Raw genomic sequence first — 72,089 nt, forward strand, 5'->3', positions numbered from 1 at the left:
CCGCCTGGCTGATATCCATAAGTGAAACTAGGGTAGTACTGAGATGAAGAGGCGACTGCCTCCTGAGCAGGAGTGTTTTGACGAGCTACCTCCATTCCCCTCTCATATTCAGTTGCTTCTTCCCTGGTGACAACATATCTTCCTTTTGCCTGATAATCAAAAAGGTAGGGAGCAGGAAGAGTAACAGGGATGACGTTGCGTCTGTTATAGGTTAGTCGATAATGGAGGAATTGTTCATTCCTCTCAAGAAAATGATGATCAAACATAGCTTCTTTATCCAAATAAATAGGAGGTACAATCATATCCCCCTCTCATGGAGCTATATTAAGAAAATTAGCCACACGGGTTGCATAAATTCCTCCAAAGAAATCTCCCCTTCTACTATTATTCTGCAACCTACGTGCAACTATTGCCCCCAAGTTATAACCTCTATAACCTCACACAGTACTCTTGAGGACACAAAGATCAGGGGCACACATGTGACATACTTCGTCCTTACCGTTAATGCATCTACCAATAAAGAGAGCAAAGTAATGTATAGCAGGAAAATGAATGCTCCCTATGGTAGGTTGTGCTACATCCCTAGATTCTCTCACAGTAATACTAGCAAGAAAATCTCTAACTTCAGATTTGGGAGGATCATTAACATTACCCCACTGCGGGAGTTTGCAAGCAGTTGTGAAGTCCTCTAAATCCATGGTATAAGATGTATCATAAATATCAAACATAACACTAGGAGAATTACGCGCAGAAATATATACGAACCTCCGCACAAAGGAATCAGTCAATTGATAATATTGAGGACACTTATCTTGTCAGAAGTCCTCGAGCTCGGCATTACGTACATATGCGTCAAATTCCTCCTTGAAGCCTGCTTCGACCATAAAATCATTGGATGGCCACTCGCAAGCCCGTACATTTGCGTCCCTTGGCAAATTAACATCTTGTTCACGTATAGCAATCCTTGGCCCTCTCTTCGCCAAGGAACCACCTTGGTACATTCTTTTAAGCATATTTCTTTGTCTGAAAATTTCTGAAATTTTAGTAACTTCAAAATAAAAGTGGGTGAAACTAAACAGGATTGATAGCAACTACTCCTTCAAGTGCCTAGAGCCTATACCATGCATTGGAATTGCTTGGGACCTCAAAATTTTAACATGCAAGCTCAAGAACATGGTCACCTATGCAGCAAAAATTTGCAATGAATAAAGCACTAGAACAAAAACTAATTGGACCAATGGAGGAGTCACATACCAAGCAACAATCTCCCAAAGCAGTTTTGCAAATGGAGCTTTGAGCTAAGAGATCGAAAATCGTAGCAAAACGAGCTAGAACTCGGGCTTGAGCTGGATGGCGATTTTTTGGGTAGAAGATGAAGTGTGTGGGTGCTGGCATAAGTGAGGGGAGCCACCAGGGGACCACGAGACAGGGGGCGTGCCCTCCTCTCTCGTGGCCTGCTGCTTGCCCCTCTTGTAGTGTTTTCAGTGCTTCAAATCCTCAAATAATCCAGAAAAAATCATACTAAATTTGTAGGGCATTTGGAGCACTTTTAGTTTTGAACTATTTTTTAATGCACGGATAATTCAGAAAACAGACGGATAATACTATTTTTGCTTTATCTATTCTAAATAACATAAAGTAAAAGGAGGGTACAAAAGGTTGTGCCTTCTAGTTTCATCCATCTCGTGATCATCAAAATGAATCCACTAACAAGGTTGATCAAGTCTCATTAACAAACTCATTCCGAACAATACGTAACCGGAGAAATTTCGAATAACACTAAGTTACCTCAATGGGTATGTGAAGATCCCCAACAATAGGAATATCATACTTTTTCTTGACAGTAGGGAGAGGAAATTCTAAACCTTCGAAAATGATAGTTGGAACTTTTTCCATAGAATTGATGCTATGAACTTGAGATTGTTTCCTTGGAAAGTGTACCGTATGCTCATTACCATTAACATGAAAAGTGACATTGCCTTTGCTGCAATCAATAACAGCCCCTGCAGTATTAAGAAAAGGTCTACCAAGGATAATAGACATACTATCGTCCTCGGGAATATCAAGAATAACAAAGTTCGTTAAGATAGTGAAATTTGCAACTACAACAGGCACATCCTCACAAATACCGACAGGTATAGCAGTTGATTTATCAGCCATTTGCAAAGATATTTCAGTAGGTGTCAACTTATTCAATTCAAGTCTATGATATAAAGAGAGAGGCATAACACTAACAGCGGCTCCAAGATCACATAAAGCAGTTCTAACATAATTTCTTTTAATAGAGCATGGTATAGTTGGTACACCCGAATCTCCAAGTTTCTTGGGTATTCCACCCTTAAAAGTGTAATTAGCAAGCATGGTGGAAATTTCAGCTTCCGGTATCTTTCTTTTATTTGTGATGATATCCTTCATATACTTAGCATAAGGATTTACTTTCAGCATATCAGTTAAGCGCATACGTAAGAAAATAGGTCTAATCATTTTAGCAAAGCGCTCAAAATCCTCATCATCCTTTTACTTGGATGGCTTAGGAGGAAAGGGCATGGGTTTCTGAACCCATGGTTCTCTTTCTTTACCGTGCTTCCTAGCAACAAAATCTCTCTTATCATAACGTTGATTCTTTGATTGTGGGTTATCAAGATCAACGGCAGGTTCAATCTCTACATCATTGTCTTTGCTTGGTTGAGCATCAACATGAACATTATCATTAACCTTATCACTAGGTTCATGTTCATCACCTGATTGAGTTTCAGCATCAGAAATAGAAATATCATTGGGATTCTCAGGTGTGTCTACAGTAGGTTCACTAGAAGCATGCAAAGTTCTATCGTTTTTCTTTTTCTTCTTTTTAGAAGAACTAGGTGCCTTTAAATTATTTCTCTGAGAATCTTGCTCGATTCTCTTAGGGTGGCCTTCAGGATACAAAGGTTCCTGAGTCATTCGACCAGTTCTAGTAGCCACTCTAATAGCAAAGTCATTTTTATTATTTAATTCATCAAGCAAATCATTTTCAGCTTTAAGTACTTGCTCAGCTTGAGTAGCAACCATAGAAGCATATTTGCTAACGCGGTGAAGTTCATCTTTAACTCTAGCCAGATTGTCACCTATGCGTCCTATCTCGAAAGCATTATTCTTTAACTCTCTACCAACATAAGCATTAAAACTTTCTTGTCTAGCCATGAAGTCATCAAATTCATCTAAGTATGGGCTATGAAATTTAGTACAGGGTATTTCAACTTTATCATATCTATAGAGAGAATTTACCTTTACTACCTGTGTCGCGTTATCACGACAATGTGGTTCTTCAGGCGGTAAATTAAGACCATGTATTTCTTCAATAGGAGGTAAATTCTTAATTTCTTCAGCTTTAATGCCTTTTTCTTTCATTGATTTCTTTGCTTCTTGCATATCTTCAGGACTGAGAAATAAAACACCTCTCTTCTTCGGAGTGGGTTTAGGAATAGGCTCAGGAGTTGGCTCAATTGGTTCAGGAGTTACTTCAGGAACTGGCTCAGGAAGAGTCCAATTATTTTCATTAGTCAACATATTATTCAATAGTATTTCAGCTTCGTCGACTGTTCTTTCCCTGAAAACACAACCAGCACAACTATCGAAGTAGTCCTTGGAAACATCGGTTAGTCCATTATAAAAGATATCAAGTATTTCATTTTTCTTAAGAGGATGATCAGGCAAAGCATTCAGTAATCGGAGAAGCCTCCCCCAAGCTTGTGGGAGACTCTCTTCTTTGATTTGCACAAAATTATATATTTCTCGCAACGCAGCTTGTTTCTTATGAGCAGGGAAATATGTAGGAGAGAAGTAATAAATCATATCCTGGGGACTACGCACACAACCAGGAGCAAGAGAATTATACCAAGTATTAGCATCACCCTTTAATGAGAACAGAAATATCTTAAGGATATATAAATAGCGAGACTTCTCATCATTAGTAAACAGGGTGGCTATATCATTCAACTTGGTAAGATGTGCCACGACAGTTTCAGATTCAAGGCAATAAAAAGGATCAGATTCAACTAAAGTAATAATATCAGGATCAAGAGAGAATTCATAATCCTTATCAGTAACACAGATAGGTGAAGTAGCAAAAGCAGGATCGGGTTTCATTCTAGCATTAAGAGACCGCTGCTTCCATTTAGCTAATAATTTCTTAAGATCATTTCTATCATTGCAAGCAAGAATTTCCATAGCAGCTTTTTCATTCATAACATAACCCTTAGGAACAATAGGTAATACATAATCATTGGGGGAACCTTCATCATCACTATCATCAATAATAGGTTCTTCAATATTTTCATTCCCCCTAACTCTAGCAAGTTGTTCATCTAGAAATTCACCTAATGACACAGTAGTATCACGCACAGAAGTAGTTTCATCATGCATAGCAGAAGTGGCATCATCAATAACATGCGACATATCAGAATTCATAGCAGTAGTAGGTTTAGGTGTCGCAAGCCTACTAATAACGGAAGGAGAATCTAGTGAAGAGCTAGATGGCAGTTCCTTACCTCCCCTCTAAGTTGAGGGCAAAATCTTGGTTTTAGCGTCTTTCAAGTTCTTCATAGTGATCAACAGATATAAATCCCAAGTGACTCAGAGAATAGAGCTATGCTCCCCGGCAACGGCGCCAGAAATTAGTCTTGATAACCCACAAGTATAGGGGATCGCAACAGCTTTCAAGGGTAGAGTATTCAACCCAAATTTATTGATTCGACAGAAGGGGAGCCAAAGAATATTCTTGAGTATTAGCAGTTGAGTTGTCAATTCAACCACACCTGGATAACTTGGTATCTGCAGCAAAGTGTTTAGTAGCAAAAGTGGTATGATAATAATAGTAGCGGTAGCAAAAGTAAAGATAAGTGTTTTGGGGTTTTTGTAGTACTTGTAATAGTAGCAACGGAAAAGTAAATAAGCGAAGAACAATATGTGAAAAGCTCGTAGGCAATGGATCAGTGATGGATAATTATGCCAGATGCGATTCCTCATGTGATAGTTATAACATAGGGTGATATAGAACTAGCTCCAATTCATCAATGTAATGTAGGCATGTATTCCGTAAATAATCATACGTGCTTATGGAAAAGAACTTGTATGACACCTTTTGTCCTACCCTCCCGTTGCAGCGGAGTCCTTACGGAAACTAAGGGATATTAAGGCCTCCTTTTAATAGAGAATCGGAACAAAGCATTAGCACATAGTGAATAAATGAACTCCTCACACTACGATCATCACCGAGAAGTATCCCGATTATTGTCACTTCGGGGTTGTCGGATCATAACATGTAAAAGGTGACTATAGACTTGCAAGATAGGATCAAGAACACACATATATTCGTGAAAACATAATAGGTTCAGATCTGAAATCATGGCACTCGGGCCCTAGTGACAAGCATTAAGCATAGCAAAGTCATAGCAACATCAATCTCAGAACATAGTGGATACTAGGGATCAAACCCTAACAAAACTAACTTGATTACATGGTAAATCTCATCCAACCCATCGCCATCCAGCAAGCCTACGATGGAATTACTCACGCATGGCGGTGAGAATCATGAAATTGGTGATGGAGGATGGTTGATGATGACGACGGCGACGAATCCCCCTCTCCGGAGCCCCAAACAGACTCTAGATCGGCCCTCCCAAGAGAGATTAGGGCTTGGCGGCGGCTCTGTGTTGTAAAACGCGATGAAACTTTCTCTCTGGTTTTTTTTCTCCTCGTGACGGAATATATGGAGTTGGAGTTGAGGTCGGAGGAGGTCCAGGGGTCCCACAAGATAGGGGGGCGCGCCCTAGGGGGAGCCCCCCTGTCTCGTGGACAGGGTGTGGGCCCCCTGGCACTAATTCTTTCGCCAAAAATTCTTATTAATTCCAAAAGGTGCCTCCATGGATTTCCAGGATATTCCGAGAACTTTTCTTTTCTACACATAAAACAACATCATGGTAGTTCTGCTGAAAATAGCGTCAGTGTGGGTTTGTTTCATTCAAATCATGCAAGTTTGAGTCCAAAACAAGGGCAAAAGTGTTTGGAAAAGTAGATACGTTGGAGACGTATCACGAGTCCCATGATCCAAAAAGATCAAAGCAAATAAAAATAATTAAATAAAACTCCCCCAGGGTTGTTGTTAGTTGGAGGCACTCGTTGTTTCGAGAAAGCCATGGATTGATGCTTGTTGGTGGTTGGGGGAGTATAAACCTTTACCATTCTATTTGGGAACTGCCTATTATGCATGTAGTATGGAAGATACAGCCATCTCATAGTTGTTGCGTTGACAGCAAAAGTATGCCGCTCAAAATGTTATTCGATCTCTATTTTAAAATCGAGCTCTGGCACCTCTACAAATCCCTGCTTCCCTCTGCGAAGGGCCTATCTATTTATTTTTATGTTGAGTCATCACCCTTCTTATTAAAAGCACCCGCTGGAGAGCACACTATCATTTGCATTCATTACTATTGGTTTATATTGGGTATGACTTGACTGGATCCCTTTTACCATGAATTACAATGTTTAGTCAGTCCTTGATCTTTAAAGGTGCTTTGCATTTATGTTTTGCAGTCTCAGAAAGGGCTAGCGAGATACAATTTTGTTATATCATGTTATGATTATTTTGAGAAAGTGTTGTCATCCGAGTTCTATTATTATGGCTCTCTAGCTGATTATGTTATTGATATGAGTAATTGTGAGACCTGGGTATTATTGTTAGTATGGTTAGTTCATAATATTTACTGAAATTTGAATGCTGGCTTTTCATGTTTACAACAACAAGAGCAAACAGAGTTTGTAAAAGTTTTTTCTTTATCACTTTCAGTTTATCAACTGAATTGCTTGAGGACAAGCAAAGTGAAAGTGCTAGTTATCGACTAGAGGGGGGGTGAATAGGCGATTTTTACGGAAGTCTTCAAAACGTGGAAGTTTCAAAGAAAAACAATAGAAATGGCCTGATTGATATGCAGCGGAAGATAAACTACACTAAGCAAGCCATAGACAAGTATGCAATAATGTGAAAGTACAAAGACTAGTAGCAGCTAGGTAGTAAGGATCAGGATGGAAGATAGTATGAAGCCAACAAACGATAGTAGTCAAGCAATGAAGTCAAACAGGTATGACAATTAAGCAATGACTTCACGAAGACAAACACTAAGTAAAGGGGGGAGAGGATAGAACCAGTCACTTGTTGAAGACACAGGATTTGTTGGACTAGTTCCAGTTGCTGTGAAAACTGTATGTCTGGTTAGGGAGGCTGAGATTCAACTCGAAAGACCATATCTTCACCTTATTCCCCTTGAGCTAAGGACACCTAGTCCTCGCCCAATCACTCTAGTAAGTCTTCAAGGTAGACTTCCAAACCTTCACAGACTTCGTTCACCGGCGATCCACAATGACTCTTGGATGCTCAGAACGCGACGCCTAACCGGCTGGAGGATTCACAGTCCTCAAATGTAATAAGTCTTCAGGTCACACAGACAGAAAGACTTCAATGATGCCTAACACTCTTTGGCTCTGGGTGTTTGGGCTTTGTCCTCGCAAGGATTTCTCTCTCTCAAAGGCTTCGAGGTGGGTTGCTCTTAAACGACAAAAGTCGTAAACTAACTCTGAGCAGCCACCAATTTATGATGTAGGGGGGCTATTTATAGCCGCACGGCAACCCGACTTGATATGTGCAAAATGACCCTGGGTCACTAAGGAACTGACACGTGTTCCAATGGTCAGATTTCAAACACACACGGCAACTTTACTTGGGCTACAAGCAAAGCTGACTCATCCAGCTCTGGATAAGATTTGCTCTCATTGTCTTCGCTCGAAGACATAGGATTTTGGTTGAGCATCACTTCAGTCATTCTGACTTAGTTCACTTGGACCCCACTTAACAATACGGTGGTTCCTATGACTCAACAAAGAAGAAAAAGGAAACAGTGAAACGACACAGTCTTCGTGCTCCATAGTCTTCACTCAATGTCTTCTCAAGTCATAGTCTTCAATATGAATATCTTCACATACCACCATTGTCGTCAATGTCTTCATACATTTTTAGTGGTCATCTCCGGTAGGTAAACCGAATCAATGAGGGACACCACCTGCGTTATCCTGCAATTCTCACAAACGCATTAGTCCCTCAGCCAACTTTGTCGTCAATACTCCAAAACCAACAAGGGGTGGCACTAGATGCACTTACAATCTCCCCCTTTTTTGTGATTGATGACAAACTGGTTGAAATTTTCAATGCGAATAAAGTATGTGAAATTGTAAAGGATAGGGTATTGTCTTCATAAGTGGCAAAGGCTCCCCCTGAAGATGTGCATATAAGTAATTTGCTTTTGGAATGCAAATGCACATGGCAGGTTGTACTTGTGGAGATCCTCTTCAATTTATGAAGATAATTCATCATGCATGAAATGATGTAACAAAAGGAAAGACATGCATAATGAAAAATGGACGTCTGCAGAATGATCTAAGTGCGGAAGTTATCATCGCACATGCAGAATTTATCATCGCATCACAGAAAAGCAAATAAGTAGCAGACGACCATCGAGTTTAAGTGTTACAACTCAAAGAACCAAATGTATCAAAAGCGAGAGTTGTAAACACGAGGTAAAATATAAAGCAACCACCCATATGAACCCGCTTGAAGACTATCAACTAATACGCTTCTCCCCCTTTTGTCAGTAATGACCAAAAAGGTTTGAAGACATAGAGCATCTACTCATTCTCATGAGTAGGAGAAGCATCAGGGTTGTCGTTGTTGTTTGGCGGTGCAGACGTACTTGGTGCAGTGTTGATGCATGCAGAAGTAGGAGGCGGTGAAGTAGCATCGTCTTCATCATCGATCACTCTGGCATTCACAGTTGCCGCGCAGGAAGAATAGTCAGAGTCTTCAAGAGATGGGGTTCGACGTAGGACAGCATTCCGTGGAGGAGTGGAGTCAAACTTGAATCTTTCAGTGAAGCCATCATCTTGAAGATCTTCTTCAGCACTAAGCAGCATCAAACTCTTCCATGATCACCGACAGGTCTCGTGAGTGACAAAGGCATTCTTGGTGGCAAGATTTCGAATGCGATTGACGTCCACCAAGAGGCTTTGCATCTGTCGCTTGAGCCAAAAGTGATGCTTATCTTGTTTCTGATGCAGTGCCACAAGTAGTTCTCGGTCATTTAGAACGCGAGAGTGCTTCTTGGGTCTTTGGGCAATAGTGCTCTCAGTAGCTTCAGTTTGCGCATGATGAGGCAGACGAGTATTCCCAACCATTGGATAGATACGAGTTATTGCTTGGACTCCTTCCATGGGCTGAGTGAAGCTCTGGTGTTCAGCATTTTGAAGGCAAAGAGGCTTCTTGGCAGGCTCAGGGTATATGGCTTCAACTGACATATCAACCTCTGGTAGAAAGATCAGATGATTGCGAGCAGAGGGCTGATAGTTGACAGAGGAGTGTAGCTTGATGAGGCGCATGACCCATGGAGCATAAAATTTCAGGCCAAAAAGGTCAGATCCAGACACAGCAAGTTGTCGGATGAAGAATTCTTGTGTGTTGAAGCTGAGGCCATTGAAAATGTAGAAGACCAATGTCTTCATGGCTCCTTCAAGTTTGGCAGCTGATGAATGTCCTTTGATAGGCCATAGAGTCCACCTGATGATGTGATATATTGTGCGAGGCAGATACTCAAGGTCATCAACAAAGAACTCCTTTGGATATTCAGCGTCAGGTGGTAGAGGCTTCATCATGCTCAACATCTGGCTCATGTTGGGCTCTTGCTTATGGAAGATGCTCTCCAGTGCATTGCGGTGGAGTTGACAATCAGGTTCGTACAGTTCTCCGAGAGTGGGTAGGCCAGTAAGCTCAATTACATCAAGAGCTTTGGCTTCATGATGAACATTTCCTGTCATCCACTCGAGAACCCATGTCTTTATATCCCTGTTGTAGCCGCGAATGTGGAGTGTAGCATAGAATTGAAGCAAAAGTTCCTCATTCCAATGTTCTTTGTCTGTCACAAAGCTGAGCAGACCTGCATCACGAAAGCAGTCAAGTGCTTCTTCTAAGCATGGCAGTCCAGCAATGGCTTCAGTGTCAAGGAGCATATGAGGGAAAATGCACCCTTGATCATACAGAACGCGGGAGTAATAGCTTCGTTGCTGATAACTCCAGAAACGATTAGATCATATTCTTGGCCTTGTGTAGGGGTTCTTTGCGCTGTCAAAGAAGGTGTTGTGGCTTTTGAAGCCATTTGCATTGAAGGACCCTATTGAGTTTGCAGCACCTGGGAACCTTGGTAGTCTTGGCTTAGGTTTCTGGACCTGAGGCCTATGCTCAACATGATAATCAAACTGAGGAGCAGAAGCAGTAGGCGGAGGGACCAGGACGGGCCATCGGACAGTGGTTAGCTGACCATGATTGTATGCTTGCTCAATAGTATAGGGCCTTGGTGGCGGAACAGGAGCAGTGGCATCAACTAAGGCTTCAGGCTGCACAACAGACACTTCAGGAGCAGTTGCACCATTGGCTTCGGGCACATTGGTTGGTGCAAGCTCCACATTAGCTTCAGCCATGACAACATCATTGGCTTCATTGGTGTTGGTGGTGGCAGCCTCAAGATTTTCAACCTCCACTTGATGAGCTGGAGGGTCGGGCACTAGCACGTTCACATTAGGAACAGCTTCTTCAGTATTGGGGAGAGTGGGGACACGTATGTCTTCTTGATTGTCATCGGCTGATGCAGCCGGATTGTCTTCAGCAGCTTGGGCTTCAGACACGGAGACATTCGCAGTCGGAGTGGCTTCTGGAAACACTTGACGTGCAACAGATGAGTGGTGCACTTCTCCTTCTGGAATGCTCGAAAGAGGGACCTGAGGCCTTTGTCCTTTGCGAAGCCTGCGAAAAGTTGGCGACGCCTTTGGAGATGGAGTTGGCTGGGCCTCAAGGTCTTCTTGTTCTTCTTGAATAGGCGGTGTAACTTGTGGTTGTGGTTGGGGAGTACTTGGGGAGTCTTGTTGCTGTGGGTGATCAGCCCATGATGCATCCTGAGCAATTGGCGTCAGTGGACGACCAATGCTGATGAGTTCGTTGTTCGTGAGAACAGGCGATGATACCAAGTTGTGTTCGATCTGAGGAAGAACGTCATCATCTTAAACATTGTCATGGTGACCAATGTCTTCAGCAGCGGTGGGTTCAACTGCCGGAATGTCTTCAGCTTCATAAGCCTCTGTGGAAGCAGACTCATGAACTATCATCTGTTGTTCGTGGTGTTAAGATGCAGGGCACACCATTGAGATGGGTTCAACAACCAAGGGCTCTGTGGGAGCAGCCCGATTCTTCTTGGTTTTGCGCTTCTTCTTGGAGGGAGCAGCATCAGAGGCTTCTGTAGTTTTCCTTTTTTCTGGCTTCAGCCTCTGCAGCCCTCGTCTTCTTCAGTTCTGAAGCGGTTGACATGACCTTTGGCTTCGAGCCAGTCATGCTGCTTGGGAAGACTATGTGAGGTTCTTCCTGCCTTGAAGGTGTAGATTGGGCAGTTGATAACTTCTTCTTCTTTGCAGCCATTCTTGGGTCAATGCCAGGATGACCAAGAGACTTGTGCTTCTCAGCCTCATTGTAGGCTAGCACACACTTGTCAGCCAGACTCTTCATACGCTCACGAGAGCCTTGAGCTTCTTCACGCTTCTTATGAAAGGCTTCTTTGAGCTCGTGCAGCATGATCTTGAAGTTTTTGACATCTTGCACGCTGAGCTTGGCCACATGCTTCTTGAACTGAGCCTTCTCATAGTCGATTTTGTGCTTCAGTTCAACGATACGCTGAGAAAGAGCTAGCTCAGAAGCAATGGCGCCATTGAAGGAGATGCTGAGGCCAATGGGAAGTTGCAGATTATCAAAGCTGAGATTTGGGGTGTCAAACCACTCATCAATGAAGTTATGGATGATTGCCACATCAAAGAGAGGCAAATTATTGAAGATCTCTGCTTCTTCCTTGCTCTTTATCAGTTGCTCAAGGGCATCATCCGCAAGATCTTCATCGCTGGACAGATCAAAGTGCTCTTCTCGTAGAATGGCAGCAGGAGTCAAGATTTGATCAGTGTGCTTGACGATTTTCTTTTTCTTCTCCGTCTTCTTGTAGATACGTGATAGATCCTTAGACTGCACACTGTCTTCAGGAGGTGAGGTGGCCAGTGGCTTCACACGTGAAGCTTTTGGAGCAGCAGCTGATCCTGAAGCCTTAAGCTTCTTTAGCTTCTGCGGCTTTGGAGGAGGAGCTGGGGCTTCATCAGTGTCAGCATCATTATCAGAATGATCCACTTTGGCACCTTGGACCAAGATGTAGGTGATGAGGCCATCAAGGTTGGAGAAGGGGGCGATGACATTGGGTTCTGCATCACGTGAGCCGTCAGCACGGGGAGCAGAGGGACCAGGATTGAAGTCTAATCCCAATGACTTCTTGTTTTCTTTGGTCGATGCCTTTGCATGCTGAAAGTTACGCTTGAAGAGATTTTCGTCACGACACCAGAGCAATGATGTTGAGTTGGCATTTTCAGGCTGAGGTCCACGGACCATACAGCGATAGAAACCCTGTGCACTAGCTTCAGCTCTGTTCTTGGGTTGAAGGCCTCGATAGAGAATATCACCCCAAGGACTTTTGATAGCATTCTTCTCAGCATATTCCTGGGTCACGAACTTGTATTTGAACCATTGTTCAGCCCAATATCGTCGAATCCATTGGATCTGTGTCTTGCGCTGATGATAATTCTCTTCAGGATCTGTCTTATAAAGTTCTGCGAGGTCATCAGGCAAATCTTTTGATGTTCCTCCTCGATGTTGTCTGCCACCCTTCCTTACTGACTTCTCTGTAGCCATGAACTTCAAACTGAATGGTTTCAATATGTTCAGAGGCTTCAAGGGCTTTCGCTTGCTGGACAAATAGGAACTGGCTTCAGGAGAATCAATGTGATGTTGTAAGAATTCTGCAAACGAATGCAGACTATGAGAACCAAGGGATTCTCCCACGGACATGTACCTGTGACAGCATTAGAGATGCGAGGGAAGGGGAAGAGGTCATATGCATTCTCAGAAGATTTTGAAGATAAATCAGTTTGAAGACATTGACCTCATGATGCGAAGACATTCACTTATATGTTGAGAGTTGGTTCCAGATTTGTACGAATCCGTGAATAAGTACAAGTGAGGAATCTAACTAGATATGAAGCTTAAGTGAATATACTAGGCAGTATGAGGTGCAGACAGACTATATCTAACATTGTATAGGTAGAAACCACTTTTGGTAAATAGGATGAATCTTTGAGGATCAAAAAGATGGTAAAATGGAGTTATATTTACCACACGAAGAACTGCTAGATGGGATGAATAGGAGACTGAGCAGTTCAATCCACCGTGCCCTAACTTGGCGACGGAGGACACCTACGGCGGCGGCGGAGAGGACGATGTCCGCGGCCGGCGTGAGGACGGCGTCGAAGAAGTCGCGACAGCTAAGCGCTTCGTCGCCGGCGTCGTCGAGAGCTAGCGGTGGCGCTAGAGTTTTGATGAGGTGGAGAGGTGGAAGAAGGTTTTCTTTATAGCAAGGGGCATGTATTTATAAGGAAGTGTGCGGCACAGCGCAATTACGCAGGTGCCCCTGGCGGTTCACATCTGAGGGGCACGTGGCAAGCATGCAACATACTCAGAGTTGTCCCACATTCCCACGCCCGCCAGGCATGTCGGATGGTTGTTCCGGCTTCTCCGGATTTCAACCAATAAAGATAAATCATTTAAAACAGACTTAATGTTTATCTCTGTGTCTTTTGCTGACTAGGACGCAGAGAAGACATTCGACAGTTTCAATAGAATGCATATGATTTGGACAGATAGAGTTTGAGATAGAAAGCACAGAGTGATTAGGGTCCGATCACATTCACTTAGTTCAAAAGGTTCAAATAGGGAGACATAGCTATAAGTGAATGTTGTAGAGGACAGAACACTAGTACATATATATATCAGAAAGCAATCAAATCATCATAGTGAAGAGAATCATGAAGATAAGTTGAAGTTGAAGACAAACAAAATGCGAAGACATTGCAAAAATAACGCCATGAGTGAAACACTTCAAACCAAGAAATTTGGTGGTGGCGTTACCCACCGTATAGGAAGTATTAGACCCAGACACGGCGCACAATTATCGTGGCGCTCCGAAGTCAAATTCCACATTAATGTATTCACACTCAGAATGTAAGTCTTCATTAATTGAAGATATACTTTACTTCGTGTGTTGCACTCTAAGTCATCAACATGCATAAGTGTTAGGATGTGTGCCTGATCACAGGACATTTGAGGATTCCAAGATATTTAGCTCACACCATAACTTGCAAAACCTTTTCTCATCCAAGGGCTTTGTGAAGATATCTGCCAGTTGCTCTGCGGTGTTGACGTGAATGATGTCAATATCTTTCTTCATGACATGATCTCTAAGAAAGTGATGACGAATTTCAATGTGCTTTGTCTTCGAGTGCTGGACTGGATTGTTGGCAATCTTGATGGCGCTTTCGTTGTCGCATAAGAGAGGTACTTGTTTCAGATTGATGCCATAGTCCTTGAGAGTTTGCTTCATCCATAGAAGCTGAGTGCAGCAAGATCCAGCAGCAATGTATTCAGATTCAGCAGTTGAGAGTGACACACAGTTTTGCTTCTTTGAAGACCAACACACAAGTGATCGTCCCAGAAAGTGGCATGTGCCTGATGTAGACTTGCGATCCACCTTGTCACCAGCATAATCAGCATCCGAGAAACCAACCAAATCAAATTTTGAGCCCTTTGGATACCATAATCCGAGTGTTGGGGTGTAAGCCAAATATAGAAGAATTCGCTTCACAGCTAAGTGATGCGATTCCTTTGGTGCCACTTGGAATCGAGCACACATGCAAACACTAAGCATAATATCTGGCCTAGATGCACATAGATAAAGTAAAGAACCAATCATGGAGCGGTATACCTTTTGATCAAACTCTTTACCATTGTCGTCGGGACCAAGATGGTGTTTGGCTGGCATTGGCGTCGTATAGCCTTTGCAATCTTCCATTCCAAACTTCTTCAGACAATCTTTGAGGTATTTTTCTTGAGATATGAAGATGACATTCCTTTGCTGACGAATTTGAAGACCAAGGAAGAATTTCAGCTCACCCATCCTGGACATCTGATATTGCTCTTGCATCATGTATCAAAATTCATCACTATACTTCTGGTTGGTGCATCCGAAGATAATGTCATCCACATATATTTGGCACACAAACAGTTCACCATCATATGTCTTCGTGAAGAGTGTGGGGTCAAGGGATCCTGGTTTGAAGCCTTTGCTCTTCAGGAAGTCTTTGATCGTATCATACCAAGCGCGAGGAGCTTGTTTGAGGCCATACAGTGCTTTGTTTAGCTTGTACACCATATCAGGATGTTTTGGATCTTCAAAGCCAGGTGGTTGAGCTACGTACACTTCTTCTTCAATCTTGTCGTTGAGAAATGCACTCTTCACATCCATTTGATGTAGCAGAATGTTGTGGTGATTAGCGTAGGCTAGCAGTATACGAATAGCTTCAAGTCTAGCCACAGGAGCAAGTGTTTCATCGAAGTCAATTCCCTCAACTTGAGTATATCCTTGAGCCACAAGACGTGCTTTGTTTCTGACTACTTGACCATGCTCATTTTGCTTGTTTCGATATATCCATTTTGTACCAATAATGTTATGCTTGCGAGGGTCAGGACGCTTGACAAGTTCCCAAACATTGTTTAGCTTGAACTGTTGAAGTTCCTCTTGCATTGCTTGTATCCATTTAGGTTCCATATAGGCTTCAGCAACTTTCTTGGGTTCTGATATTGACACAAAAGAAAAGTGCCCACAGAAATTTGCTAACTGTGTTGCTCTTGAGCAAGTAAGTGGACCAGGTGCATTGATGCTATCAATTATCTTCCCAATTTGTACTTCATTTGCAACTCGAGGATGAATAGGACGAAGACTTTGCTCTTGCTGATCATTGTCATCATTTGGATGATTGTCTTCAGTCTGTGCATTGTCTTCTGATTGGTTAGGTGCAGAAATGATAAGTTCCTCTTTAGGCTGTGCTTCAGAAGGCATGATTTCACCAGTTCCCATCAGCTTGATCGATTCGCTGGGTGAAGCTTCATCTAGTGTACTTGGCAGGAGCTCTCTTTGTGAACCATTGGTTTCATCAAATCTCACGTCCACAGTTTCAACGATTTTGTAGAGATAGAGGTTGAAGACTCTGTAAGAGTGAGAGTCCTTTCCGTAGCCAAGCATGAAGCCTTCGTGAGCTTTAGGTGCAAATTTTGACTTGTGATGGGGATCCTTGATCCAGCACCTAGCTCCAAATACTCTGAAGTAGCTGACATTTGGCTTCTTGCCAGTAAGGAGCTCATAGGATGTTTTGTTCAGAAGCTTATGGATGTAAACATGGTTGATGATGTGACATGTTGTATCAATAGCTTCTGGCCAGAACTTTCTTGGTGTCTTGTACTCGTCGAGCATTGTTCGAGCCATCTCAATGAGGGTTTTGTTCTTGCGCTCTACGATGCCATTTTGCTGAGGAGTGTATGGAGCAGAAAACTCATGAGTGATTCCCATTGTATCCAGATAAAGATCAAGCTCTGTGTTCTTGAACTCAGTGCCATTGTCACTTCTGATATGCTTGATCTTCACACCATAATTGTTCATTTCTCGATTGGCGAAGCGTCTGAAGACATCTTGCACTTCAGTCTTGTAGAGAATTATGTGGACCCATGTGTATCTTGAGTAGTCATCAACAATGACGAAGCCATAGAGACAAGCAGTTGTTGTGAGGGTAGAATAGTGAGTAGGGCCAAATAAGTCCATGTGTAACAGCTCGAAGGGTTGAGATGTAGTCATGATTGTCTTCGAGGGGTGCTTTGCCCTTGTCATCTTTCCAGCTTCGCAGGCACCACACAAATGATCCTTCTTGAACTTGACACCCTTGATGCCTATGACATGCTTCTTCTTGACGAGTGTGTGTCAGTTCCTCATGCCAGCATGCCCCAGCCTCCGATGCCAGAGCCAGCATTCTGAAGCTTTTGCAAGAAGACATACGGCAAGCTGTGGACCTGCTGAGAAATCTACCATGTATAGATCATCTTTTCGATACCCTTCAAAGACTAGAGACTTGTCAGATTCCATTAGTACAAGGCAACGATATTTTCCGAATAGCACAATCATGTTTAAGTCACAAAGCATTGAGACAGACATTAAGTTGAAACCAAGGGATTCAACAAGCATCACTTTATCCATGTGTTGATCCTTTGAGATTGCAACTCTACCTAGACCCAATACCTTGCTTTTACCAGTGTCAGCAAACGTGATGTGACTCTTGTCTGATGGACGTAAGGTTGAGTCCATGAGAAGACTTCGATCACCAGTCATATGATTAGTGCATCCACTGTCAATAATCCATTCTGAAGCTTTTCGTGTCGTACCCTACAGTGCAGTTAGGAGGATAGGCTTCACAAAGAGTGTTGTGAAGCATAAGTATTTGACGCTCATAAGGATTATCACAGCATAGGTCAAGGTTAGGACACATAGTATGACTGGTAAGCAATTCAGATGTGAAATACATAGCAAGATCATTTTATCATGCGTCCTATAATGTGTTTTAGGTCCCCAGCAATAGTATCGGACGCCTTTGATTGCTGGCTGGAGACCATTCCCTACAAAATAAAGTTAATTATTCTTCACCACCCGCATCTTCAGGGGTGGTTTAGAAGCAATGAGTCTAAGTGCAGCATCTGAGAACTTCGGCTTTGAAGCCCTAGCAAATAGCCTTGTAGGAGATGAATGATACTCATATGAATAAGTAGAAAAGTTCTTCGTTCTATGAACATAGCGGTTTGAAGACACACGCTCATATTCATCAGTTTGAGTACGATTTCCCTGCAAAACATTGGCGTTAGGGTGACTCAGATGAGTCCTGTATCTGTATGAAGCCTTTGGGCCATATGAAGCCATAGGTCTGGGGTTTGTCTTCTTCCTTGGTGGTGTCATGATGACATTCAGAGGAAGATTCTCAACACACTGCTTGGGTACCCAGATCTTCTTCATAGGTGGTCCATTCCTGCAGTTAGTACCAATATACCTGGCAAACACTTCACCATTCTGATTTTTGAACAGTTTATAGTTTGCATCAAAGGATTCATCAATGATGATAGGGTTAGCGCAAGTGAAGCCAGATAAGGTGGATGGATCTACTGAAGGTTCCTTTGCAGCAACCCATGTGGTTTTGGGATACTGCTCAGGCTTCCAGTAGGAACCATCAACATTCATTTTCCTCTCGAACCCAACACCCTCTTTCCTAGGGTTTCGGTTCAGAATCTACTTTTTGAGGACATCGCAAAGTGTCTGATGTCCTTTCAGACTTCTATACATCCCTGTTTCAAGCAATGTCTTCAACCTAGCATTTTCATCAGCAATAGTAGTGGTATCCTCCGCAGAGGGGTTAGTTACCACATTTGTAGTTGAAGACAATGCAATAGTAGCAGCAGTGGAACATTCAGCAATAGAGGTAGCGTTATCACGCTCAATGCATTTTAGACATGGTGGTTCAAATCCATCCTGAGCGGAACTGATCTGTTGAGCGTGAAGTGACTCATTCTCTTTTTGAAGATCTTCATGAGCCACTTTCAATTTCTCAAGCTCTTGCTTCCTTTGAAGATAATCATAGGAGAGCCTTTCATGAGTGGTTGAGAGAGTTTCATGAAGACTTTCAAGGTCTTGGTACTTAGCATGAAGATTTTTTATGTCTTCAACTAAGGACTGTGAATGTGTCATTTCCGCATCCAACAGGTCATCACTTTTGTCTAACAATTTTTGAGTATGTTCCATAGCTTTTTGTTGTTCAGTTGCAATTTTAGCAAGAGTTTTGTAGCTGGGTTTGGATTCACAATCAGAGTCATCTTCACTTGATGTTTGGAAGTAAGCATCACGTGATTTTACCTTGGCACCACGTGCCATGAAGCAGTAGGTGGGAGTACAATCGTCCTTGTCATCAGCTTCAGCGTTGGTGTGGAAGTTAGTGTCTTCAGTGTTGAAGATGGACTTGGCAACATAGGCTGTGGCTAGAGCCAGACTTGCAACGCCAGGGTCGGACTCCTCTCTAGACTCCACCTCCACCTCCTCAGAAGCAGACTCCTCCTCTGAATCCATTTCCTTGCCAACAAAAGCACGAGCCTTGCCAGATGAGCTCTTCTTATGAGATGAAGACCTTGATGAGGACTTGGAAGAAGACTTTGAAGATTTCTTCTTCTTCTTGTCATCAGAATCATATTCCTTGCTCTTCTTCTTCTTCTTCTCATTGTCCCACTGTGGACACTCAGAGATATAGTGTCCAGGCTTCTTGCACTTGTGACATGTTCTCTTCTTGTTGTCATGAGTGGAAGCTTCATCATTTCTTGAGCTAGATCATGAAGACTTTCTGAAGCCTTTCTTCTTGGTGAACTTCTGGAACTTTTTCACAAGCATAGCAAGTTCCTTTCCAATGTCTTCAGGATCATCAAAACCGCAGTCAGATTCTTCTTCAGATGAGGAAACAACTTTTGCCTTCAAAGCGCGAGTTCGGCCATAGTTTGGACCATAGATATCTCTTTTCTCAGAAAGCTGGAACTCATGTGTGTTGAGCCTCTCAAGTATATCAGACGGATCAAGTGTCTTGAAGTCAGGGCGTTCTTGTATCATGAGGGCAAGGGTGTCAAAGGAGCTGTCAAGTGATCTCAGTAGTGTCTTGACGATTTCATGCTTGGTAATCTCAGTGGCGCCGAGAGCCTGAAGCTCATTTGTGATGTCAGTCAGACGATCAAACGTGAGCTAGACATTTTCATTATCGTTTCACTTGAAGCGGTTGAAGAGGTTGCGAAGAACACTGATCCTTTGATCTCTCTGGGTTGAGACGCCTTCGTTGACCTTGGATAGCCAGTCCCAGACTAGCTTCGACATTTCCAGAGCACTCACACGGCCATACTGTCCTTTGGTCAGATGACCACAGATGATGTTCTGTGCAGTAGAGTCCAGTTGAATGAACTTCTTGACATCAGTGGGGGTGACACCTTCACCAGTTTTGGGAACGCCGTTCTTGACGACATACTAGAGGTCGACATCAATGGCTTCAAGATGCATGCGCATCTTATTCTTCCGGTAGGGATATTCAGTTCCATCGAACACGGGGCAAGCAGCGGAGACTTTGGTTATCCTTGCAGTCGACATAGCTAAACTCCAGGTGGTTAAACCAAATCACACAGAACAAGGGAGTACCTTGCTCTGATAACAATTGAAAGTGCTAGTTATCGACTAGAGGGGGGGTGAATAGGTGATTTTTACGAAAGTCTTCAAAACATGGAAGTTTCGAAGACAAACAATAGAAATGGCCTAATTGATATGCCGCGGAAGATAAACTACACTAAGCAAGCCATAGTCAAGTATGCGATAATGTGAAAGTACAAAGACTAATAGCAGCTAGGTAGTAAGGATCAGGATGGAAGATAGTATGAAGCCAACAAACGATAGTAGTCAAGCAATGAAGTCAAACAGGTATGACAATTAAGCAATGACTTCACGAAGACAAACACTAAGTAAAGGGGGGAGAGGATAGAACCGGTCACTTGTTGAAGACACGGGATTTGTTGGACCAGTTCCAGTTGTTGTGACAACTATACGTCTGGTTAGGAAGGCTGAGATTCAACTCAGAAGACTATGTCTTCACCTTATTCCCCTTGAGCTAAGGACACCTAGTCCTCGCCCAATCACTCTGGTAAGTCTTCAAGGTAGACTTCCGAACCTTCACAGACTTCGTTCACCGGCGATCCACAATGACTCTTGGATGCTCAGAACGCGACGCCTAACCGGCTGGAGGATTCACAGTCCTCAAGTGTAATAAGTCTTTAGGTCACACAGACAAAAAGACTTTAGTGATGCCTAACACTCTTTGGCTCTGGGTGTTTGGGCTTTGTCCTCGCAAGGATTTCTCTCTCTCAAAGGCTTCGAGGTGGGTTGCTCTTAAACGACAAAAACCGTAAACTAACTCTGAGCAGCCACCAATTTATGGTGTAGGGGGGGCTATTTATAGCCGCACGGCAACCCAACCTGATATGTCCGAAATGACCCTGGGTCACTAAGGAACTGACATGTGTTCCAACGGTCAGATTTCAAACACACACGGCAACTTTACTTGGGCTACAAGCAAAGCTGACTCATCCAGCTCTGGATAAGATTTACTCTCATTGTCTTCGCTCGAAGACATAGGATTTTGGTTGAGCATCACTTCAGTCATTCTGACTTAGTTCACATGGACCCCACTTAACAGTACGGTGGTTCCTATGACTCAACAAAGAAGAAAAAGGAAACAGCGAAACGACACAGTCTTCGTGCTCCATAGTCTTCACTCAATGTCTTCTCAAGTCATAGTCTTCAATATGAATATCTTCACATACCACCATTATCGTTAATGTCTTCATACATTTTTAGGGGTCATCTCCGGTAGGTAAACCGAATCAATGAGGGACACTACCTGCGTTATCCTGCAATTCGCACAAACGCATTAGTCCCTCAACCAACTTTGTCGTCAATACTCCAAAACCAACAAGGGGTGGCACTAGATGCACTTACACAAAGGTTTAAGCTTGGGGGAGTTGATACATCTCCAACGTATCTACTTTTCTAAACACTTTTGCCCTTGTTTTGGACTCTAACTTGCATGATTTGAATGAAACTAATCCGTACTGACGTTGTTTTCAGCAGAACTGCCATGATGTTGTTTTATGTGTAGAAAAGAGAAGTTCTCGGGATGTCCTGGAAATCCACGGAGGCACTTTTTGGAATTAATAAGAATTTTTGGCGAAAGAATCAAGACCAGGGGGCCGACAGGCTGTCCACGAGACAGGGGGGCGCCCCCCCTCCTAGGGAGCGGCCTCCTATCTCGTGGGCCCCCTGGACCTCCACCGACCTCAACTCCAACTCCATATATTCACGTTCGGGGAGAAAAAAATCTGAGAGAAAGTTTCATCGCGTTTTACGACACGGAGCCGCCGCCAAGCCCTAATCTCTCTCGGGAGGGCTGATCTGGAGTCCGTTCAGGGCTCCGGAGAGGGGGATTCGTCGCCGTCGTCATCATCAACCATCCTCCATCACCAATTTCATGATGCTCACCGCCGTGCATGAGTAATTCCATCGTAGGCTTGCTGGACGGTGATGGGTTGGATGAGATTTACCATGTAATCAAGTTAGTTTTGTTAGGGTTTGATCCCTAGTATCCACTATGTTCTGAGATTGATGTTGCTATGACTTTGCTATGCTTAATGCTTGTCACTAGGGCCCGAGTGCCATGATTTCAGATCTGAACCTATTATGTTTTCATGAATATATGTGTGTTCTTGATCCTATCTTGCAAGTTTATAGTCACCTATTATGTGTTATGATCCGACAACCCCGAAGTGACAATAATCGGGATACTTCTCAGTGATGACCGTAGTTTGAGGAGTTCATGTATTCACTATGTGCTAATCCTTTGTTCTGGTTCTGTATTAAAAGGAGGCCTTAATATCCCTTAGTTTCCGCTAGGACCCCGCTTCCACGGGAGGGTAGGACAAAAGATGTCATGCAAGTTCTTTTCCATAAGCACGTATGACTATTTACGGAATACATGCCTACATTACATTGATGAATTGGAGCTAGTTCTATATCACCCTATGTTATAGCTATTACATGAGGAATCACATCCGGCATAATTATCCATCATTGATCCATTGCCTACGAGCTTTTCATATATTGTTCTTCGCTTATTTACTTTTCCGTTGCTACTGTTACAACTACTACAAAAACCCAAAAACATTTATCTTTACTTTTGCTACCGTTACCTTTATTATCATACCACTTTTGCTACTAAATACTTTGCTGCAGATACTAAGTTATCCAGGTGTGGTTGAATTGACAACTCAACTGCTAATACTCAAGAATATTCTTTGGCTCCCCTTGTGTCAAATCAATAAATTTGGGTTGAATACTTTACCCTCAAAAGCTGTTGTGATCCCCTACACTTGTGGGTTATCATATAGATGATGTCGTTTTCTTACCATTTGCTATTTTTGGTGGATGTTAACCCTGTTGTAGTTAACATTGGCTTTCCATGTACTTACCCAGGGCTACAATGGGGGATGCTGTTGTTTGCCATCGAGGTTAGCTGCATCCCATGTCTTATACACCATCTGTTCCTAAATTGAAGTATTTAGAGATTCCACATAGACTACATAAGGAGCAAAATGAGTGAATCTAGATTCTAATCTAAACTATATCTATAATTCTATATACATCCATATGTAGTTCATATTGAAATCTCTAAAAATACTTGTACATAGGAATGTAGGTAGTTGTATTTTACATCATCTGTGCAATCCCATTTAGCTTCTAACATTTACTGGTTTCTTCTAACATTTACTGTTTACTCTATTAGACCTCATGATCTGATATTTTTCTCTTTTCAGTGGTTTCCGAAGCTATTTACTAATGATTACCTTGCAAACTACATGACCGGAGTGGAGGCAACTAAGGTTAAAGTATATAATTTATGCTACCATGATAATGCTCTAGAAGTCTTCCTGAAGGCGGTGAAGGATGAGCGGGCGATCGTCACAAGGGGTTGGACAAAAGTTGTTCGTGCCTATGGCATGCAGGAAGGCACATTATGGGCATTCCACTTCTTCAACAACATCGGCAGTCAAAATGATTTACACTTGTCTCTTCACCTTTACCGCATGTAAATATTGTGGTTCATCATAGTTAAGTGTTATCTAATCCTGTAATTACTGAACATATTGTACTGACAATTTTATTTATGGATTCGGTGTTGCACCATTGTGCTGAGAATTTGAATTGCATGTTTCATATTTCAAAAATTCCAATTCGAATAATAAATTACAGCCAAAAAAATTCTATAGGAGTGATAAAATAATGTGCACACGGTTAGAAAGAAAACAGCATGTGCAATGAAAAAAGAAAACAGATGGTTCTTTGACGTGAAACGTTTGCGATGCCCTTCGGACGCACACACGGTTTCGTCTCACATGCGTGTGCGATTCATGGTAATATGGCAGACGTTTCAAACTAGTGTGCGTGTGCGATAGGAATACCAATCGCACACAGTTATGAAAATGTACACGTTGGCGTTAGTAGAGGCAGCGCACACATTTTACATTCTTGAACCGTGTGCAATAATGTACCTATCACAAACATATCGGCAGATTAAATGTTTATGTCCACCTTTTTCACACGACTATAGCAGCCTAATCATTTGGGATGTACATAAGAACGGAAACATACTCCTTGGATTGACTGTGTGTGATATACATATGAACGGAAATGTTTTTCTGGGATTCACCATGTGGGATGTACATACGAATGGAAACAATTGGGTTTTCATGCCTTGCCCGATCGCACATGAGCCAGCTTGTGTGCCAGGAGGGCCTATCCCCGACGGTTTCTGGGTCGTGTGGGAAGGACCCCCTATCGCCCCCACTCACTTGGCGACGGTTCCAAATGCTATCGTGGAAAGGGGTTTAAAATCATTTGTATAGCACTGGCGCGTACCAGTGAACACAGGGAGAGGCACCAATATCGTGAGACCTCATGCGTGATGGAGAGTGTGAGGTGGCATGCTCCTACAATTTAGGATAGATTCGATGCACAGATAGATAGAAATAAAGGGGAGAGGATGTTAGGAGCCGCAAGGTTGGGTGTTGTTCGCAAGAAAGTATCACTGTATGGAGGGCGGTCCTCAATGGATACAGTCGCCAACCTCACAATAGCGTGATTGGCAAGTCTGTAGCAAGTTTAGCGAAGGAGAAATTCATGGATGTAGAAGTTGTACCGTTGATGGATTCGAATATGCACACAACGCTGACAGTGTGTGTGTCCGCCACTGGGAGGAACGCACACATCATCAAGAGTTGGGAGAGGCAAAGAGTTAGGATATATAGGGCGGGTTTGGTTACCTGCATCGCTTTTTGCCCATTTGCATAGTTGTCCCAGTTGGGTCTGACTGAGCAAATGTAGGCCAAAAATCAACATCTGCACTTAGTTTGGTTGTCTGCATGTCATCTCCCTGCATTGTAATGATGCCTCTACACACCGCCTTTGGTTGCTTGCATTGTATGTGCTCACACGGGTGCATGTTGTTTGGTTGCATACGAGCGTAGAGTTATGCTCACCTTGTACCCTACTTAGTGAGCTTACTACTACACATTACACACGATCACACCGAGCACACCAACGCCACAACACTACTATGACGATGAACTGGACAAAGATGACGAAGTTCTTCAGCCCTAACGGTCGATCCACCTTCTTGCCAACCTCAACCTTTCTACATGAATGCTCTCGCACATACTTGGAGTAAGCATCTTCTGCCCCCTGTGTAGTCTTAAACCCTCCTCTATGGTTGTTGTCATTGTACCCTGAAACTTGTTTGTTGCAAGCTTCCCATGAACTGTAAACCCCTAGAACCCTACCTTCGAACACCACATACCACTTGCCGGCCCTGACAGTGCAAACGAGAAATAGGTTCAGGAAACAAGCATTGGAACACACAAACAACAAGCAATGAAGAACTCTAGGAGCAAGCAATGGAGCAGAAGAGCATTAGTAAGCATGCATGATCATAGCAAGTTCAACCTACCACTACTTTGGTGTCATCCTACCACCACATCCAAAAGAGGATGTCATCCTACCACCGCAAGTTCGTGATCACCGCCAGGATATCACCGTGAGGGGTTAGTATATACCACCTCACCAAAATATACAGACCCTAAGATTGTTTTCAAGCCCTAACTACACAAAATATAGGTCATCGTCGTCGTCGTCGTCCTTGTCGCCGTCGCTATCGAGGATCATGCACGCCATCGCCACCAGCAGAAGAAGCACTAGTAGTAGTGCTTGCCCAGCCAGGTCCTCAGCCAGAGCACCATGTGGTCTGCTCCCATGTCAACAAACCCAACACCCTAGGCTTTGTTGTCCAGCAGGTGGCTGAGAGCCACCATGAGGGGCTCTAGGTTGAAGCCAGTCTGATCCATGACGGCGCTGTAGAGCTTAGGGTGGACGTCCACACTCTTGCTCTCCCTGATGGCGGTGGCCACCTCCTTCACTACCTCAGTCATGCTACTGAAGAAGCTCAGCTCCTTCTCCATGAAGCTTGCTCGCTTCCTCTTCCTATCAAGCACCGGAACGTGCTCACAATCCTTCTCAGGAACAGCAACGTTGATGGTGTCTGACTCCTGGGTGTCTGGATACTCCGGCATTGGTGAGCCCAGAGGCTGATCAGAGCCCATGGCATGCTTTGCCGGTTGCCAGCCCAAAGGAGAAGATCTGCTGCATCTAGTGGTAGCTCTAGATAGGGGTGTTGAGGAACTCTGCGTCCTTTGGGTAAGCCTAAGAAGAAACAGGGCAGACAAGTTAGTTAGTATGGCAATCATCATAGGCTTGAATTGCTCGTCTATTAGAATGGCATGGTTTTTGAGCTAACCGCGACATGGCCTTGGTAGTGCTCTGCCTCCAGAAGGATTGAGTAGGTGTCCTCATCCCATGAAGCACCGTTGAGGTCTACAAGCTTGGACGCGGTGATTCACCTAGCTCTCCACTTCCTCAGGTGGTTGTACACCTGGGTCGAGGTGACCTCCTATCCACAGAAGTCGAACACCAGCTTTGCAACAAGGTTCAAGTGCACCTCCTTGAAGCCCTTGTCAGTCCTCACCCCCTAGCTACAATCTCACACATCTTGTTAAGCACAAAGTGGAGAGGAACGGCTGCCATTTCATGTTGTTCCCCCTGCCATCCTTCTTCTCCTTTGTTGCCGCCTTTTGAGCAGCAGCATGAACAACGGCATTGGGTTGAGCTAGCACAAATGGAGGAACGGTAGGCGACACCTTGAAAACCTCTGAATCAAGAGGCATCTGTTCCATAGGAGGCTGGGAGTCCTCAATGTAGGATGGCGGGAACTAGCTCTTGGAAAGCACAAGGGCCTGACTAAACTCTTGCATGGTCATGTCCTACAAACACAAGTGTCATCAACACCACAAGACACTAAACATGGGCAGTATGAACTAGTAGTACAACATGGACAGATCGAACTAGCAATACATCTTGGACAGATCAAACTAGCAGTACATCATGGACAGATCGAACTAGCAGTAACACATGCACAAGCATGCCACAACATAACATAGCACTAATCATGGAGAACAGAGCACTAATCATGGACACATGGATGATCTTGTTCAACACTTGCACACTAGCATACCACCAATTCATCCATGACCACTAACTACCAACACTTCCCCACATGGAAAGAACCTCTGGCATGCTCCAAATCCATCACAACTAGCTACTACAACATCATAGTCAAACAGATCGGATAACCTCCTTAGCACATGGACAGATCTAGCTAGAACTAGAAGAGAGGAGGTGGTGATTGAACTTACAGACGTCATCGAAACGACCGCGGAGGAGGTGCCTGGCATGTCGGAGAGGAGCAGGAGTCAACCTGCCCCTGCAGTCAACCGGTCGCCAGAGTAGATGTGTTGCTTACCTCTTCGTCGAAGTGGATCCGCGCCGGAGGGAAAGCTCTAGAGGGGGAAATGGTGGCAGGAATTTTGCCTCGGCGGTGACCCTCGATATATAGGGCGACCGAATCGGCGGGCGGTGACTCGAATTCGTCCCGCCGCTTTTTGGAGATGCGCCATCATTCCTGCCATCTCCCTCCCCTACACGGCATAGTGTTTCCCTCCCTTGCATCGCTCAAGCCTGGTTCGTTGTAAACGGCCAATTCGACCGTTCCTAGCGGACCTGGCTGAGGGGTTCTTTGAGGTTCGTGCTATGCGGGCCAAACAGTAAACACAGGCATCCAAACAGCCAAATTTTTCCCGCACGGGCCTGGCCCGACCTAATGCAGGCTACCAAATGCGTCCATAGTGGATGGTGGGTACATGCCTGGAGTTTCTACTTTATGGGCCTAACTAAGGCTTTTACTGTTAGTTTGCCTGCTTAACAAGATAACACCTAGGTCCACCTATGGAGCAATGCCTAGTAAGGGCAGGGGCAAGCAGAGGCCGCGGGTGACGGAGCAAAAAATCGCCAAAAAAGTGTGAAATCTGGAATGTTCGTATGCGCAATCGTACAGCTGACGAGCTCAAATCGCGGTGGAGACTCGTACTAGCCAAGTCTTACTGTATTTTAATTAGAAGATATCCCGTGCGTTGCGGTGGAAATATGTTATAATATATTTCAATAGATTTGGTTGTATGAAAATTTTGGATTAATAATATATGAGAAAACTAAAAATACATATTATATATTATTTTTGATTATTGTATAGTTGAAATATACTTATTGACTATAGCTAGTATAATATAATGGAATTTTCCATCCATATTGGATGGGCCTTTCATGAGGTGACATGTGCGCATGTTGAAATAAATATAATTAGTGGAGATCAACTAATAACGAAAATTAATTCTCATGCATGTTGTGGTGTGTCTTTGATAATGTGGCATATGTGCATGTTAAGATAATAAGAGTAGTGGTGATGAACTATTTGGTATATAAGGTAACCCGTTTTCTATGTGGAATATGCATGCACTCCTACCTCCTCAGACCAGGAGTAAAGCTACATTTAAAATGGTTACTTAATTTTAAACTAGACCAACAGGGGGAGGGTATGACACATGTTTTTTTGAGAAATCTCGCTCATTTTATTGATTCAAAACAATGTTCATAGGTACATGGCTTGGGTCATCAGGAGTACCCAACCAAACATGTCTACCTATACCAAGATTACATGCAAATTTAGCGAGATTATGAGCCTCGAAATTAAAGTTCCTCCGCTCATGAACAAACGAGCAAGAATAAAAACTAGCTCCATAGTCTATTATTTCATGTATTACAACTGCATTGGGACCTCATATCCCTCCATTCATATCGTTCACCACCCCTTGGCAGTCTGAAGCCACCAGAATATCATGCTCATTCAGGTCTTCTGCAAGAGAAAAAGCCTCCCTACATGCATATGTTTCCAGGATCATTAGGTCCAGAGTGCCCCCAAACACAACTGCTGAAGAGCCTAGAAAATTGCCATTTGAATCTCGACATATGGCAGCAGCCACCCCAACGCGTCTGTTCCTTGCTAGCGTGTCGTCAACATTGATCTTCATGTGACCAGCTGGTGGTGGAATCCATCGGCGCTGCTGTACAGACACAACAGGTACCTGCGAACTAAGTTCGCTTATGGAGATCTGTTGTAGCTCCTGTAAGTAAGAGTCCGCATGATCTAGTGCCTCATGAAGTTCAAACAACCAGTTCTTCGCACTTGGCTCCAAATTTTCCGTCATCTTTGAAACAAGTGGTTCATCTGATAAGGCCCATATGCACCTTGACACCGTACATGACAAGAGAGCATACCTCCACTAATCTTGGCATCCGCACAGCGGGCAGGCACTCCGCGTCGCCATATTCCGCTTATGTAGGATGTTAGTATTAGGAATCGAATGTCGTGCGAGACGCCACAAAAAAACTCTTATCTTTGATGGCACCGCCAATTTCCACAAGCGAGTCCAAGCTTTCTCTTCTGTGGTATTGGATGATGAATCGCCCCTTCCTTCTAGCCAGGCTTCCCGTTGAAGTTTTGTCGTGACCAAAAACCTGTAAGCCGAGCTAACTGTAAATCTGCCTTTCCTTTCTGGGTACCATGCCCAGGAATCTTCGGTGTTTCGGGTACACACCGGTATCATTAGGATTGCTTCAGCATCGAATGGGAGGAACGCTAAATGTATCAAAGGTTCATTCCATGATGCAGTTGCTAAAGAAAGTAGTTCTGACACTCTCCTGGGAGGCACCGCAACTAACGAAGCAATTGGCTTTGGTGTTGTTTCCTTAGGGATCCAATTATCTTCCCAAAAGTGAGTTGTTTGGCCATTACCAATCCTTCGCATATATCCTTGCTGCAGCACATCCCGACTCTCTAATATTGCACGCCATATTTGAGACAAGCAAGATACCAACTCTGCCTCAAGAATTGTGGTATTTGGAAAATAAGATGCCTTTAAAATTCTTGCACTTAGAGTCGCCGGTTCCTGAAGAACTCTCCATGCTTGCCTGGCAAGCAGTGCCAGATTGAACAATTCAAGGTCTCTAAACCCTACGCCCCCCAAATACTTTGGCCTCGTCATGACATCCCAGGAGACCCAATCTGGTTTACATTCTCCTTGTTTACACCCCCACCAAAACTTTATAGTTAGGGATGGCAATGGGTAGGGTATGAGCGGGTACAACCTCCTTTTACCCAAACCCATACCCATAGAAACCTTCTATACCCACCCACTACAATATCCATGGGTATAAATCGATACCCATGCCCATACCCATCAGGTATCCTATACCCAATGGGTATCCAATGGGTACAATCTATAGTATTTAAATTTATAAAAAAATAGATAAATGTGTCTAAAATTCAAGTGATGATAAGTGAGTAGTATAGCACCGACGCAGCCTCCTCCGGTGGGTGGCCTCTTGGAGGAATCAAGCGAGTATGAGCAACGGTTGGTGGAATCTCGACGTAGTGGGACACGGCTATGGGAATTGGGCATCACTAGATCGAGAGATGGACAAGAGTTTTTGACGACGAGAATTCAAGATTTCATCTTTTCGAGGAGACATATATGATGTAGGGGGAGTGGTGAGAAAGCGTGTGTGAGCATATGAGCTATGGCCGGTTTAGGGAATACAAGATTGAGGGATGGGCCATGGGAGTTGGATGTTGACACCACATTTCATAGGACTTTTTTTCATTTATTAAATTTTTGTGGGTATCCATTGGGTTATCCATGGGTGCAATTTCATACCCATGCCCTACCCATATATTTGCGGGTATGGATACCCATCACCCATGGGTACAAAACCTCTTCATGTCTTGCCCATGCCCATTGTATTCGGGTAGGGTACCCGCGGGTACCCATACCCATGGGTAAAACTGCCATCCCTATTTATAATGATGGTTTTTATGTGGTCACACAATCCTCTTAGCAACTTGAAACAAGACATAGAAAATACCAGGATAGCTTGGGCTACGGGTTTTATGAGTACCTCCTTACCTCCCGTTGACAAGCACTTACTCATCCATCCTTTCACTTTATTCCATACTCGATCACTCAAATATTTGAAAGTCCCTTTCTTGAAGTGCCCCGCATTAGATGGCATTCCCGGATATTTGTCGTTCAGTGATTCATTAGGGACTTGCAAAAAGCCCTTTACAGCATTTCAGACTATCTCTGAACATCCTCTGCTAAAAAAGATGGATGACTTATCCTTATTGATTCTCTGTCTCGATGCCATGCAATATGTATCCAATGGGTTTGAAACCAATTCCGCTCCATTAGTACTTGCCCTGAAAAACAGCACGCTGTCATCCGCGAATAAAAGATGGTTCACTGATGGTGCCAATGGTGTCACCTTAATGCATATGAGCTGGGATAACTCGTTCTGAGACTTTAGTAAGCATGAAAGGCCCTCCGCTGCCAACAAGAAAAGATACAGTGGTATCGTATCTCCCTGTCGAATACCACGTGTGGGTTTGAAAACCTCTGATATAACCCGGTTGAACATTACTGAGAAGGAAACTGAGCTAATCATGCTCATAATAATTGTAATCCACTATGGAGCAAAACCTAGCTTATCCATAATAGCTCGAAGGTAGGACCACTCCACTCTATCATATGCCTTCATCATGTCTAGCTTTAGAGCATAGTAGCTATTATTTTTGGATCTATTCCTCTTCATAAAATGAAGGCACTCATAAGCTGAAATTATATTATCCGTGATTAGCCTACCTAGCACAAATGCAGACTGCTCTTCAGATATGATGTCGGGAAGAACAATCTTGAGAAGATTCGCAAGCACCTTGGAGGCAATCTTGTAAAAGACATTGCACAAACTTATAGGGAGGAATTGTGAAAGTGAGAAGGGGTTTGTTACCTTCGGGATCAATACCAATAAAGTATCATTCAGGCACTACAGGCTTTCCTCACCCCTAACAATTCTAAGCACAGCCCTAGTCACAGCATCGCTGCACACATCCCAATGTCGCTGAAAAATGCGCCGGAAAACCATCTGGACCCGGTGCCTTAGTTGGAAACATTTGAAAGAGCGCCGCTTTGACCTCCTTCTCATCATATGGAGCCAACAAGCTTGCATTCATTGCTGGAGTAACTTTGACAGGAATGTGTTAAAGCATATCGGCCACCACTTGGACGCCCTCTGGTGAGTAGAGATTCTTATAGAACTCGAGGACTAGCTGCTGCATCTCAGTAGGATCATCGGTCAACAGGTTGTCTGGTTTCTGTAGTGCCTTGATCAAATTCTTTCTTCTTCGCATCAACGCCCTCATATGAAAAAAGTGTGTATTGCGATCTCCTTCTGACAACCATTGCACACGAGACCTCTGGCGCCACATTAGCTCTTCACGCATGTACAGTTCAATCAACATGTCATTTATCTTAACTTCAACATGTGACGGACCCTCTCTTTGTGGTTGACCCCACAACTGCTCGAGCTCTTCTTTAAGTTTCCTGATTTCACCACGAACGCTACCAAAAGTCGCCCTTGACCAGTTGCTTAGATTCTGCGCTAGAGCATCGAGCTTCATGTGAACGTCATTCACCGTTAGATTGTGACCATTGGGCTCCCATGCAGATCGGACGGTCGGCTTTAATTTTGCATGCGTATCCCACATAACTTCATAGTGAAATAGCATGTCACCCTTCTTTCCCTGCGCAGGCGCTAGGTTCAGCAAGATGGGGCTGTGATCAGATGTGGTTGTCGTGAGATGTTGCACCCCCGCGTGGGGAAATTATTCACACCATTCAACCGGCCCTAGTGCCATGTTGAGACGGACTCACGTGTAAGTGCCACCAGCCATTCTTTTCTCGTATGTCGATCGCGTGCACTGAAACCCAGGTCTACGAGTCCGCATATATCTACGGCATCTTGGAAGCCCTGTATTTGTGATTGACTTCTAGTGCCAACTCCATCATGCTCGTTGTGCCGAAGCACCTCATTAAAATCATCGATGCAAACCCAAGGCATGTTCGGGTATGACACACATGTGAATCCACTAATTTTCGCCCACAAGATTTGAACACGCGTAGGCAGAGAAGCGCCACTGCGCTCTCACCACTGGGCTATGAGCCCATCCACGAGGTTAATTCATATTTTTTTACAAACAAACTAATGTAGAGGATTATGATTGATAATAAAGGGTTGGGGGATACCTGTTAAATTCAGGGGATAATAGTTTGAAAAATAAAGTAAAACATGTATAGATTTTTGTAGGTGTAGCATTATTACCGAACCAGCACGTACGTCGTTTGGGCGCGAGTCGGCCGTACCTACCTCTACCGACCACTGAGAAGTTCTTGACCTTTCTTCCTTCCTTTCTTTGCGCATCCATCCACGTAGGCATTCATGGGGCAGAACTTCCATTTGAAATGTATTTCTGGTGGAACCAGTCGTATCTGCAGGTCACTTTCTCCATGCAGGTGCAGCTGGCTACAGGATAGAACCAGTAATCAATATGAACAGATTTTTGCAGCTGAACGTGGAGTAGTATAACAGAGAATTTTCCATCTGGATGCCTGATGATGCCGGCATTATTGCACGGTAGCGTGTCTTCGAGCAGCTTAAATTGCAGCCAATTGGCGAATAAACTGTGTACATGACAACGCAATTTTACCACATCCACATCACCACGAAGCAACGACTAGAACAACTCAGCCAATTATATACCGTGCGCGTCTCCATCATCAGCAACACCTAACCTATCGAGGTTATAAATATAATGCCATGCGGTTGGTCGTCTCTTTGGCAATTTGCCGCTTTATTTTCGATGAACAACCAAAGTGGTGTGTAAAAGCTGACGAGGTTTGGGCATATATCACATGGCTGAAGGTAGAAAAGGAACGATTTTCTTTACAAAAGAAATTGGTGGTGCGTGTAAAAGTTAACCACGTTTGGTCATATGGCACATGGGCTGAAGCGCATATGTTACTTGCCCGGTCCTATTATAAATCCCACACAACATGTCATCTTTTTGGCCTTTTCTGTTCCAATCTTTGCTCGGATTACACCTTTACTTTTCCATTTGTGCTTTGTTAGTGCATCCACAACGTATACCAAATTTCTGGTGCCAAATGATAAAGTAGCTTTGGGCATCCCTTCTCACCATTGTGGAGGTAGTGGTAAATTAGGGAAAAGAGGAAACCGGTGCTTCCTCTTGCTCCGATGCCAATTCTTCTCTGTGGAACACTAAACCAGCAACAGGTAATATGAATCGGGGAGAGTAGCATTCTTTCTCCCAGCTTCCAACAAGAATCATGCAAGGCCCAGGAAGGTTCTTGCAAGAAGAGAGAACATGAGTTTTTTATCATGTTGTACTCAATATTGGGCCCTACTGTACATAGATTTTGTGCAACTGATTGTGGATTAGTATAACGGAGAATTTTTCATTTGGGATGTCTGATAATACGGGCATTGTTGCACGGTAGCATGTCTTGGAACAACTTAAATTGCAGGCAATTGGCCAATAAACGGTGAACATGACAAGGCAATTTTACCACATCCACATCACCACGAAGCAAGGATTAAAACAACTCAGCCAATTATGTACCGCCCGCGTCTCCATCATCAGTAACACCTAACCTATCGAGATTATAAATATAATGTCATGCGATTGGTCCTCTCTTTCGCAATTCGTCTCATTATTTTTGACAAATAACGAAAGTGGTGTGTAAAAGCTGACCGCGTTTGCACATATAACACAGGGCTGAAGGTAGAGAAAGAACAGTTCCTTTTCAACAACAAAAAAAGTCAGTGGTGTGTGTAAAAGTTACCCACGTTTGGTCATATAGCACAGAGGAACATATTTCTTGCCCGGTCCTATTATAAATTCCACACGGCATAGCATCTTTTTGTCATTTTCTGCTCCAATCTTTGCTCAGATTACACCTTCACTTTTCCATTTGTGCTTTATCATTATTATGATCTGGTCAGCTCAGCTTGCACTAAGATATAAGGACTTGTTTATGTTAGGCAACGACCCTGTGCTCCCCGTGGTGAGAGCCGGGAGGGACGTTCCAATGCCGGCAGATCACGGCCGGGGACGATGATGATTGCCAACGATTGCGACAGCCCAACTACTAACACTTCTGAAAGAGATTAGTTATTTTTAAAAGAAAAATAATTAGCAGGCAGGCACGGGTGGGCAGACTGTCAGCGGCACCACGGACAAAAAGTGTGCTCCATGCCGACTTCATTGACGTGATGTGCTGCGCACGCCCGTACGTCTTTTGGCCGTCTTGCTCCGCTGGATCGATGGGAACAGACAAATTATTACAGGACAGTGAGCACGCACTAATTCCATGGGGCCTTGTGGGTAGCTGCCTGTCATTTAGCTCAAGAGGGAACAGTTAGTTAATGGCAAGGGAACAGTCTCTGAGATGCAGCTTAGACCGCTGTTTTCATAAATATAAACGGTATAGTAAACTGCTGCTGCCATCTTAACAGGGCTTGTGGCTGTAAAATGTTCCAGACTGTGTTCCGTTTAGAGTTCAACGTTGTACAGCCATAAATTACCACGGTGAAACCACCTATGAACAACCCGCACCAAGTATCTGCGGAGCGGTCCGCTAATGTTAGCATCATTCGTTGGCCTCGAGGAGAGGTTGAACCACCAGCGCAAGGTCTGTTAGGCAACATAAAATAACAGAATGTGTCGGTTTTTGTTCCATTTTCTTTCGTTAATTACTTGACAATTTTCTTCTTTTTAATGAATGATGAAGTAAATCTTTTGCGAAACTATATTTTACAAACGAAACGATTCAATCCACTGGCCGTGTTGCACCTAGCCCTACGTACAGATGGTCTGATTTGCAGTATCGCGCAACAATCAGTTGAAAGATGTCGTGTGCATAGCAGCACTCATCTTTGCATCGGTTTCGATAGGAAAAAAGAAGCCAACCACTCTAATCAAACCCTGCTTAGATATTTTTGTTTCGTTTGTTTGGCTAAACAAGACTACTAGATATCTGTACTTTTCATCCATACTATCTCTGTTTGTTTAGGAAGGCATGCAATGTATCATCATAAATAGATATTTGCATAAAAGTACTCCATAAATTATAATCTCTAGTAGAACAATTATAGCAGAATTAAAAAGGAGTGGGCGAGGGAGCAGTTGCCCAACCAACCAAATCTGACTCGGCCAAAACCACCTTCCACGCGTCACGTCACGGGCACGGCCTCCTGCACTGGGTCTATGGGCCTGAGCCCATCGCCACCGTCCACTGCTCGATCGGCGCGCATCAACGGCAGACGTCAGCGGCCTCGGGCCCCACGGCACCCTCAGATCTATCCTACAACTAGATTCCTGTGGTGGGTGCGCCGGGTCCACGTACCGAACACGTCCACGTCGCCCAGGTCAACCGTTTCCAGCCCGGCCCATGGGCCGAGTCTACCCGCGCCGTGACGGAAACCCCCGTGCCCCTGCCCTCTGGCTGCTTCTTCTCCCTGCCGGAGTCGCCCGCCCCATTAAAACCGTGGGAGAAGGAGAAGCTTCTCCTCCTCCTCCTCCTCCCGCCCCGAAATCCGCACCCGAATTCCGAAACCGAGAGGTGAAAAATCTCCGCCGGGAACGAAATTCCCCGATACTTCGCCTCGTACGTGCCTGCCTGCAAGTAAGAATCATTGTCGATTGAACTTCTCTTCCCCCTTGTCCAATTCGCGAATTCGGCGTTCGAGCGTGGCGGCGCTTTGCTGCTGCTTTGTTCACTGACTTTTCCTGCGCGGATTTTTTCAGCGGATTTCGGGCCTGGAGCTTCGCTGGTGAGATCGATCCCGGAGCCGGAGGGGATGTCAGGGCCCCTCGACCGATTAGCCAGGCCATGTGAGTACAAAAAAGTGTTTGTTTGTTTCCTTTTATGGATATAATTGTTGCTGGTTAGGGTGTTTACTTCCTTTTTCGAACTTGGAGGAACCAATTTCCTAGGGCTCAAAGTTTCTGGGTCCTCTCGCTCTTCCCTGTATGAACTTAGTTTTTTTTGTTTTTCTTCAATTTTCAATGTTTGGGGTTAAATAGGCTCGTATTTTGATTATTTCGATCCTCGAATAGTTATATGGATTGTAGGATTTGGGGCTACCGGGAGCATGTTCTTCATTTAACAGTAAAAGTCTACATGTAAAAATACCCGACTCCTGTGTGAAAAAAGGAAAAATCTTCGAGCAGAAGTCTGCTCTGTTTTCAGTTGTTTTTACTTGGCATCACTAAAGGATGTATTATTATATCCCCTATACTCTTACAATGGGAGTGACAGCTTACCTAATGCGTGAATGTTACCTTCCTTTAATAGGTAATCATTGTCAAAGATAACTACACAAGACTAAATTGTTGAGTATAGAAAAATGCAGAGAATTAACATATTGTGTTTTTGATGCCACGTGTATAAACCAAGAAAGTTCTAAACCATCCAACTAATAATCAGTGCTACTGTTTTAACAAAAACAACTAATAATCAGTGCAAGGTTCTTGCTGCTTGCACTCTGTATGGTGCTGGACAAAATTGACGACACTGTCCCTTTTTGCAAGCCACCCTTGCTGAATCTTCATACTAGCACCTGTAATCACAAAGTGTTGTTTTAGCATACGGGTAACTGTATTTGGCATGGGTTCTTGCTGTAGTTCCTTGCAGAGCACTATTATCTAGCTAGCCCACTAATTTGTTTTTGTTACTAGAGTAACTGTATCTCTGCTTTTGCTTTGACTACAATATGGAATATTAACATATTATTACTGGGCGCAGCTTTTGAAGGATTTACACATAATGATGGAAAGAAAGAGAGCAGATCGGATGCAGACAACTCAGAAGGAGAGAAGAAGACTAAAATAGCCTCCTTCAAGAAGAAGGCAATTAACGCAGGGAACAAATTCAGACATTCCCTAAGGAGGAGAAGCAAAAAGAAGAATGAAAATCAGATTTCCATCGAGGACATAAGAGATGTTCAAGATCTACAGGCCGTTGAAGCATTTCGACAGTGCTTGCTTGATGAGGACTTGTTGCCGCAACAACATGACGATTACCACATGATGCTGAGGTACAGAATCTGCTGGTTTCAGGGTCTTAATCTGACCGTATGATCTGGATTTCTTTCCAATAGCCCCACCTTAGGAAACCGTGTACCAATGTCCATTGCCTATGTTTGCTCAAGAGGCTATCATTACAGACATTGATAGTTGTTTTGATTTTCGAAAAAAAAAAGATAATTGTTTTACTGTCTGATGTTTATTTATATCAATCATGTGTAGGTTCCTGAAGGCACGGAAGTTTGATGTTGAGAAGGCAAAGCTTATGTGGTCTGATATGCTTGCATGGAGAAAGGAATTTGGGACCGACAATATAGAGGTAAAGCAGAAACTTGTACAAATGTAGTATTACATGGATTTAGCATTTTTCTTGCTTAAGAGTAACTTCAGGATGTTGACACTTCTGTTTTTTTTTTCCTCAGGAATTTGATTACTCTGAGTTAAATGAAGTTATGAAGTATTATCCACAGTTTTACCATGGGGTGGATAAAGATGGAAGACCTGTCTATGTAGAGTTAATAGGAAAAGTTGATGCCAACAAGGTGGTGCAAGTAACAACTATAGACCGATATGTGAAATATCATGTCAAGGAGTTTGAGAAATGTTTCCAGATGAGATTTCCAGCTTGCTCAATTGCTGCAAAACGGCACCTGGACTCGTGCACTACTATTCTGGATGTGCAAGGCGTGGTATGGCTCTTTACAAAACATTGCTCTCAAGTCTCAACCTTGAAAGTCACATTTTTTAAGACTTTGTAATTGACTACTTTTCTGTAATTCAAGGGATTGAAGAACTTCTCGAAAACTGCAAGGGAACTAATCACCCGACTGCAGAAGATTGACAGCGACAACTACCCAGAGGTAGGTGATCCTGTGATGGATGTTGGGCCACAATTTCAGTTCTATCATTTCCGTTCTTAAAGAATTATTATTTCCTGTCATGTGGGCTTATCATTATATTTCTCATGGCCCAACAGTACGGTATCTAACGTGTTCAGAATGCTGCTGCAGACATTATGCCGGATGTACATAATTAATGCTGGTCAAGGCTTCAAGATGTTATGGGGCACAATAAAGTCTTTTCTTGATCCGAAAACTGCTTCAAAGATTCATGTAAATAATTCTATTATGTATGATTGATTTGATGCATAGTTGTTAATCGATTCAGTACACAGATACTAACTATATTTCAATCTTTTTACTTGAAGGTTCTTGGAACCAAGTACCAAAATAAGCTACTTGAAATAATCGATGAGAGGTCAGAATCTTTAATCTTGTCTGTGCATGTCTATGTTTGTAGGTTTCCAGACTAATGCCTTTTTGGTTTCCATTCATGCAGTGAATTGCCAGAATTTTTTGGTGGCAAATGCAAGTGTGAAGAACATGGAGGTTGTCAGAGATCAGATAAAGGTCCTTGGAAGGATCCCACCACAATAAAGGTTGTGAGCTTCTCCTCCCCAAAGAGAGGATATTTCATGCACAGTACTGCTATTTGCTGGGCGTCTTGTGTTTGCTAATGTGACACATCTTCATTTTTTCCAGAGGGTCCTGAATGGTGAGGCAAACTACGACAGACAAATCGTGACCATATCAGGCACTGATGGCAAGATCATCGGTTATGCTAGGCCGCAGCGCCCAAATGTAAGTTCTATAAGCTTGGTTGGACATGAAGAGTTGTTGAACCATCTGTTCTATCTGTAATGAATACTTACTATGTTACTATTAATATTAAAGCAGGGAAAGGGCAGTGATGCATCTGCTGAGTCTGGGTCTGAAGTGGAAGATGCTACATCTCCTACTGCACCAAAGACCCTCATAACAAACCCTTCTTTGACCCCTGTTCATGAGGAGGCAAGTATATATCACATGTTGAGCGTACAATCAAGAAATCTGGCATTATCAGCAGTTCAGCATTGTCTGCATCAGTAACATTGTCAACTAAATATACTGAATGATGTAAACAGCATTATAGACAAGATTTTTTTTTGAAAAATGATCACGGAAGTATGATTATTGTTTTAACATTTTTTTACCCGAAACTGTTTTATAGGAATTTCTTCCCACAGTATATTTTTATATATTTTCTCAAAAGAAGCAAAGTCTAATTACAGCAAATAAATAAAAGTAAGGGAAAAAAACTAAACATCTAAGAGCCTAGAAGCTAAAACTGTAAGCAGATATAACAACATATATATAGCTGAAGGAAGCAAGAGCAAGAATGATGCTTATCTGAAGTTCTGCACCCAGTCTGGAAGTGACCCATATGATTTCCTCTTGGCCCTGAGCACCAGCCGTTGCAATTCCTCCTCAAAGTGTTTCTATAAGCATAAAAACTTGGAGGTACAGCCCTAAAAATTTAAGCATTCCTAGTATGCCAAATGGCCCAAGCAACTAGAATGATTATGTCCACAGCAAAGGGCAGATTCAGCAGATGCCTGAGATTGCCAATTTGATCTTGAATCCCAGCTGACAAGGCTGTCCAACTGGGGCAGATATTCTTCCAACAGATTTGAGCAAATGGGCAATGGAATAAGAGGTGATCCCTTGATTCCACAACATAGTGATCACACATGACACAAGTGTAATCTTGAATGAAGAAGTTCTTCCTCTGTAGGAGCTGTTGTGTGTTCAGTCATTCAGAAGTAGCCAGAAAAATATTTTGTGCTTGAGCTGATTACAAGTTTTCCAAAGCCAGGTGATGGCAGGAATTGAAATGGAATCTCCAAGTAATAGCTTTTAAGTCTGATCCACCCTGAATTGCTGGACATTTGCTGGAAATTACCAAGAATCAGGCTCATCCCCAAGGATAAGGCCATCTAACAGAGCTTCCATTTGCTGAAACTGATCAAATGCTTCTAGTAACAAATGCAAATGGAATTATTCTTTTAACATTCATTTGAACTGAAACTGATCAAATGCTTCTACTAACAAAGGGAAATGGAATTATTCTTTGAACATTCATTTGAACTGAAACTGATCAAATGCTTCTACTAACAAAGGCAAATGGAATTATTCTTTTAACATTCATTTGAACTGCAAAAGCCCTTGCATCCAAATACTCCAATGTTGAGTAATATAGAATTTGTATAAATATGCTATCCAGACAACCATGGAAGATACCCCATGGCTACTACTTAGTGCCACCTTTATTACTGCAATACATGTTTCTAACAGGTAACCTCTTACTATTTCAGTCAAAATTTGCAACACATGCATCCACGTCTGCTGTTCGCCCCACTATTGAAGAAAGCATCCCTGTTGTTGACAAGGTTGTGGACGACGGATGGAGCAGCCCCAGAGCTAGTCCAGTGTCTTCTTCCTCAGGTATTTTTTGTTGTTGCTTTACTTTTTACTCTCATGGAAAGCCCTTGTCAAGTTGTCCAAAATAACTAGACCTTTCTTACTTTTATTTCAAAATAGTTATCGAGTGTATTCCAGAAAAAAAATAGTTACCGAGTCCAAGAGTTAGTCTATGTGCATTCCTATGCACTGGTATGCTTTTAAGTTTTAACTACATAGTAGATAGCTATAGAGTTATTTTTTATCCACAAATACATGTACCACCATAACCCTTTGAGCTAATTGAAGAACTACTTCTATTTATTAGTTTAGTCTAGTCTAGTCATGCTATTATTAGAGTGTAACCCTGAAAATAACCCTCCTGCTTGATTGAAATGCAAGCGCACTGTATTGTGTGTTTGTTAATTAACCTGTTTTCTTAACATGTTTACCCAGGTTCATTATCCTTGAGAAATCTACCGACCACATTCGAAGGAATTCGGACATTGGCTGTCGCATGGCTGACAGTCTTCATCGTGACCCTTTTCGCCATGTTTCGAAGTATCCCGAGCAGAATGGCCAAAAGGCTCTCGAACCAATCCAATGATCACGACCACTATTACGTGGACTGCCCTCAAGAGCAAGAGTACAAGGAGGAGTTCCGACCTCCGTCTCCTGCCCCGGCCTACACGGAGAAGGAAATCCTCTCAACTCTGGTAAGACGGCTAGGTGAGCTGGAGGAGAAGGTGCAGGCGCTTGAAAAAAAGCCATCCGAGATGCCATTCGAGAAGGAGGAGCTGCTCAATGCGTCCGCCCGCCGTGTGGACGCCTTGGAAGCCGACTTGATTTCTACAAAGAAGGTAGGCTTTTTTTTGGCTTAAGGCATATTAACTTTACTGATTTTGTCTGAATTTGCTATGTTTAAAGAGATATGTAGTCCTGTAACAAATCAACAAGGTTATGATGAATTGTTTCTTCTGATTTTCATCTACAGGCCCTCTACGAGGCGCTGATGCGTCAGGACGAGCTGCTCGCATTCATCGACAAGCAAGACATGCTCAAGTTCCGCGTATGTCGCAGTCACCCCACGCCGTTATTTTTTCTTGACACCTGAAGATGGTACTGCCATCTTAAGGTCTTGTGCTACCTCTTCTGTACTAATGCGTGCCGTTCGTGCATATACGCATTGCAGAAGAAGAAATTCTGCTTCTGAGGAGCTTTGACGACGATGAGGGGGGAGGGAGGCACTTCATCAGCGGAGCTGTTGGTGCGTAAATACTGGAATTGATCGGTCGCCACGATCATGCTCTCCGTGCGCAGAGCTAACCCTTCGTACATATTTATGTATATGTCGTGAGTGTAAATGCATGTAGTTTGTGTATGGGAAAGAAGGCGTGTTGTATATCTGTTTGTATATTGGGCTGCGGACTACTGAGGCTGAGGATCCTGAAATCACCACGGTATATATGATGTGTTGGAGTTGTCGTTGTTCCATGGTACATGATCAAATTTGCATCATATGATTGAATGTGTGATGATTTTTTCGTGTATGAACCTATTGTGACCTTCTGCTAGGGTTTGTGACGCTTGATTTTTTTTGTCGCATCTTTTTAATTCGACTGATGCATGGTGATGGAAATTTGAATACCAAGGGAGGGCTCGTTTCATTGAAGGACGCGTGACGTGTTCAAAAACCGAAATTCCGAATTAATGAAAAGGAGGAAAGTCGAAAAGGATCCTCCTAATTCTCAAACAAAGAGTATCCTTGTCTTGGTCTTCAATGGTTACTGCTGAAAAATAAAGTTGGCTGAGCCTCATAACTTGCTGTTCAATGTTGAGATGAGCGCCATGCGGCCTTATTACCTCGCATTCGCGATTACACCGTTACCAAGAATGCGGTTCAGCTTCATAATTTGCACAGGCAAAATTTTGATACTTCAGATGGTTGCCAATATTTTGACACTTCTATGTTCCATAGCCAATTCTAGTTCGATGTTCTTACCAACAGTGACACAACCAAAACCAAGAATTCTGGTTGATTTGGCTTGGGCTTGAAGCAAACACAACATTAATTTCTAATTTGTTTACTACTGCTGAAAAATGTCCTTCAGGTTCATAACTCGTGTGCGGACTTATTGCCTTACATTCATTTATACATACTTTCTCGAATTATATTTGTCCGATCGACACAAACTATTTTACCTCGCTGGGAAGCCACAAACAAGTGTTCCCAACCTGAACACACGTTCCCAGCAAATAGGCTCAAGGGAATGGAAATTAAACATATTCCAAAACAAGCAAAAAAATGAAGAAAACACAAGATGATCATCAAAAGAACAAACAGTCGCCAGGATCTTCAGACTAAACGTCAGCTGGCAGTGGGGAACGCGGAATCCCAAGCATCAACGGCGCAATTCGTCTCGTGTAGGTGGCCGATGCTGAGCCTAGGTAGGTGCGTGGTTGTATTTCCTGAACACCCTCTCCTGGTTCTCCCTCCACCACTCCTCAGCCTGCTGCTCGGCGAATCTCCTCTTGCTAACAAAGATTTTCAAGAGAAAGAACCGTAAGTAAATATGCCCCGGCACCTTCAGGGTTTTGTTATTGGGTTGTTATGTGATACAAATGCCTCAAACAAGTTGTTGAGATGTATGCCTCTCATTCTCAGAAAAATAAGATTCAGATGTATGCATAAAGCAGTAAAAGGGGTGGGAATGGAGTACCTGAACCGGACACGCTTGAATACTTTGGTGCCGTCTCTCAGCTGGATAAGTGTGACATAAACTCCTGGCTCAAACTGCTCGATCAGCTGCACCTCACCATGGGTGCCATACTTTGGTGCAAAGTCGCCTGGAGCCCTCCCGTTGCTGTCCATGAATCGATGGCATGGAGATTCGCTTGTCAAGGAACTGCCATCCAAGTTACCCATGCTAGTGGACCTGCCGTGGTGTGTTATTTCATGCATCCCGCCGATGGGAAGGCGAGACTGTTCATGCCCAGAAATGGCCTCCGGTGAATGACTACACTGCCCGGTGAGATATTTCTCCGATTGGCTTTGCAAGTCTTTTATACTGTCAGAGAATTCAGCAGGCACCTTATCTACAAGCCCCTTGAGCTGAATATTGAAAGGAAGTGAAGTTACTATGAGCATCCACTAATACAGATCAACAAAATATGGAGCGGATCTTGCTATATGAGCCACTAAATATAAAAATACTAATACCTTATTGCTTGTTTCATTTGAATATCCCTGAAGCACACCTCTTATTGTATTTTTATTGAAGTAATTATATAGAGGTGTGAACACTTTAAATGGTGTAATAGAAGAAAGCACAATAAATATGGCAGCATGATAGGCAAAAGAGGGCTCCAATAAAGAGTTCAAGTTGCATATACAGTTAGAAAGGAGTGGTAGTCTACTATACCTCTGTGTCAAGAAACCTAATAAAGTCCAACATGGAATTGCGTCTGCTAGATTCTTCTGCAGCTAGAGAGGCAGCGCTTTTAGCTCTTCTTTCTGATTTCTGTAGTTGCTCATCTTGGACTTCACATTTCTGTTTTAGCTTATTAACCTATCAAAATTATGGGATTTTATCAAAATCAGCTAACCATGCTAAAGCCAAGAAGATACAGTAAAAAAAATGACCTAGACTTCTAAATCATACCTGAGTTTGCAACTTTGAGATGTCTTGATTCAGCGTCTCATTAGTCTTCTTCAGGTTATCGATATCTTTGGTGTCACTTTTAACAGACAGAGCACTTGACATTGTTGGAGCTGGACTTGGCTTCTTATGAGATTGTGACACCACAGGCATGCCCATTCCCATTGGCGCCATGTTTACTCCCATTCCCATTCCCATAGCCATTCCACCCATTGCGCCCATTCCCCCCATTCCGCCCATCCCCCCCATTCCGCCCATTCCTCCCATTCCCATAGGCTTTACAAAAGTAGTTGGGACTGCCAAAGCTGTAGCAGGACCTTGGGGTGCCCTCGCATTGGACACAGGGTCAGGTTTTATGTCACTTCTAACTGATTTTGCATCTGCATACTTGACTGGCTCTGCTGTTGCTGCTGTTGCTAGCCTTGAAGGCCTTATGTCTGGCCTCTCTGACTTATCTTTGATATCAACAGAACGACGAGTCATGACACTCTTTTTGTTATTAAACGGACTACTGGTGCCGCCGCTATCTGCAGCTTTCAGTTTCATGAAACATGAATCACATACACGATGTGGCTTGCCAGGAGTTGGTGCCAACGCAGCCTTCAGGACCTTCCTTGAACTACATGCATGGCAATGAACAAGCCCGCAATTGTAACAATTGTGCCTCTTTCTTGTGAAACCAAAGGGTTGCCTACACCCTGAGCAGACAGACTGATCTGCACCTGAAACCCACTTATGTATGCAAATGCATGTCGTAAAGTTTGAACCACATGCTATACTTTTAACGTGGCGGTCTTTTAATGCGTCCACAATAGTTGGTTTCTTCTTATCTTCAATGCCACCATGTCCCAGCCTTCCATTGGCCCCCATACCCCAAGTATATACTTCACTCCGTGAAGTCAAGACTGCAACATGGTTAGAGCCACATGAGATCTCTTCAACCAACTCACTGTTCAACTTGTCTTGTACTTGGCAAGGTAGTTTACCATCGGCTTTTGGATTCCCAAGTTGACCATTACTAGAGCTACCCATTGTGAAGACATGACCAGATGTGGCGAGTGCAACAGTCATACTATGTCCACAGGCTACCTGATGGAAATTATTATCAACAAGGGCTTGAACAACGGTGGGAACCAGCCGAGCCTCCTTGTCTCCATGACCTAAGCGGTTTTTATCTCCATCACCCCAGGTAAATAGCTTCCTGGATACCAAATTCACGCCTGTCTGACTATTGGTCTCCACAATTGCTGCGGAATGCCAAATACCACATGCAACTTTCATTGTTCTGAATCCACTCAAAGATTCAACTTCCTTTGGGTAGGCAACACTATCACGATTTCCATGCCCAAGAGCACCAAATGTCCCATCACCAAAAGTGAATACTTTTCCACTTGACATGGCAAGTGCTGAATGCCATGAGCCACATGCAACAGACAACACTTGAAGCCCTTCTAAAGGTCCTGACACTCGCTTTGGAAGCCAATGGCTAGCCCCAATGCCATCTCCTAGCAATCCGGCATTGTAAGAACCATCACCCCAATTGTACAAATCACCAGAGGCAGTTACAGCACAAGTATGAAACTCCCCGCATGCAATATACTCCACGTTGGACACTGCTAAAGATTCAACAAGTTTGGGGCGACTAATATCTTCATCAGTTCCATGACCAAGCCGCCCACCAAGTTCTTCACCCCAAGTGAATACTTCTCCTTGTCTGGTAGTAAGAGCAATGTGCCTCGAACCACATGATATCTGCTGTACGTCCAAAACAACATCCGACTCAAGAGGTTTGGGAATCAAAACATCTGTTTTGGAGCACAAAAAGTTTGAGGATCCTTCTGGGGGGAGCACATCAGTCCACACCTCACCCCATACATAAACATCACCAAGGGATTCTATATCATCTGGTCCAGAAGCTTGACTGGAAGAACTAGGGATGCTGCTGGAAATACTAATCCGACTACTGTCTCCCGTACTTACTCTTAGCATATTTGCACGATCTGATCTAACATCTGCTCTTGAAGAATTCAATGAATAGGCTGCGCCATAACCAGCTGAGTAATAAGTGCGGTTAATACTTGAGGCAATATCTAATCTTGTATCATACGCATCTTGATATTGGGACACTTCCTGAAAAAGGGATACGCGTATTAAACAAGAACATTCTGAAAATTATGATCAAGTGTAAGCCACTCTCCAATCTTTGCCTGATACAAGGAGCGGTAAGATGGATACATAATAGGGAATCAGATGATAACTAATCCACACAACAAATAAGAATTAAATGGCATCCCAAGCACTGCTTCCTTAGCACAGGACTGTCGTAAATCACATCAGTGCGCAAGTATAATCTCTTCTAGTTTAACAGTTATAATCTTGTATGCTCAAATAAGATAAGTAACATAGTTTATGTGCACCATTATTGGGCAGCTTAGGGAAGCTGAAGCAGCTCACAAGTCACTAGTAGCTTCTAAAAATTATGGCTTCTAAAGGAAGCAAGCCGTTGCAAAAGGACTTAACTAATTGATACTAGATGATATCGGAATGCTGTCTCAGTTACTTTATAGAGGAATGCTTATAATATTTGTATTGATTGTAAATAATGAAATAAACTGTTTAGGAAGACCAACAACTTACATCAGAAAATGATATTCTATCACTATCTGTTGGAAAATTTACACGGTATGCAGTAATCAGTGTCTCAAGTGTTGAAAACCACACTTCAACTTCTGCTTGATCCTTGCAAACCTGTAGATCAGCTAGAATTCCGTGTCATTATTGTCTTCGATAGATCATCGTACGAAGCATATCAAGCATGAAGCATTTTACATCAGTCCAAACGAGTATAAAGAATTTATCTTTTACCAGATCAAGGGAACGTTGGCCGTTCTTGTATATTAGTGAAAATGATAGGTAATCCTTCTCAGGGCGTAGAAACCTCCTAAAAACAGCCTGTCAAAGAAAGGGCAAACGCATAAGGTCCCAATTCCGGATGTCAAATAAAATTAAAAAGGGGCAGCCCCAGTGCATGCAGCTCCCGCTTGTGCAGGGTCTGGGGAAGGGTCCGACCACTTTGGGTCTATTGTACGCAGCCTTTCCCTACATTTCTGTAAGAGGCTGTTTCCAGGACTTGAACCCGTGACCTCATGGTCACAAGGCAGCAGCTTTACCACTGCGCCAAGGCTCCCCTCGGATGTCAAATAAAATTAAACTGAAATAATCCATGAACTCATCTTAGTAAATCCTTGGATATAAAATTTGATCCTGTGAATGTAAACCAACAACGTAACCACCAACGGTTAACTGATCAGTGGTAGTTCAACTTACAGTTCTCTGTCCAGGTATGATTTTAGACACGGAAGACAGTCTGAGGCACTTTTCCTTGCTGTGCGAGTACCAAACTAAAGCTGTTTCGTCCTGTAATGAGAAAATAAGGACTTGTGTTCTCATCCTGTAATAAGAACATGAACATTGGTACCACACAAACGCACACAAAAACTTACACCAGAAAGTCTGAACTCACGAATCTTGGGTTTTCCCTTCCGACTATACTTGATAAGCTTGCTGCCTTTCTTTAAAGTGATAAGGGCCTTTCGGACATGTAAAATATAGTACAGATTAGCATTGCTGATTATTCAATAAATAAATGTGTGTCCAACCAAAAAAGGCAAATGTTACATAGCACAGTATGTGGAATCTCACGTTATCATCTGGTGTCATCTAAACTGCAACAGGTCACCATTCTATTTTCACCTTTTGATTACTTGTGTCTGCACAGATAAACTCATAATGGGGTACCAGCATCACAACAGGCAGGTAAAAAAATGAATATATATATATAGGCGAATGAATGTGATTTTGGTGCCTAAGTATTCCCCACATCCCCATTGCGAGTGCGAAGGTGGTTATGAACTTATAATGCACTGTTCCAAAACTATTAAAAAAAGGTTGTTTACACAATATATGTAAACATGGAAATGTCAACATCAAATTCAGCCTTGGTATCGCCAACAAAAGAAAAAACAGTACTTTTTAGTTCATATATGAATAATGCAGGACTATGTTCCAAAAATCCGTATATTTCTCAAATGGAATGTCCCTTATTGTAAGCCATGGATACTGAAATTTTACCGATTTATATAATTTTGGGTGTGCTACGCCGACTTGACAAGGAACTTCACCTAATCTTTAAATATAAACCATGGCATTTCTGCAAATGGGGAGGTGGCGTGTGTGAGTGTGTCCAAGGGACCTTGTGTCCCCTTCACGATTTGCGAACCATATGATGCTCTAAAAGTACTAACAACATTATAGTAGAAAGATGATAAAAGTCATCAAAAGTTGTCGAGAACCTAAAGACAACTATTGATATATTTGCCACGGCAAATATATGTTCCCGGTAATAGCAACAAATTCGGATATCAAAACTTGCAGGTCTACATGACTATCTATACGACATCTGTGATTCTTTTCAGAACTCCTGAAACATTCTATCACACATAAAAATTGTAAAAAGGGGAGCTCGCCTGAACAATTTATGGTTCGGCTGCGCATTTCATTTGAGATGTCACCAGGCACGGGTTCTCCCTTTAATCTACGGAATGTGCACTAAATTGTCGAAAATAAACCGCGGCCGCACCTTGGGAAGCGCCAACCGAGATTGATCTTGGGCGTTGAAAAGGGAGAATCTGATCGAACAAGTAATGTGTTAGATCAATTAATCAACAGGGTACCAACCAGGCAGCGACAGACTGGAAGAATCGGTCGAATCAAAGCTAGGGTTCCTTACCAGCAGACGGAGGATCCAGTCCGAGTCGCTTATGCGAGGAGGCTTGGGCGGGTAGCTGCGTCCCGTTGCCGGCGGCGGGGTCGCCGATGGTGGGGCATTACGAGGTGCGTGAGGCAGAAAAGGAGGAGAAATCTCCGCACGGACCAAAGAAATCCAGCCGGTCTGGGCGGGTCTCCGATCCACTCCGCGGCAATCCAGTGGATGGGAGGAGGGAGTGGCTCCCGCGAGGTGGCGGGAGGATGCATGGCGAGGAGCGGAGCGGCGGGTTCGGCGGCGCCGGACGCGGGAAACGGATGGATCCAACTCGCCGGGATTGACGGGGAGGAGGGGACGAGGTGGGGAAAATATCAAATGAGACTACCGCCACACACACGCTCCCATTTTTAAAAACTGCATGCGTATGGTTGAACGTCAAACAAAAAAACCCTGGAGCACACACGTACACACACGTACACACACGTACACCCTACCGCTATGAGTATTTTCGAGAGACTGAGCCGACATATCTTGAGATTTACGAAGTCACCTTAGGCACCTCATCATCGACGGGAACGTGACTTAAACCCTGGAGCATTGGAAATATCACTGTCGCTTTAACCATGTAATCACATATTGGTTGCTACTACCATTGTTCCTAAGTACTAGCCATGTGTGTTACAACAGGATAAGTATTTGACATCTCCACCAAAACGTATATCAATGTGACACGACAACATGCGGACGGTGTCACCTCACGGCAATAGGGATTCACATGTCGAGGTTGAAACCTACTTCCTCCTTTGTTGTAGTTATGTCATGAAAATATTAAAAAAAATGGGTTGTTAACACAAGTTTCATGGACTCCCGAAGATTAACTCATTAATTTTAGGGTATCCCCCTCATAGCAACAATCCGGAAATGTGGTCTTACTTACAAACCTGCTTAACTTATATTCAAGCAACCATCCATGCAAATCCAATAATTTTATTTATTCAGATCCAATTAGCCATGCTATACCAAATCCATTTAATTCCTTCGCTCTCTCTCTCTATTCCTTGATTCTTGAAGTGGCTTCCCGATTTCCACACAATTTATAAATGTATATAAATTGATGTATTCTCAAGCAAAGAGCATAGTGGAACTTTTTAATTAAATAATAAACCTATTTTTTAGCACAAGCACATGCTAGGTAAGCTGGATGGGGCCTTTCGGGTCATGGTCTGTAGAAAAAATGTACAGTACAGGGCCTCCTAACATATTTAATTTAACATATCTAGCCAATTTAAATGGGGTGAAAACACACATATATATTCGCTACTCTTAATCTATAAAAAAAAGGTGCACTGCAGGCCCTTCTACATAATTTATTCATCATATGTAGCCAATTTAAATGAGGTAGAAAATACTTAATATTTCATAGCAATTAATTAGGTTAATTAGGGTTATACTCTAAAAAAATTATATTAGTTAACATGAACGACTAATAGCACGGTTGGAAACTAAGCATTTTCTAGTCAAATTATATATATAAACTATTTTAATTCGAGTTACACTTGCAAAGTTATAGCATGATTAACATATCCATTGTAAATAATAAAGACCAGTGACCTAAATGGGCTGAAAACAGAGTGAACTGGATCTACTGTAGCTGGACGAGGAATGCTAGCCAGCGCCCATGTGTGTGTGACAGTGGTTACCGAAGTTGGCCTGGAGCCCAACAGATAGAAGAAAGAAGAGGGACTTAATACTGGACCGCGGGTTTAAAAAGAACGCCGTGGGGCTTTTTATAAAACATACGACGATGGACGGGAAGAAACACTCTGTACTATTAGTAGGTTTAGATTTACATGACAGTGATGTTTTCCATGATTAAAAACTCAAATTTAAATGTGTCAAAAGATTTTGAATTATTTTTTATGAATTGTTCATAGGACATTTGTACATCCCCCAAAATTTTCAAAATACACGATGAAAAAACCAAAAAAAATCGGCATGATAAGTATTCAAGAGGACAAAAGAAAAAACTGACATTATTCATGTTGAACTGTCTCTTTTGTTTCTCTTTGTATATTTCAAAAAAAAATAGAGGGGGTGGACACATGTCTTTTGAACATTCACAATTGTTTGAGAATTTTTGAAACTTTTAATTTTTTGTTCTAAACTAGAAGCATGAGAGCATATGAATGGTGCTATTACTGGATATTCTTTTGGGGTAGTGATAGTTTTTCTTTATCGTAGTACTCCCTCCATTCACAGATATAATATGTTCTAACTTTTTTATGAATCATTGTATGTAGACACGTTTTAGTGTGGTTGTTCACTCATTTCAATCCGTGTGTTGTCTATATTAAATATCTAAAACATCTTATATTTGTGAACGAAGGAAGTAGTTGTCTGGATGTTGATGTATGAGGTGAGCGTAGGAGGAACTATGCTCAAATTTTATGCACGAGGGTGAGGCTCGAAATCGGATTGTTTAGCGCATCAACCTATGCTGCTAACCGGTATGACTCTAGGCCTTTCTCGCTATTTTCTGATGTGTGCATAGAATTTTGGTATGTTCCGATACCCTCATGACACTTCTTCGACCTACCCCATCCGACACATGCAATGGAGGATTTCTACTCCCATTGTTCCTATTTATATGACCATGTTGTGTTTGATGATTAAAAACTTGAATTTAAATATTTCAAAAGATTTCTGATATTTTTTATGAATTGTTCACATGACATGTGTACATCGCGTAGAAAATCCAAAATACATGACGAAAAACAAAAAGACAGCATGAAAAGTGTCCAAGAGGACAAGAGAAACAAACTGACATTATTCATGTTGAATTGTCTTTTTGCTTCTTGTATATATCAAATTTTATTTGATTTTTTAGAGGGGGTGGATGATTGCTTGTATCTGAGTTGGTATTCCCCCAAACAGAAGGGGTGATGCAGCGCAGCAACGGTAAGTATTTCCCTCAGTTATGAAACCAAGGTTATCAATCCAGTAGGAGGACCAACCAACACTATGTAAATAACACCCGCACAGTAATAACAAATACTTGCAACCCAACGCATAAGAGGGGTCATCAATCCCTCCTCGGTATTGAGATAAATTAAATTGTATGAGATTTGATAAATAGATCTAAGAAAACACAAAATAAAATAAATAAGAGAAAATTGCATCAAGGTATTTTTTTTGTTTTAATATGATAGGAAATAGATCCGGGGGCCGTATATTTCACTAGAGACTTCTTTCAAAAAAATAGCATACGGTGGGTAAATAAATTACTGTTGGGCAATTGATAGAAAAGCGAATAATCATGATGATATCCAAGGCAATGATCATGTATATAGGCATAACGTCCAAGATTAGTAGACCGACTCTTGCCTACATATACTATTATTACTCCACACATCGACCGCTATCCAACATGCATCTAGTGTACTAAGTTCATAAAAAACGGAGTAATGCAATAAGAATGATGACATGATGTAGACAATATCTATTCATGTAGAAATAAACCCCATCTTTTTATCCTTAATAGCAACGATATATGTGTGCCATGTCTCCTTCTGTCAGTAAGATTTAGCACTGTAAGATCGAACCCATCACAAAGCACCTCTTCCCATGGCAGGATAAATCAATCTAGTGTTGGAGAACGTAGTAATTCAAAATATTTCCTACGATCACGCATGATCTATCTAGGAGATGCATAGCAACAAGACGGGAGAGTGTGTTCACGTACCCTCGTAGACCAAAAGCAGAAGCGTTAGTAACGCGGTTGATGTAGTCGAACGTCTTCACGATCCAACCGATCCAAATACCGAATGTACGGCACCTCCGTGTTCAGCACACGTTCACCACAATGACGTCCCTCGAGCTCTTGATCCAGTTGAGGACGAGGGAGAGTTCCGTCAGTACGATGGTGTGGTGACGGTGATGATGAAGTTACCGGCGTAGGGCTTCGCCTAAGCACTACGACGATATGATCAAGGTGTTAAACTGTGGAGGGGGCACCGCACACGGCTAAGAGATTGTCTGTTGTCCTTTGGGGTGCCCCGCTGCCCCTGTATATAAAGGAGGAGAGGGGGAGGCCGGCCGGCCCTGTAGGGCGTGCCAAGAGGTAGGAGTCCTACTAGGACTCGAAGTCCTAGTAGGATTCCACTTGGTGGAAGGGGGAAGAAGGAAGGGAGAGGGGGAGGAAGAGGGAAAGGGGGGTCGCGCTCCCTCCCCTAGTCCTATTCGGACTCCCCATAGGGGGGCATGCCAGCCCTTATGGGTTGTCCTCTCTCTCCCCTGTGGCCCGTGATGGCCCATTGCTTCCCTGGGGGGTTCCGGTAACCCCTCCGGCACTCTGTTTTTATCCGGTACTTCTCGGAACTCTTCTGGTGTCCGAATAACATCGTCCAATATATCATTCTTTATGTATCGACCATTTCAAGACTCCTCGTCATGTCCGTGATCTCATCCCGGACTCTAAACAAACTTCAGTCATGAAATCACATAACTCATTATACAAATCGTCATCGAACATTAAGCGTGTGAACCCTACGGGTTCGAGAACTATGTAGACATGATCGAGACACATCTCCGATCAATATCCAATAGCGGAACCTGGATGCTCATATTGGCTCCTACATATTCTACGAAGATTGCTACGTCTTGAGCTTGCGTTGGTTTTCCTTGAAGAGGAAAGGGTGATGCAGCAATAGTAGTGTAAGTATTTCCCTCGGTTTTTGAGAACCAAGGTATCAATCCAGTAGGAGGCTCCTCAAAAGTCCCACACACCTACACAAACAAACCAAGAACTCGCAACCAACGCGATAAAGGGGTTGTCAATCCCTTCACGGCCACTTGCCAAAGTGAGATCTAATAGATATAATATGATAAGATAAATATATTTTTGGTATTTTATAATATAGATGCAAAAAAGTAAAGATGCAAATAAAAGTAGATTGGAAGCAAATATGATAAGAGATAGACCCGGGGGGCATAGGTTTCACTAGAGGCTTCTCTCAAGATAGCATAAGTATTACAGTGGGTGAACAAATTACTGTTGAGCAATTGATAGAAAAGCGAATAATTATGAGATTATCTAGGCATGATCATGTATATAGGCATCACGTCCGCAACAAGTAGACCGACTCTTGCCTGCATCTACTACTATTACTCCACACATCGACCGACTCCTGCCTGCATCTAGAGTATTAAGTTCATAAAGAACAGAGTAACGCATTAAGCAAGATGACATGATGTAGAGGGATAAAATCATGCAATTTGATATAAACCCCATCTTTTTATCCTCGATGGCAACAATACAATACGTGCCTTGCAACCCTTTCTGTCACTGGGTAAGGACACCGCAAGATTGAACCCAAAGCTAAGCACTTCTCCCATGGCAAGAAAGATCAATCTAGTAGGCAAAACCAAACTGATAATTTGAAGAGACTTGCAAAGATAACTCAATCATACATAAAAGAATTCAGAGGAGATTCAAATATTTCTCATACATAAACTTGATCATAAACCCACAATTCATCGGATCTCGACAAACACACCGCAAAAAGAGATTACATCGAATAGATCTCCACAAGAGAGGGGGAGAACATTGTATTGAGATCCAGAAAGAGAGAAGAAGCCATCTAGCTAATAACTATGGACCCGAAGGTCTGTGGTAAACTACTCACAACTCATCGGAAGGGCTATGGTGTTGATGTAGAAGCCCTCCATGGTCGATTCCCCCTCCGGCGGAGCGCCAGCGAAGGCTCCAAGATGGGATCTTGCGGATACAGAAGGTTACGGCGATGGAAATTGTGTTTCAGGTGCTCCCCGGATGTTTTTGGGGTATGTAGGCTTATATAGGAGGAAGAAGTACGTAGGTGGCCGCCCGAGGGGCCCACGAGACAGGGGGCGCGCACTATAGGGGGGGCGCCCTACCCTCTCGTTGCCGCCTCGGCTGCTTCTTGACTTGCACTCCAAGTCCTCTGGATCACGTTCGTTCCAAAAATCACGCTTCCGAAGGTTTCATTCCGTTTGGACTCTGTTTAATATTCCTTTTCTTCGAAATACTGAAATAGGCAAAAAAAACAGCAATACGGGCTGGGCCTCCGGTTAGTAGGTTAGTCCCAAAAATGATAATAATGTGTAAAATAAAGCCCATAAACATCCAAAAGGGGTAATATGATAGCATGGAACAATCAAAAATTATAGATACGTTGGAGACGTATCAAGCATCCCCAAGCTTAATTCCTGCTCGTCCTCGAGTAGGTAAATGATAAAAACAGAATTTTTGATGTGGAATGCTACCTAGCATAATTCTCAATGTAATTTTCTTTATTGTAGCATGAATGTTCAGATCCAAATGATTAAAGATAAAAGCTTATAAAACATAAAAATAATAATGCTTCAAAGCATACTAACAAATAATCATGTCCTATCAAAATAGCATAGCCAAAGAAAGCTTATCCCTACAAAATCATATAGTTAGGCAATGCTTCATTTTCATTACACAAAATACTCCCATCATGCACAACCCCGATGATGAGCTGAGCAATTGTTTCATACTTTTTAACGCGCTTCAGCTTTTTCAACTCTTACGCAATACATGAGCATAAGCCATGGACATAGCACTTAGGTGGTAAAAATGGTGGTTGTGAGGACAAAAAAGAGGGAGAAGATAGTCTCACATTGACTAGGCGTATCAACATGCTATGGAGATGCCCATCAATAGATATCAATGTGAGTGAGTAGGGATTGCCATGCAACGGATGCACTAGAGCTATAAATAAATGAAAGCTCAACAAAAAGAACTAAGTGGGTGTGCATCCAACTCGCAGGAAGCCCATCATTGGAATATACAAGCCAAGTTCTATAATTAAAAATTCCCACTAGTATATGAAAGTGACAACATAAGAGACTCTCTATCATGAAGATCATGGTGCTATTTTGAAGCACGAGTGTGGAAAAAGAGATAGTAGCAGTTGTCCCTTCTCTCTTTTTCTCTCATTTTATTTTTTTCTTTTTTCTATTTCTTTCTCTCTTTTTTTCTTTGGCCTTTCTTTTTTTGGGCCTTTCTCTTTTTTTTCTTTTTTTTGTAAAGTCCGAAGTCTCATCCCGACTTGTGGGGAAATCATAGTCTTCATCATCCTTTCCTCACCGAGACAATGCTCTAATAATGAAGATCATCACACTTTTATGGATTTACAACTCAAGAATTACAACTCAAAGCTAGAACAAGATATGACTCTATATGAATGCCTTCGGCGGTGTACCGGGATATGCAATGAATCAAGAGCGACATGTATGAAAATTATGAAGGTGGCCTTGCCACAAATACGATGTCAATTGCATGATCATGCAAAGAGCAATATGACAATGATGAAACGTGTCATAATAAACGGAACGGTGGAAAGTTGCATGGCAATATATCTCGGAATGGCTATGAAAATGCCATATAGGTAGGTATGGTGACTGTTTTGAGGAAGGTAAATAATGGGTTCAATACCGGCGAGAGTTGTACGGTAATAAGAGAGGCTAGCAAAGTGGAAGGATGAGTGTGCGTATATCTGTGGACCACATTAGTCATAAAGAACTCATATACCACTACAAAAAAACACTTCCGTGATGATACGTGTTTGTCATAGTAGGTCGTGTTTTTTGTCATGCATGTACATCCATGACAAATTTATGACAGAATCAAGATAGTCATACCTGTGCTGTTGTAGAAGTGTTCCATGACATTACCAAAATTATCATCACGGAAGTGTCCACTTCCATGACGATAAATCATGTGTCACAGAAGTGCTTTCGTCAAGGGTGACCGACACGTGGCATCCACCATAACAAAACACCGTTAAGCTATCGGGTTGGGTTTTGGATCCGATAACCCGTTAACAACCCCGACCAATGGGGATTTTCCACGTGTAAAATCATCATTGGCTGGAGGAAACACGTGCCGGCTCATCGCTGGGACAGATGTCATCCACTCATTGGACAGAAGGCGCCTATGATACGTCGACACGTGGCACGGCCCAACAGAGGCCCATTGCTGTGAAAAGGCCGGCCCGTTTGACTTGGTCAAAAGGTGGTAGGCCACTACAAGAAATATGTCAAATAGTGACCATCTCTCAGTGACCCTGGAAGAATTGGTCATAGATCTATGACCATTTCAGGCCAATTGGTCAAAAGCTGTTCGGGGGGCTCCAAATCCTAAACCATTGCGACCATTTTGGTCAGAAAGGCCGTAATTTCCTTACACGAAATGGTCACAAAGCAAACAGTCCTAGTCCGCTGCCTTATTTCTAGTTGTTAATGACCAATATAGATGGTCATAGCCTTGTAGATTGTGGTGGGTTGTGATGACTAGGCGCCATCTCATCAGTTTTGCCTATGTGTCATGTCCATGTGGCAGTTTTTGCCCTAGGTTGTGAAGCAACCTATATTTCTGTTATTCCAAAAATTCCCAAAAAATTCTCATAAATGTTTTGGATCATATCTTCATCAAATGTGTCAAAAACATTCCTTGCCTAGTTCAAAATAATTCGAAAATATTCATTTTCCTATTCTGTTCAGAGCAACACTTTGTGAAAGAAGTACCACTTTGGCATGTCCAAATGGTATCCATTTTCTATAGTGCTTTCCTATGCCCAAATAACCATCCTCCACCAAATGCCAGCTCAATCCATTCATTATTTTGAGCCCAGCTTCAACATTCGTATTTATGTCTAGTGTGGTACTTTGTAAAGCAAGTACCACCTAGGCTCCTCCTTTCGAGGTGAAAATTTGTGAAGACGGTCTTCTTAGTAACTGATCATCCTCAGCCAAAACTCACGCCCATTAGCCATGTGCTCCCATACCGCAAATCAAACACTTGGCTGCTTATTCATGTTTGAGCATCGATCGGTCTCCTCGTGAGAATATTATGTTGTGATTTTCTTCCTAGCACCTAACTGGGGAGTGCCCAACCCACTAGGCATGCCTAGGCCGCCCAGAACACATGGCAATGCCATGGTCACGCGGTGACCACACGGCGGGCATGCGAGCTTACACGCTCTAGAGTTGGGGCCCTCGGCTACCGTCCAAACGTCGATGTCTCGCCATAAAACCATGTATTTCTGATTAAATAGTTACTTATTTACCTAGAAATGATTTTTGTAAAAAAAATTAGCAAACTATGAGGCAGCTGCAGTTCAAATTTGACCCGCTTCCAGCTGAATTGGCGACAATTTGTCTTTTTCACCAAGGTGGATCAAAAGTTTTTACACCCAACCATTTTGTCAATTGTGCATTAAACATGGCCTAGTATTTTATAAAATTGATTTGGTCCATTTTTGCAACAATTATTTGGTAGCTCCTTCACAAAAAACCTCATTTTGGGCACTCGGAAAATGGAAAATGAATTTTCCGTGCAAAGAAAATGAAAACTCCCTTAGGCAACATTGTTTGGAATTCCAAGATGCACCCTTGTGCACAATATGAGATCATTTGAACAAACTATGCCATGAATGTGGCCATAAGATTGATCATTTGGCTTGAAAGCCATGAATCTTCACGAATGATAGCTTATTTCTGAGAACACTTTTTTAAAATAATTACCGTATTACAAGTTTATTATTTTTTCTGGAAACTTAGTCACATATAATGACACAATGCAAAGGTTTTCCATTTTTTTATTTTATTTTTATTTTTTATGCCCGTTTCAAAATGCGGTCAAAACGAAGGGCTTGACCGTTCCTAGTTAGTGGTTGAATCTTGGGAAACTTTTGGTGTTTCTCTGATTAAATAGATACTTATGTACCTAGAAATGATTTTTGGAAAAAAATAGCAAACTATGAGGCAGCTGCAGTTCAAATTTGACCCGCTTCCAACTAAATCGGCGACAATTTGTCTTTTTCATCAGAGGTGGATCAAAACTTTTGACACCCAACCATTTTGTCAATTGTGCATTAAATATGGCCTAGTATTTTATAAAATTGATTTGGTCCAATTTTGCAACAATTATTTGGGAGGTCATTCACAAAAAAAACTCATTTCGGGCACTCGGGAAATGGAAAATGAATTTTCCGTGCAAAGAAAATGAAAACTCCCTTACGCAACATTGTTTGGAATTCCAAGATGCACCCTTGTGCACAATATGAGATCATTTGAACAAACTATACCATGAATGTGGCCATAAGATTGATCATTTGGCTTGAAAGCCATGAATCTTCACACTTGATAGCTCATTTCTGAGAACACTTTTTTAAAATAATTACCATATTACAAGTTTAATATTTTTCCTAGAAACTTGGTCACATATAATGACACAATGCGAAGGATTTCCAATTTTTTGATTTTTTTTGAATTTTTTATGCCCGTTTCAAAATGCGGTCAAAACGGCGGGCTTGACCGTTCCTAGCTAGTGGTTGAATCTTGGAATTTTTTTGGTGTTTCTCTGATTAAATAGATACTTATGTACCTAGAAATGATTTTTGGAAAAAATAAAGAGCAAACTACGAGGCAGCTGCAGTTCAAATTTGACCCGCTTCCAATTGAATCGACGGGAATTTGTCTTTTTCACCAGAGGTGGATCAAAACTTTTGACACCCAACCATTTGGTCAATTGTGCATTAAATATGGCCTAGTATTTTGAAAAATGATTTGGTCCAATTTTGCAACAATTATTTGGGAGGTCCTTCACAAAAAACCTCCTTTTGGGCACTCGAAAAATGGAAAATGGTTTTTTTGTCCAAAGAAAAATGAAAACTTCCTTAGGCAACATTGTTTGCCATTCCAAGATGCATCCTCGTAGATGTATAATAACACAATGCGAAGGTTTTTCATTTTTTTTGTGAATTTCCTATGCCGATTTCAAAATGTGATCAAATTTGCCCGCATGACCCTTCTTAGTTAGGTGGTTAATAATGCAAAACTATTGGTTTGTCTATGATGAAATAGCTACTTTTGTATCTAAAAATGATTTTTTTAGAAAATAAATAGCAAACTATAAGATACATGTAGTTCAAATTTGACTCGTTTCGTGCCGAATTGGCTGTTTCTCAAAATACCTAGAAAGATAGGAAATGCAATCAAATTGATGATCATCGATGAAAGGTGGTCTAACTTAAGTGAAAAATTTAGTGATGCCATTTTGAAAAATATTTTTGGTAGCTGCCTCACAAACCTCCCTTGTTTTTAACACTAAGAAGAGGAAATTTTAATAGCTCATTTTCGAACCAATCAGGACGCAGCACACGGATCACCCCACTGTATTCGATCTGAGCCGTCCGCCTCCTACTGATCCAGCGTCTCTCCCTTCCTCCCTCGACCACCTCCTTCCCAAGAAACCCTAGGTCAAGCACTGCCTTCTCCCTCTCCCTGATCCAGACCCCTCCCCCGCCGCCCCTCTCCCCGATCCAGATCCATCTCTGCATGCTGCTCTTCTCCCCCAAATCCAGCCCCGCCGCCGAGCACCTCCGCCCCAACGCCAGCGACTCCGCCCGCTACCCATTGCCGGACCCCCCGCGACCTCCGCCCTCTACCCCAATGCCGGCGACCCCCACCATTTGCATCTCCCCTCCCCTTCTCTCCAGCAAAATCCGCCGGATCGACTCGACCCACACAGGTCGCGCCCAGATCCGTCGTCGCCGCCCCGTCCTCCCTCCCCTGCACCGCAAAAAGGAAAACCCTATAATCCACCCATAAAACAGACGGGACTCCCCTGCGCTGCCCCCAGCCGCTCCTCCCCCCCATCCCTCCCCGCTGCCCGCTCAAGCCCACCGCCCACCGGCGCCGACGCCGTGACCCACCCCTCCGGCAAGGTCAGTCCCCCTCCTCCTCCCACACCCCTTACCGTGAATCGCGAGCTCAGATCGGGCGCCCCGCCGCATGGACGGAGATCTCACGGGTTGTTTCTTTGGTGCCTGGTTCCGCAGATGAACAAGGAGAGGCTCATGAAGATGGTCGGCACCGTCCGCATCAGCAGCAAGGGCACCGTGCGCCGGTAGGTCCTCCACCTCGACTGCAAGCCCATCCAGCGCAACGCCGCCTGCTTCACCCCGGACACCGTCAAGGCGCACTGCTCCTACGTTGTCAATAGCTACTACCAGCGCAGAACCACTGAAAGGTTGATAGATGCATCCACTGATCCACGTACATACAGACTTAGTTTCTGTTTATAGAGACTGAACTATGTTCGAAAGAAAATAATGTAGGATAGTTTGTAAAGTGTGTGTTCTTAAGATTTGTAGCAGCAACTACAGTCGTGTTCATGTTGATTGGTCCCTGTTATGCACCTGCTTGATTGTCAGCATATGCATCTGGTTTTGTTTTATATTTGAATTTTGTGCCCTATTTAGTTAGTCCTAATGGTCTCATCTCTTAGGAAGATTCTAACTAACTGAAAGGGCCTTCCTTAATTATTCTGATCATTAACCAGAATATATACACTACACACTACACACTCACCAGAATATATACACTACACACTGATCATTATATGATGTATCTGGTATGCGGTATGCATATATCTTGCTATTTGTATCTATCGTTAGTAGATACTAGTAGTTAGGTACTTAGGCCTTGGTTGCATTATTCCTATCCATCCAGGGGGATTAAGCAAAGATGTTTTCATTATAAGTTCTTTCGAGTATCGTGTTCTCCAAATCTCTTCAGTTACTTTTTTTTTCTTTTTTGAAAAGAAATCTCTTCAGTTAATGCTTTTGAACTTGTTGCACAGATGTTGGTCTGCTTCTGAATATGGTTGAGTTGGGTTCTTAGTTGCTCTTGTAATTTGGCACCATTGGATTTGTTGAGTTGTTCCATTCCAATGCTCCGTGTGCAGCAGATGGTGAATTCAAATTCCGTGAATTGCTTTTGCTGCCTGAACTAGTTAGTGCCGTGCAGTGCTAGTAGAATCCAGGATCACTGCACAGCCTACATGACCGACGTCCATGTGTTTATGTACATTTGTATGCTGCACCTGATTGAGACTCTGTTTATAGAAGATAAGACTACTCTGTTTTACTCACTGAATTTTGGACAACTGATCAAAACTCAGTATACGTACATGTGTGTGTGTGTGTGTGTGTGTTTATTCATTTGATGTTTCTTTTTTATTTCTGCCCTGATTTCTTCTAGCTCGATATAGGTTGCAGGTCAGTGCTACATACTACACATCACATCACAGCAACACAGTAGACCATCATTAAGTGCACAAGTTTTCAGGATAATTCGCAACTGCATTAAAAAATTCTAGTGGGAGTTATACATGTTTTCTCATGATAGATTGATCTAGACTGAAACATGATTTTGCATCCCGTTTTCTGTCGACAAATATACAAGTTATACAAGTTATATCATCAAGTTACTGTATGTGTTAGAGAAATCAGTGTTGATTTATTTGTTGTTCTTTTTTTCTTTCTAATTTTTGCATGAGAGCAAACTGGTGTAGCTAGCTGGACTATGCATCCATGAATCAGGAAGTAGCATATTCAATTTTGCTAATAGAAAATAAATGTATTAAAAACTTTAAAAACTGCATAATAAGTGCTTGTTCATGTTTGGTTTTCTCTAAACTTTGTTTGTATGATTGAGGGCAAATTTACTTGGTTCTTTTCTCTAAACCGTGCTTGGAACATTTGTTTTTATGATCTAAAATCGCCTTCCTATGATGATGCAGGTGCCCAGTTTGTGCTCGCTACCGAAGGAGCTCCATGTTGAAGAAGATTGAAGACACTTGTAGAGCTACATGGTTAACACCAGGGCAGCTTGTAGAGCTTGTATATGTATAGATCTTGTAAATGTATCACGTGTAGAGCTTGTAGAGCTTGTATATGTTAGAGCTTATTATGTGTAGAGCTTGTAAAGTATATGTTATTTGTACAATAGGAGCTCTGTACTGAATCTGGCTGATAATATTTGGGGTATTATGTGTGTGTTTTGTTTGTGCCAATTTAAATACTGGTTATTTATTTACTGTTAAATTGAAATATGAAGAATATGAACTTGCTAGGTAGGACCCACGTACCTGACATCTGGGACCCATTTGACTAGTGAACCTTTTTTATATTACAAAAAAACTAAAACTTTCTAGCAGAAAAGGCCACGACCCCAAAATGAGAAGGCTTAATTGTTGGGCTTGGCCCATCTACCTAGCCAAAATTAATATGAGAAAAAAACACAAATAGGCCGAATTGTTGGGCTAGGCCCATGTAGAAAATCGAATTGGACCGGGCTGAATCTTGTGCCACATCAGATTGCCACGCTGGATGCCTACGTGGCCTGGGGAGGTTGCTAGTGACCAAAACGCCACAACAGACGTATTTTGGTCATAAACATCTACGACCATTCCAGAAGAAAGGTCGCTATAGTCAGTTTACGACTGCCAACTTTTGACCTTATGTTTTTGGTCACAAAAAGGTCACAAATTGAAAACAGTGACCATTCAGTGACCAATAGTGGTGGTCACAAGTTGACATATTTCTTGTAGTGGGCCGGCCCAAGGAAAGCATGTTAACGGCCTATTCGTATATAGCCCATTTACAGCCCGCTAACCCAAGGCCCGTTATGCCCTATTCGAATTAGGCACAGTAGCGTCATCTGGGCCATCCAATATGATTCCAGCCTGTTTTCACTTCTGGCCCATATATGGCCCATGATGTCTTTCGGCCCATATGAGGCCCTATGTAACTGTTGGCCTATTAACGGCCCGTGGTGAAACTGGCCCGTAATGAACAGTGTATCACTTTACACCCATTAACGGCCCGTGGTGAAACTGGCCCGTATAGAACAGTGTATCACTTTATACCCATTAACGACCCGTTATTCTGTTAGGCCGTTTCATGTTATCTTTTGACCTTCTCAGAGCCCATTTATTCTTGGGCTCATTTCCAGCATTCCTTTACTTACGGCCCGTTACTGTCATTTTCTGCTTGTGGGTCAAATTCAGCCCGTGGTTACAGTCGGCCCATTTGTGGTCCGTTAATACGTTGGGCCGTTTTCATAGCGTCATCAAATACGGCCCATTAATGATGACCCGTTATGGTCGGCCCATGAACGGACGATTCCAACTCTAGCCCGTTTATGGCCAGAATGTGGTCTGTTTGGCCCATGTTTGGCCAATCGATCATACGGCCCGTATAAGGCCCATTGATGATATGGCCCGTAGAAGGCCCATTGTTTCTATGGCCCGTAGAAGGCCCACTATTTCTATGGCCCGTAGAAGGCCCACTGTTTATACGGCCCGTAGAAGGCCCATTGTTTCTACGGCCCGTAGATCCAGTGTCACTACAGTAAATATTAGCCCATGGTTATTGTGCCCTAGTTTTAAAAAATAGGTTATTGCAGCCACTAGAAAACCGCAAAAAAAGAACTGCACTGACTACAAGCAAACAAATAAACAAGACAACAAGGAAATAAATAAGCAAGCAACTTACACTAGGCTATCACGGCTATTACACATATTACATCCACGGGCATCAAAGTTCGCCACCAGTGCAAATATAGGGAACACAGCAGCATATAAACGCCGCAGCAAAACAAGTCCAGAACTGAAACCACTTCAGAAGAGCTCAAGAAACAATATCCTGGGTACCCATAATGCTGGCAAGATGCTTAGCAAGCTTATTAACTTTCTCTTGTTTGGCGCTTAAGTCCTCCAGTGCTTGATGTTGCACTAGAAAGTATGTGTATGAATTTTGCAGGGACTTCCTCAGTCCTTCGACTTCCTGTCGCATAACATCTGATCGATGTCTTTCAACTTGAAGTTGAGACTCAAGAAGCCGAACTGATTCAGGCAACGAGTTCGAAGAGCTGGTGCCAGCAGTGGTAGCCAGTAACTCGAACACTACATCAAGATAGGACTTTGGGGTTGTCTCAGTGTCTTCAATATAGTTTTTATCAGCTTTCTTGGAGACCAACAGGGATGTCTCACTATCTTGAACCTCATCTGCATTACTTCCTTTACCATTGCTTAACAGGGTACTCTTCTCCAATATTTTATCCGCGTTCTAAAAGAGAAACAAGCATACACATCTCAGGTTTACAATGTAGTATATGAAACTCATTTTGGTAAACCAGTTCAGTAGTAAGGTGGACAGGATAACAACATGAAACAAACATATATCTATGTAGTATGGTCACTGTATGGTCTATATCATTCTAGTTTATGTTGCCAAATCAAGATAGATACAGTTCGAATCATATCTATTTAAGACAAAGCAGCATAGACAGAATATAAGTGTGGGAAACTACACGGCAATAACAACACTTGTAATGTGCATGGCATGAGAACATAACTGTTTATTCAATTGAAACTGAAATCAACATAGAGCAAGTTACAACAGCAAACAGCCAAACACGTTGAAGAAACAAGTTTAAAACATACCTGTTGCACCATTGGAGTTTCAATTGCATCCTTCAAATTTGAAATTGGTTGGTATCAATAGATACAGTGATGCAAGAGCAAAGTAGTATGAACCATAGCTACAGAACCTGACCTGAGAACAATTCTTCTTCTGCTTTAAGCGTTGACTTTGGGTTCGGAGTGGTGGTCCTCGTGATTTGGGCACTGCAATTGCCTTACTAACTGCTCGTGTTTGGGTGCTCTGTGGTGGAGACTGTGCTGTGTCAACGGGAACTGGGTGTCTATCTGCTGGGGTTGGGGTTAGAAGGGGTGTAGCTGGTTCTCTATCCAACTGGGTAGGAGTACAATCTGCATGAGTGTGGGTTATGTGTGGTGGGGCTGGTTCTTGGGCAAGTACAACCGTGGTTCTATCTGCATCGACAGGTAGCACGATCTTTTTTGAAGACCGTGTTTTTACTCCCACAGATACTGCCATCACTCCCTCCAATTGAAATGGCTGATAAACCAGAAAAGTAATTGAATGTACAGACATTGTAAGATAGAGATGTGCAATGGATAGTAGGGAAGAAAATAGGGCATGAAATAATTAACATTTATGTTGTCTAAGCAAACAGAATAGCAGGACATAATTTCACATATATGATGGCTAATTAAATAGGATAGCATGACACAATTTCACATGTATGATGGCTAACTAAACAGGATAGAATGACATACTTCAAAATATGATGACTATGTAAACATGATGACATGATATAACTATACGATGTGTCTATTAAAGTGGTTGGCATGCCATAAATCACAAACACGCCGTCGATGGAAACATGATGGCATCATATAATTCACGGATAGAATGACATAATTTAAAATATGATGACTATGTAAACAGGATGAGATGATATAACTATATTATGTCTTTAGAAAATGGGTTGGCATGCCATAATTCAGATACATGCTGTCTATGTAAACATCATGGCATGACATAATTCAAATATATGATTTATATACTAAGGAAGTGAGCAGAGGGCAATCACATATATGATGTGTCAACTAAGGAGATGGCATTCAATATTGTGTATATGATGTAAAAACTAAGCATTGCAATACAACATATGCATTATATGAGTAATATAACCCTGCCAAGTTTGAGCTTACACCTCAGGGGGATAAAAGGACTGGTCATCTGCCTCTGAATCCTCCTCTGAAGAGCTATCTGTAGCCAGCAAGATATCTGCTTCAGCAGGTAGCATTGTCTGCTCTGAAGACCTTGTTTTCACTCCAGATTTCTCCATCACCAATTCAAATGGCTGATGCACAGGAAGAGCAGTTGAATATACAAACATTGTCGACAAAAGCAATGAGAAATACAAAAAAAGGACGGCATGATATAATTCACATATATGATGCTTGCCTAAACAGCATGGCATTGCATAATTCACATACATAATGCCTTGCAACAAGATAACATTGCATAATTCACATATATAATGTCTTGCAACAAGATGGCATTGCATAATTCACATATATGGTAATTAGACACTAAACATGTGGCATTCACACAAAGCATGTCTAAACTAAGCAAATGACATAGCAATGCAAGATACCATACGCACGATATGAGTAACATAACCGTGCCAAGTTAGGGCATGCACCTCGGGGGGGGGGGGATATGACTGGTCATCTATCTCTGAATCCTCCTCTGAGGAGCTATCGGTAACCAGCAAGACATGCGCTTCGTCAGATAGCATTGTCTGCTCTGAAGACCTTGTTTCCACTCCAGATTTTTCCATGACCGTGCCGAATGGCTGATGCACAGGAAGAGTAATTGAATGTACTAAAATTGTTGACAAATTTAACACGTAATAAAAAATGATGGCATGATATAATTCACATATAAGATGACTGGCTAACCAGGGTGGCATTGCAAAATTCACATATATGATGCCTGGCTAGACAAGATGGCATTGCATGATTCACATATACGATAAAGAAACTAAACAGATGGCATTGACACAAAGCATGTCTAAACTAAGCAGATGACATCTTTAATGTATACAGTAAGCAATGCAAGGCACCATATGCATCATATCACCAACATCAGCATGCCAAGTTAGAGCGAAGACCTCATGGGGTAAATAGGAGTGGTCTTCTCCTTCTGAATCCCCCTCAGAACAGTTATCTTCCTCTTGATTACGATCCAAATGGGTGGAGGGGGGCTGCCTTTGCACCCACCATGGAACGACGTCTGCATGAAATTTTATTGCCACGCAAGGCTCGTCTCTTTTGCTCTACATGATCAGTTCCATTGTGTACAATAACTGGCATGCATAGGAATAAAACATTGTGAGATTATGTAAGGAGTGCATGCACAAATCCAGTGTGATGGTAGCAAACCGTGGATAGACCCAAAACCAATGATAGCAGGCAGATAATAGCTTTAGTTAAAAAATACAGATAATGGCTCCTTTAATGTTTGTTTGCACCCAACATGAAACTCATAGTAGACACCGGAGATTAACCAGATAGTAGACAGATAGTACTGATTGCTGCCCCAATATGTACCCCACAACCATTTAAAAACTCAAGTTTCAGCATTAGTTTGGACCTGACCCGGAGTCTAATAGGTGAACACGACGATAATGTAGCATGTCATCATATTAAGCAACGCATAACGTAAGCAGACATGGAAGAGTGCAACCTCTCTTGCGGACCCGTGTAGTCCTCAAGGTCATCTGCTCAGTTGATGATGGTAATGCAGTTGTCGTGGCTGCCGGCGGCGGGGAAGAAGATCTGAGGCGGCGAAAGACAGTCTGGAGAGCGGATCCCTGCTGTGGTGAACCCTTCCGTCGTTGGAGCAGCTGAGCTGGGGTGGAACACAGCGCCGCAGGAGCAGGACAAACCACACAAGGTTTTCTTTGACACATATCTGTAACAGAAGTAATTGAGTAAGGGCTTGTTTGAATTTGAGGATTCTAACAATGCAGGGATAGGAAATAGACAGGAATAGGATAGGAATGCACGTGCAAAAGAGAGAATTTAGAAACACAGGATTTCTGCCAATCTGGGTGTTTGATTCACAACAATTGGAAGATCACAGGATGCAAAAAAGCATGGTGAGATTAAGTCAAACCACAAGAAAATGTACGGTTATAATGCTATTATGCTACTATCTCTTAGTCTTGTGCTTGATGAATAGGAATATGAAAAGGAGGAGAAGTGGAAATTAGAATTCCTACGGTTTTTCTTTCAAGGAGACACTAAAGGAACAAATCCTACAGTTTTCCTTTGCTCCATTCCTTTGCACCAAATTCATGAAAAGTAGTACCATAGGAAACTTTCCAATTCCTATGTTTTTCATTCACTTTTCCTTTCAAGCACTGGCGATTCTAGTAGGCAGGCTTGAGTAAGGAAATCCTACACAAAAAAATGTTTTTGTGCTACTTCTATTACTTTGGACCCAGGCCACTGCCATACTAGCTCAACTCCCAGGCCCATCGACAAATGCATAGCTCAAACGCGCAGAGATAAATAATGATGGCGTTCAAGAGAGTCCATCACGGATAGCTAAGTTGCCTGGTACCTCACTGCTTGTCATATAGTAGGATAAAATAATCATATTGCCCGTTACTACGAGTGCTCAGTGGGCAATATATATATATATATATAACATGTAGAGTAAAAAAGAGATGCAACAAATGTACAACCTCTTTAGCGAAGCCATGTCGATCTCAGCATGATTGGGTTGGCCGGTGAGGATGCTCCGTCTGACTTTGCTGTTGGAGGAGGGGAAGAAGATCTTAGGCGTCTAGAGATAGAGCCCGAGGTACTGCTCCGCTGTGATGGAGGGTTTCGTCATTGGAGCAGCTCTGGTGAGTTGTACGACGCCGAGGCTGAAGCAGGACAAGAGAGATAACGAACAACGTTAACCTGAGTGGAATTCTAATAGCATCTCCAATACATGACGTAAAATACATAACCACAAAGTGCTAGATGTAAAATACATCAGCCGCTCATCTATGAACTTAACTGTCGAAACTGAACTTAACTGTCGAAATTGAACTTAACTATCGAAACTGAACTTAACAGTTGAAACTGAATTTTGCTGTCGAAACTGAACGCACTAGCAAGGTGAGGCTACACGTCGGCCGACTGACTTTTTCATCTCCGGTCAGTCAATTTTGCAGCCGTTGGATACGAAATCAAGGGCCTACGGTTCATCTTCAACCTCCACCCCCTGAGCCGCCAGGCACCACCGGCCAAACAGCAGCCCCCCGCCGCCCGCAGGCGATGGTACGCTGCCCCGCCCGCCCCGAAAACACTCCCCACCGCCGGTCCACCGCCGCCCCAGCCATCCCTCTAGCCCCCCCCCCCCCGTGCCGAGCTTTTTCTCCGGCAATCCCCACGCCACCGCCCCGCCAATGCCCCGCCACCGCCGGCAACCACCGCCCCCATCCTGAACCCTAAGATAGATAGTGGGGTACCTCTCCGGCGAGCCCCACTCCCCGCTGCGGCTGGTTCTTCCTTCACCCCAGCGAGCCCACCCCTTGAAAATCGACTGACCCAAAAGTTGATTCAGTCGACTGAAGTGTAGCCAAATCGGAGCAGCATCGCAAGCAAGAGCAAGAGCGAGAGAAGCAGCGCGAGCAAGAGCAATAGCAAGAGCAGACCAGGCAGGGGATCGAGAGCAAGAGCAGAGCAGCAGCGCAAGCGAGAGCTAAAGCAGTAGCAGCTCCTACTGATGTGGACGTCGCCGCCGAGGAAGCGACGCCGTGGAGGAAGTGGCCGGCGACGCTGCCGTGTCGGCTCGGGACCAAGCGCCGGCAGCACCGTGAGATCGAATCAAGAAGAAAAATGCGGCGATTAGTGTACAACCTCTTTGGTGGCGCCGACTAGGCCGCAGCTTCATCCGAGGAAACGGTGATGATGATGCTCTTCTGGCAGTGCAGGTGAAGACAGCGGTGTGGGAATGGAGGTGGCGCGAAAGACAAGGGGAACATCGGGGCAGCTCCTTGGAGGTGGAGGACAGGGTGGCTGAACCTGCGGGACGATGAGATCGATGACGGATCCTCATCCGGTACGGTGGATGAGGGACGTCGAGGTGTTGCTATGGACGACGTCATCGGGGAAGAGGCTCAGGCTGTGTGGCGGACAGAGCAGGGTGTGGGGTTTCGTCGCGGGTTTTCGCAGCCTCGGTGTACGAATGGGTGGGCGGATGGGATGGCAGTGGGGAACCATGGCTTAGAGATGCGCTTGTCCGGAATGTGGGGTAAGTTACGAAAGTACCCCCCACCGATTTGAGGCGGTTCTTTCGGTTCAGGGGTACCACGGGCATTTCGTGTGTCGGGATTTCACAGGAGGTGGGAGTTTTCGCGCGCATTGTAATTTCGTAATAGGAAGGCACGGGTTGAGATGGAGGGAGTTGTCAGAGCACAACAAGACAAAGATATATCTTAAATATTTTGGGCTAACAAGGCACGGGTTAAAGAGGCGGGAGTTTCACAGCACGATAGACAGAGACGCTAGCTTCAATTTTCAGCATAACAAGGTGCGGCTTGAATTTCGGAAGAACAAGCTTAACGTGTACCAAAAAAAGACAATTTGCACCTCAACACGCACAACACACACACAAACACCATTTAGACTAGAGTAAGGTACACGTGCATTGCCGGCATGAGATTTGGCAACCAAATTATGAATAAATACCACATTATAGCATGCAAGCTTTGAGTCATATATGCATGATGTAGATGTTCGTTTAATTCTTATAGTTCATTTCATTCAAAATCATCTAGTTTTTATAAGAAAGCTAATCTATTTTAAGATTCATGGAATTGTGC

At 42.9% G+C, this 72,089-nt stretch overlaps 2 protein-coding genes across 4 annotated transcripts; one reads left to right on the plus strand and one right to left on the minus strand.

Annotated features, from left to right (window-relative positions):
* The first annotated feature begins 36,567 nt into the window (after positions 1–36,567).
* Positions 36,568–43,039, plus strand: LOC123143143 (phosphatidylinositol/phosphatidylcholine transfer protein SFH8). 2 transcript variants are annotated; one of them, XM_044561981.1, is made up of 15 exons: positions 36,568–36,808; positions 36,931–37,017; positions 37,931–38,222; positions 38,434–38,530; positions 38,634–38,900; positions 38,994–39,071; positions 39,222–39,323; positions 39,419–39,468; positions 39,550–39,649; positions 39,753–39,851; positions 39,945–40,061; positions 41,405–41,534; positions 41,946–42,349; positions 42,484–42,558; positions 42,682–43,039. In XM_044561981.1, the coding sequence occupies exons 2-15, from the start codon at positions 36,984–36,986 to the stop codon at positions 42,700–42,702; spliced, it is 1,866 nt and encodes a 621-aa protein (XP_044417916.1). In that variant the 5' UTR covers positions 36,568–36,808; positions 36,931–36,983; the 3' UTR covers positions 42,703–43,039. The 2 variants fall into 2 exon arrangements, with proteins under 2 accessions (XP_044417916.1, XP_044417926.1); XM_044561991.1 differs by having other exon boundaries at positions 39,948–40,061.
* Positions 43,040–43,601: 562 nt separating this feature from the next.
* LOC123143154 (PH, RCC1 and FYVE domains-containing protein 1) lies at positions 43,602–50,279 on the minus strand. Of its 2 annotated transcripts, XM_044562001.1 has the most exons (11): positions 49,938–50,279; positions 49,788–49,836; positions 48,851–48,918; positions 48,652–48,738; positions 48,476–48,565; positions 48,014–48,100; positions 47,786–47,896; positions 45,152–47,278; positions 44,912–45,058; positions 44,210–44,601; positions 43,602–44,024 (listed from the first exon to the last, which is right to left on the minus strand). In XM_044562001.1, exons 3-11 carry the CDS (start codon positions 48,866–48,868, stop codon positions 43,934–43,936), a joined length of 3,150 nt encoding a protein of 1,049 aa, XP_044417936.1. In that variant the 5' UTR covers positions 48,869–48,918; positions 49,788–49,836; positions 49,938–50,279; the 3' UTR covers positions 43,602–43,933. The 2 variants fall into 2 exon arrangements, with proteins under 2 accessions (XP_044417936.1, XP_044417944.1); XM_044562009.1 differs by lacking the exons at positions 49,788–49,836; positions 49,938–50,279 and having other exon boundaries at positions 47,786–47,907; positions 48,672–48,738.
* Between the last annotated feature and the right edge of the window lie 21,810 nt (positions 50,280–72,089).

Source organism: Triticum aestivum, chromosome 1B, assembly GCF_018294505.1.
Source record: "Triticum aestivum cultivar Chinese Spring chromosome 1B, IWGSC CS RefSeq v2.1, whole genome shotgun sequence".
NCBI classification, from domain to species: domain Eukaryota; kingdom Viridiplantae; phylum Streptophyta; class Magnoliopsida; order Poales; family Poaceae; genus Triticum; species Triticum aestivum.

Coding starts and splice junctions, on each gene's coding strand:
- LOC123143143 (XM_044561981.1), top strand. CDS start 36,984: ATGTCAGGGCCCCTCGACCGATTAGCCAGGCCAT. Junction 39,469..39,549: donor CTTGAAATAATCGATGAGAG/GTCAGAATCTTT, acceptor CCATTCATGCAG/TGAATTGCCAGAATTTTTTG. Junction 41,535..41,945: donor TCCAGTGTCTTCTTCCTCAG/GTATTTTTTGTT, acceptor ATGTTTACCCAG/GTTCATTATCCTTGAGAAAT.
- LOC123143154 (XM_044562001.1), bottom strand. Junction 47,897..48,013: donor GCCAACGTTCCCTTGATCTG/GTAAAAGATAAA, acceptor GCTGATCTACAG/GTTTGCAAGGATCAAGCAGA. Junction 44,025..44,209: donor TTCAAGCGTGTCCGGTTCAG/GTACTCCATTCC, acceptor AATCTTTGTTAG/CAAGAGGAGATTCGCCGAGC.